At 46.8% G+C, this 71,265-nt stretch overlaps 2 protein-coding genes across 2 annotated transcripts in view; one reads left to right on the forward strand and one right to left on the reverse strand.

The window, feature by feature from the left end:
* The window catches only part of TNFAIP2 (TNF alpha induced protein 2), a 17,464-nt gene extending 5,807 nt beyond the window's left edge, over positions 1-11,657 (forward strand). Inside the window, exons 2-12 of the mRNA XM_036385125.1 lie at positions 1-131; positions 1,774-2,401; positions 3,668-3,782; positions 4,987-5,112; positions 5,851-5,951; positions 6,041-6,139; positions 6,317-6,440; positions 7,386-7,508; positions 8,388-8,543; positions 9,618-9,739; positions 10,159-11,657. The exon at positions 1-131 is cut by the window's left edge and continues 218 nt beyond it. Coding sequence (XP_036241018.1) covers positions 1-131; positions 1,774-2,401; positions 3,668-3,782; positions 4,987-5,112; positions 5,851-5,951; positions 6,041-6,139; positions 6,317-6,440; positions 7,386-7,508; positions 8,388-8,543; positions 9,618-9,739; positions 10,159-10,300 — 1,867 coding nt within the window. The 3' untranslated portion in view covers positions 10,301-11,657. The remainder of the gene's footprint in view (positions 132-1,773; positions 2,402-3,667; positions 3,783-4,986; positions 5,113-5,850; positions 5,952-6,040; positions 6,140-6,316; positions 6,441-7,385; positions 7,509-8,387; positions 8,544-9,617; positions 9,740-10,158) is intronic.
* Positions 11,658-34,115: 22,458 nt separating this feature from the next.
* Positions 34,116-56,185, reverse strand: LOC118687414 (exocyst complex component 3-like protein 2). The gene is made up of 11 exons (XM_036384366.1): positions 56,048-56,185; positions 54,288-54,393; positions 50,651-50,725; positions 48,371-48,471; positions 47,286-47,378; positions 45,854-45,986; positions 44,807-44,917; positions 42,907-43,062; positions 39,795-39,916; positions 38,119-38,304; positions 34,116-36,154 (listed from the first exon to the last, which is right to left on the reverse strand). The coding sequence occupies exons 1-10, from the start codon at positions 56,056-56,058 to the stop codon at positions 38,124-38,126; spliced, it is 1,089 nt and encodes a 362-aa protein (XP_036240259.1). The 5' UTR covers positions 56,059-56,185; the 3' UTR covers positions 34,116-36,154; positions 38,119-38,123.
* Between the last annotated feature and the right edge of the window lie 15,080 nt (positions 56,186-71,265).

Here is a 71,265-nt window from a genome sequence, read left to right on the forward strand (position 1 = left end):
ACGTGCCTCTTCCATCACGAGCAACGAGAGCTGCATCTCTGCCGGGGACAGCCCTGAGAAGGGGAACAAAGGAATAAAGGGAATGCTTAAAAGTGCATTTAAAATAGTTAAAAAGACCAAGCCACCCAGTGGTAAGTGCTTCTCCATCCTCCTTGCACCACTTCATGGGCCATAGTTTCCTCTAGAGGGGCTGTATGAGGCAGGGAATCGTCCCCTAGGGAAACAAAGGTACTGATAGATTGAAGTGACTTTTCCAAGAAGTCTGGGGAAAATTGGGCTGAGGGAGACATGACCTCAAGTCCTGGTCTTTTAGTACCAAGGGTACAGTCCTTGAGGAGCTGTCCATTTGCAGGTTTTCTGTCCAAAACAAAACTTATTTCTACTGGGGGCACAGAGAACTGTGGGTGGGTGGGTGAGGAACCAAGGTGTAACTCTCAGCTCTGTTCCTCCACCTCCTCCTACAAAGTCTTGTTGTTTTAGTACAAATTATTTCATTTCCAGACAAGCCTTGACCTGTCTAATTGGCATCTCTCTCTCCATATGTCAAATGCTTTCCCTAACTGGTGGTTTTCCTTCTTGGCCTTGAACTTGCTGCTGAAAACAGGCCTTTTGTACTTTTGTTCTTACTGCTGCATTGCCCCATCCCCAGTACTTTTTTGGGGGGTTTTTTTGGGGTTTTTTTGTTTTTTTTAAGCAACCAGAATTGCAGAAAATATTCCAGATGAGACACCACCAATGTAATATATTCCTATTTTCCCATCTCAGCTGGATATTTCTCACTGAGTACATCCTGGAGTCATAACTGATATGTTCACTACCACCTCCCAGTAAGGATTTACTAATTCTCCAGGCGTCTCTCTTCCTCCTCCATCTCAAGCTGATTCACATCCAGCTTGCAGCAGAAAATCCTGTTTGTTGCTAAGTAACTTTTGTTCTATTGCATTTGTATCTTGGGTTTTGTGCCATTAAATTTCAGCCCATTTACTATTTAAGTTATCCCATTGTTCCTGTAAAATACACCAAGCCCTCAGTTTCGATAATGTCTCTGAACTTTGTGCAATCAGCAGATGCCAAAAGGGCACTCCCAGCTTTTGTGCCACAATCTTTAAGGATAAATTAAGTAAGATGAGTTTCATGAATAATGTAATCTTTCTCCACCCAGGGTCCTCCATGCAAACATTACACACCTAAAAAATCTTATTTTGGGATATAACCTTGCCATTTCAATGAATAATTTCCCAGGTTTCTCTGTCTCAAGTAACTGGCTGTAGTTCAGATAAGATAGTTCAATTGTATTTGTCTTGCTTGCTAAATGTGTCCTCCCAAACAATTTCACAGGTCAGGTTGTGCCAAATCTATTTCTGGAAAACCCATGTGGTATTTCCTTCAGCACATCTTTAGTTACATCTTTCCATCTACATTATTTCTAGTGCCATGCTTCTGACTTTAGGTCATATTAATGGAAGGGGGATGAGCCATAACTAACTAACTCCACAAGACTAAATTTTGGAAAGAATTATAGGTGGCTGGTGAATAGCTGTCCATACGCAACACATTGGTGATGGGTATTCAAGTTTCCATTGTCCCAGTTAAAGGCAATCTAGAAACAATCTGATCTTTAATTAAATAGACTTTCTATATGGTAGGAGCCCAAGAGCTAGCATTTTGGAAGTATAAGCATTTTTTAAAAAGATTCCAGAGCCATCATTTTTTATAAAACATAAGTCTAAATCTTCACTCTTGGTTAAAGAAAGGCTGTTCTGTTTTCACCAGTCAAACAAGTCATGGATCTCCTTGGAGAGCAAAAGCTTTGTGATGCCATTCAACATCTGTTTGCCCTGGAGAAGAGCCTGTCTAGCAAAAGTGAGGAGGGACTGAACACCAGTCAAAAAGACATTGAGTCTGTCTATGAAGTTCTGAAGCACAAAGTCTTCAGCACCTTGAAGGATTCTGTGCTGCTTGCAAAAACAAACCCAGATCTGCTACAGCAGGCAGTGGAGGCTCTGAAAGAACAGGAGAAAGAAGATCAGAACTACATGTCAGAGAATCCACCTGACCAAAATATGCAATTTAGACCTAGAAAATGGAAAGAGCTCTGGATGGCTACAGTAAAGGAGTCGGTAGAGGCTCGAATGAAAGACACAAGCCGTACTCCTAGAACTGAGAACCTCTCTGCAGTTGGCCAGAACCTCCTGCACATGGGAAAGACAATGAAAGAAGATTTGACAGTGGTTGCCAAGTATATTAATAAGCTTTATCCTCCTGAGTTTAATGTGTTCAGCATATATGCAGAACTCTACCACAATTATTTTGCCTCCCAGGCAAAGAAAAATGCTGAGTCTCATCTGGAAGACAAGGATATTTACCTTCTTCTCTCGTGGGTGCACAATTTTTATCCAAAGTAAGTGGGCTTTTATATGTTTACCCCTGGAAATCAAAATAGGCTCACTGGCTGCAAATCCGGGCATTTGCTTGATTTATGAGTTAGTATTACTGCAGTGCAGTCCAGCACCTGGCTAAGTTACTGGTGTTACTGATGATGTGCTGATTTACAGTCCTGGCCAGAACAGCCAGAAGGGACACTCTCAAGGCTGCTAGTCTGTAAATGAAGGGCTGTTTCACCATTCTGGCTTCTGGGCAACAGACACACAAATGCTTAGGGCTCCATCTGTGGGGTAAATTGGTCAAGTTCATTGCCTTGATATCAATTCCAGTTGCAGACCTGGGCTCACTCTTGAAAAATTTTGAAATTTCAGCCCTTTGTACCAGAGGGCAGACAATAAAAAGAACAACCTGAGATGCAATTATCCTGGGCATGGAGGATGTTGCTTAGGTGTTACTCACAGTCTATGTTTTCTTCACCTTTAGGAGAGCCAGGGGTGCGCCCCTGTGAGAGGACACAATCCAAGGGTCCCCATAAACTCTGTATGTTACTGAACTGAAAACATTGCTTGTGGCTAATAGTACTGAGTGGAGAATTGAGGGCTTTCACTTCTTAGGTGGAAACCAGTAAAGGCACCAGCAATGTTTCTTCTGTTCCAAAGTCATTCAGCTCCACTTTTTCCTTTTTGTGCTCCACTGATGAGTGTAATGATTCATTGTTGATCCCGGAAGTTTTCCACAGCCAGTGTTGTGCTCTAGATCAGGATATTCAGGCCTGAACTAGCCTGTGTTTAGGAGTGAGCAGCTGTGAGGAGCAGGGCTCAGCCCAGCACTGGGGACAGTCTTGGCCAGGGTAGCAGCTGCTTTGGGATTGTTCCCAGAGGCCACATCCAGGTGTCTGCTGAGGAACCACCTCCCAGCCATCAAACACCAGCTTTTCATCTGCTCACCTCTCTGTATGGATGGAGAGAGGTCATGTCCAGGGGCTAGACTCCCCTGCTTGCTTCAGATCTCCCATCCCCACCAGAGCACAGTGGCTGCTACTCAGGAGTTTGACAGACCATGACTCCATTCACAGGGTTGCTTGTGGTCCCACCCTCACAGATCTCACCCCTGGCACATATCCATTCAGCTTCTCCAAGTCCTGCCTGGACTGAAGACAATGTACATTTCCATCTGTTTTTTCACTGATACCCTCAAAAAGTGTTAGTGACAGTTGCATCAACAACTGTCTTGAATTACACTGCCCTTGGAAAATACAATTGTTTGACTTTTTTCATTCCAGGGACATGAGGAAAGATCATGCTTTAGCCATGGAGTTGGATAAAGTTAAGCTTGGAAGCCTTTTGCCTTCAAGTCTGAGCAAAGAGCTTGAAAATAAATACCTTGACAGTGAAGAGGTAAGAAAAGTTCAGTCACTCCTCTTCTTCCCTTCACTGCTCCCATATGACTCCTCAGAGAAGCTGTGACTTGTCCTGCACACACACTTCTTCACCAGTGAACCACACACCCTTCCAGGGAGAAGCAAAAGCTTTTGTTTGTTTTTGGGGAGCAGGTCACCTTTCTGCTAGATGAGACCTGCAGAGCAAACTTCTGCTTGGCCCTGGCAGCCAGGAGAAAAGAACTGCTCTGTTCTTGTAAATCATGTGGTAGCAACGGGGAAAATCCAACAACAGATCTTTATAGGCAACTTTCTCATTGTCTGATAAATCTCTAGAGGGATTTATGGTCCCTCTCACAGGAGTCTCTGAAGGATCTTGGATTACTCCTGCTATCTCCAGAGGTGCCAGACCTGGGGTGAGCGAAAAGCATGGAGTTCTGATTTTGACAAATCTCTTTCTTTGATGGAGAATTGCCTGCTCTGCAGAAAATAAAAGTTGCTCTGGTTTTTGTATCACCCTTCCCTTAATGGAAACAAGAAGCCACTTCTAGAGTATTCCCATAGCTTAGTGCTTTTGGCATTTGGGGCTGGAATTCCCGGAAAATGAGAAGATGAGTTCCAAGTTTAACTGTAGTCTGTGATGGTTTGCATATGGGAGAGGTGGTGTGAGGTCTGCAAAGTGCATGAATGGGACACTGGGGGATCAGCAGACACTGCACAGACCATTCCCAAAGCCTCACTGCAGCACAGAGAGGTCAGAGCAGAGAAAACCTGAGAGCACTTTGTTTCCCTCTCCAACACTTGTGTGGCGTCAGAAGAGCTCATGAAAAAGGATTGCAAAAGCAGGTGGCTCTGAGAGTGACACACACACAGTGTGTGGTTGGGGGAATTTGGGCTCTGGCACATGTAGCTCCTGCAACCTTCCTACCCACTGCTCCCCTCCCTGCCCTCCTGATCCCCGGATGTGGAGGTGTGATGGGATCTTCACTCCCACCTTAAAATACTCAACTCACTATTGTGTAGGTATCGTGAGGGGGCTGTCCTTGTTGCTGTGAAGTCATGGGTCAAGCATCTCCAAGGAACCTTTATATCCCAGCCAGGGCTGAGGAAAAATGTCGGCTGAGCCAGGCAAAACGTGGGTGGGTGGGTGGGTAAAACCTGCGTAAGGCAGGAGCTGTTGCATCCATGTTGTAGTAAATGCCATTGTTCTTCCTTCCCTAAAGGTTACTGTCAAAAATTCACTGAGCAGATGTTTAGATAAAGAAATCCAAAGATGGAAAGAAGACAAGGAACCAGAGAAGCTAAATGGACATTTTCAGAGTGAACTGCTAGGAATATTTGTTATCCAGGTAATACAAAGCTATATTAAAAATAAGCAATTGCATCTTTTACCTACTTAGGATTTGAGACCAACTATGGTCAATGCAGAAAAGGAAAAGGCCAAGTCAATTGTGTAGAGTGGTAGCAGAGGTGGGTGGTAGAGGGAAGCTCAAAACCATGGTCTGTTTTGGGCCTGGTGTACCATGGGACAGAGGCAAATGCCTCTATAAGCAAAGCAAGAAGAAAAACTGCTTTCATTCTCCTGTGCAATTTCTTCTGCATCCCCAGCAGCAAAGAGACAGGAGAGAGGCTCGGTTAATTGAGAAATGGGGAGTCTCTTTGTTCCTCCCAGGAGAAGTGCCACAGGCAGAGCTGCCCCTTTCCATCCTCTGGCTGCAGAGGATTAGTTGAGTTTATTTTTAAAAAACAAACCTCTCATGTGTTGAGGTTGTCGTGATTAAATTGTTCATTTAAATGCAATCTAACAACATTAAAAAAAAAAGCTAAAAGAAAAAAAAAAGAAACAAAACCAAGTGTGAAAGTGTGAAATTGCCTACTTTCTCAGCTGTTTTCTAGATTTTCTTCATGCTCCTTTTGAACCTTTCATCTAAGTATGGCTGCTCTTTGTGGTCCCTGGATCAGTTGCAGGGGGGGATGCAGGAGAGCTGGGTGCAGCTCTCAGCAAAGGATCTGCAGCTTCTTTTACCCAGCAAACCTGGCCTTTTTGGAGCAGGCAACATTTAAAACTGATCTCACTTGTCTGTTAGAGTATCTACAGCAGCCAGAAGCGAGCTGAGGACATCAGCAAAGCTGTGGGTGAGGAGCTGTCCCGCCGGCTGCTGAAGGAGCTGCCAGCCTTCCTGAGGAGGTGAGCTGGGGAGGGGCTGTGGGCACTGGGGCTGGCACAGCACCTGGGCAGCCACTCACCCACCTCTCCTCTTCCCATCTCCCCTCCAGCTACAGGGATGCCTTTGAAGACTTCAAGGAGAAAAGCAAGAAGCACACATACTACAAGCCTATACTGATTGCAAATATTAACAACTGCTGCAATTTTAGGTAAGGGTCCAAAAGAAAAGGTTTTGCTCCTTCCTCTGCAGGCAGTGTATAGAGGGGAGGTACTCCAGAGTGAGCAGAGGTAGGTCCATCTGCCTGCAAAAGGTTTGGAGACCTCTGAATTTCTCTCTCTTTCCTCTGAGGACAGACTGTTCTGATCTGACTGGTATTTTCTTTCAGAGACTACACAGAGAAATACGTGGCAGAAAAGGAGGACAGTAAAGCCGATATCCTCAGCACTCTCGCTGATATTGAAAACAGCGGCTTTGATGTGCTGCTTCAACAGCTCTTTGCCCAGCTGAAGGTACAATATCTGTGCTCCACATCCTTCTGCCCCATGGCTCAGCTGATACCAGGGCAGGGCATGTTCTCCTGCTGTGCTATCTGTTGTTCAAATCTCTGATTCAAATCAGCCAAGTTCAGAAGGGACAGGATTGGTCCTAACCCACACTGCTGCAGGAAAACTCCCACTAAGCTCTCCTTGAGCTGGTCCTCAAGCCTGCAGGCAAAATGGGTGCAATGACATAGGCATGACTGTGCAGGTGAACATAAAACCTGCTGATGGCATCTGAGACAACAGCTACAGCAGGGAGAGTCTCAACCTGCAGCTATTTGCTCTCCACACTGTAGAAACACATCACTAATGGCATAAACTGCAATTATGCAGCTTTTGGCTTCCCCATAAAGGTGACCTGAAGGGCATTTCTGTACTTCTGGCTTCCTTTTTTTTTTTTTTTTTGTTTATATATATAACACAATCTTTTCGAGTTAAGCAATTTTGGTGGAGGAAAAGGAAGCGTAGGAGTCAGGAAAGTTCAGCCACAATCTCTCCTGCTTTCTCTGTAGAGCCTTTTGGAAGGCACGAGAGAACAGGGGTACAAGTTTTTCATTTTCATATTTATTTACTGTGGCTGAGAAAAATTATGAACATCTCATAAGGATTAATTTTTTTTCCCCTGATGGTTCCATAAGTCTTCAATCAGACAAGATGGTGAGGGAAAAAAAAAAGGCAGAAATAATAAAAACACCTCCAATATTAACCTTTCAAGCCCTTGGTCTTGCTAACCATGAGGAGACAAGAAGGGGACAGCCCCTTGTTCCCCTGTCCCTGTAAGGCATCACCACACACCCCTGCACAGGACTGCATACCACGCTCTCCCTACATGGGATACTCCACATGTAGGAATGACAAATACACATTTGCATAGAATTTGTTTCAGGTAACTTAGCAGATTTTCCTTTTTTTCAGCCAATGTACAAGAAGTTTACAGAGAATAAGTGGGATTCCAGCAGTGAAATTATGAATGAGATCATTAAAACCACCAGCAAACATATTTCAGACTTCAAGACCTTAAAGGACCCGTTTTACCATGTAAGTCCAAGAGAAATATTGGAGGGATTCTGGGGTGCTGGGGCTGCATTTTCAGCTCTGATCGTCTGTGGCTTAAGCTGCCTTGACCTCTGGTGAGCTGGCCTGGTATCAGGAAGCCTCTCAGGAAGGGTTTCCATCAGCATGCAGTTTACCCAGATAAGGCAGATAAATCTCACTCTCCTCTGACAGAAGCAGACTTCTACAGCTCTGCTGCAGTGTTTGCAGAGCAAACCACTGCTGATGCAGAGAAAGTGCTTTAGAGACCACCCAACACGTGGCCTTAATTACAGATTTGGTTTAGCAATCTTGAAACACAGATATGCAGTTGCATGGTTCAGTCTCATTGCTCCTTTGATTGCCCGAAGGGCTGGAGGAGGTGGATGCAAATGGGACAAATCCCAGAGAACTGAGCCAGAACCACATCCTCACTGGTGCTGGACTATATATGAAATATCATAATATAAGACAATATTTGATTTCCTGTCTTTGTCTTTTTAGTAGCTGGGACAAATAATGATGTTTTATGTGTTAGAGAGAAGAACAGGAAGAACAGCATGAATTCCTGTTTCTCTGGAATACTGTTACTCCTCTACCACATGGAGATCTTTTCTGCACTTTAAACTCTTCCCAGAAGGAAATAAACATTTGGAAATTCCCATTCTTATTAGAGCACAAAGAAATTCTCAGCATCTAGGATGTGCTGTAGCCGGTCTTTGGAGGCTGGCAACCAGGGCTGTTCCTGCTGTGTAATCTGCAGCAGGCATTGGTGGGGCATGGCTCACAGCACCCAGGGTGGTTTTGTCCTCCATCCACACACATGGTTTGTTATGTCCCCAAGCAAAAGAGGGATGGATGATGATTCCCTCCTCCTCCCAACAGGCTATTGTTGAGAAGATCCATGCCCGTTTGGTTAAAGAGTACATTGTGAGGCTGCTGAAGAGGAAGGTCAGCCTGAAAACTCCAGCACAGCAGCAAACTCTGGCCCAACACATCTCCAAGAATGCTGCTGACCTGGAAGCCTTCTGCACCAGCAATGTACGTGAGTGCTTGCCATGAACCCATCAGCACAGGGCACAAACACACTGAAAAACAGGAAAGTAATTCTGGGAACTTTTGTTAACCTTTTCAACTCAGTCTAATTTCCTGGAAGGCAGGACCTTAGGCAGAAAGTGGTCTCTACATGCCTGTAGGCAGAAAGGGTCCCCCACACTGTAAGCAGCTGGCCCCTCCCTGCTTGGAGAGACATGATTTCATCTTCCTTTGTCCCACAGGCAGTTTCCTTTCGAAGATTTATACTAATAGGGTCAAAAGACTTAGATAATCTTTTCCGGTTTTGGTACAGCTTCCATGAGTCTGGCTTTCCTCTCACCCTTGATTTCCCTGATGCTGCAGCTTTTAGGTAAGCCAACGGCTAAAGCAGGCAGTGTGGGGGTCTGTGGTATGCAAGGAATTTTTCCACAAGAGCCACAGCTGGAACACCCCTCTCTGTCCTTTGGGATCATCTCCCTCCTTCCATGCCTCTAATTTTGCCTGCAAAAAAAGCTAACAGCTAAGCCAAAACCTGTCCTTCATCACTCCATGCATGTTTGACTGGAGAAGGAACAAGTCTGAGTTTCACACAGAGTGGGTAGGAGAGCTGCACCTTGGAAATTCCAATGGTCAGGAAAAAGCTCTCGCTGGGGCTTCTACCTGATTTTGGTGATACCTGGAGATACCAAAGGCAGGGGTTGTGTTTGGAGCTGGAGCAGAGCAGCACGTGGCAGTGAGTCACCTGGCCCATCTGATTACAGACCTTGGTACACACACCAGGCAGTGCAGAAACCCAAGGAAAAGGAAATGAGCAGCTAGAATCTGCTGAGGTGGATGTGGAAGTCTCAGTCTTATGGCAAACCACACACCATTTGTGTGAGAGGATTAAAAACCATCAAAAAGTTAATCCAGTTTTTCCAAGGCTACCTGAGGCAGAAACAGCACTGAAAACAGAGAAGCACCTAAAATCATTCATGTGTCCTATCCACTTGCCAAGAAACAGCCTCAGGGGGCAGCTCCTGGGGTGGGGGGCACTTTGCACCCCCATGATGTCCTGCTAACCACTTTTTCTTCTTGCAGGGATCTCAAGCCACGTGGCTGAATTCAGCACTCCCCAAACTGGCTGAAATAATCCGACTTCAGGATTTAGGTGCTATTAAAATTGAAGTCGCAACACTCGCCACAACGTACCCAGACATCCGGTAAGAGATGCTGAAACAGATTTGCTAGTACTCATAAGGAATTTTTTAATTGTGCCAGAAAGCAGTCAAATATGAATATAGGTGAGGTTCATACAGCCTGAGCCTATAAACCTGGGTGGGGGCTGCCTTCCAGGCTGTGGCAATCCCAGTCCTATCAAAAAGCAAAGGAAGATATGAATAAAAGCCTGTTGATATATTCCAAATTCTGGCCTAATTTTCTCCTTTACCTTGGAGATTCCCTTCCCTACCCCAAACATCCCAGGACAGTGCAGGGTCTTGTGTAGGACTGCCAGGTACTGAGCTGGCACCCACAGGGACATAAGCACACGCCACAGGGTGGGAGCCACATCCTGGTGCAGTGGCCCTGACAGGTGGAAGTGTGTGGGAGGAAATAACACCTGCCCATCTCTCTTCCACAGCAAAAGGCACCTGGAAGCGTTCCTGCACATCAAAGCCAATTTGTCACGCAGTGAACTCAAGAGCATCCTGGGCTACTTGGCAGACAGCACAGCATCCACACAGCCCAGGGCCCCGCTCTTCTCCAGCATCAACGTGTCCTAGACCAAGGCATGCTTTGGCACTGCCCTGTGCTGGACTGTGGGGTGAGCTGGGGATGGAGACCATCTCCTGGAGCAATGCATGGCACACACTGCCACCTTTTCCTATGGAAAGTGCTTTGTCCCAGTCTGGTGCTCAGCATCTCTGTGGGAATCATCATCCTCCCTGTGGGGCTGGGCACAGGGTGCACCCATGGGAGGTGCAGTGCCCACACAGACCAGGGCTGCTCCTCCCACCAGTCATGGATTCCCTCTGAGGTCTCCTTGTGCCACCACGTTCTCTGCCTGGACACTGCCCTGGGGCTCTGAACTCCATCTACCTCTCAGGGTGCCACAAAGGCCACATCACAGACCAAGCAGGCACCACCTATGTAGCTTTTTATCTTCTAAGGAAATTAAGGGAAACAAAAACCGAAACCAACATTTAGAGATGTGTAGCATCCCATGGACTCTCGAGATGTTGGGAGAGTCCCATGTGAGCATGCTTGCAATCCATCTGCCTTCCTCAGAGCTGGGCAGGGCACTGTGTTAGGCTGGTGGGAGAGGCACGAGGTTCCTGGGGAGGAGGAGCTGCAGCTCAGCTGTGGCAGGGCTCCTGCCAGCCCCCTTGGAGCAGCTGCAGGCTCTGACCCAGGGCAGCAGCACTGCCCAGGGCCTTGGGGTTTCCAGTGGAGAACTGACCCTGGGGAATCATGTGCTTCCTCCACTTCTGGGAGGTGGGAGATCCTGGGCCCCTCTCCAGTGACCCCATCCAGTGTATCTGCATGGAGGGACCCCTCAAACAGAGGCTGGGAGCAAGCTGCCTATTGAAATGGATTGTCTGGGTGAAGCAGCAGCTCATAAAACACTTTGGATATTACTGAAGTCCTCCTTACCAAAGAGAGGACTTCCAGACCCCATTAACAATGCAGGCTTTGATGGGGTGTGGAACTGGTCTCAAATATCATCAATACATACTGAGCACCCTGTATGTGTCACCATTCTCTTGCTCACTCTTTCCCCTTGTGCTGTGAGGTAGATATGATGTGAAAATACAAATGGGTCTCTTGTGAAACTGTGTTTTGTTTCTTACAGCACAGTTTTTTTGGGAACTTAATCACTCGCCAGAACAGCACTGTGTATATTTGGAGACCTTTCCCTTCTGTTCTCCTCTGTTTCAACTTTTGCATCAGTCTGTGGAAAGTCAGTCCGGAAGGAAGATGCCTAATGACTGTGCAAACTATATAATATATATTTATATGTATATGCAATATACCACCAGTGTATTTTTGCATCCAATTTTATTTTTTCTCAGTTAGAGATACTAATTTGCAATGTTTATAATAAACAGTATTCAAATATGCTAGAAAAGTGACAGTTTACTGTGTTGCCACTGCTGTGTTGTCTTTCAAAGGGCCATTTCTCCCAGCCTGCTCTGGTGACTATCACCCACTGGTTCCAAGTAGGGGGTGTTGCTGGACTATAGACAGGCTGGAAAAGCATTGCTGCTGCCTCTGTAAGACATTCACTGAGCAGGGTGGGCTGCTCACTAGCAGTGGCCAGTGGCACATTCTCAGAGGAGTCTTCTGCCAACAGGTCCTGTAGCAAAATTGTGCCATGACTGGAAAACAGTGTTTTGATTTTAGTTTGCAGCCTGGCCACAGGCAGCACAAATCACCCTCTCCTTCCTTAAGCACACTCACACAAAACTCATATAGACACATGGGTTAAAAAAATTATTATTTAAACACTCATCTCAGCTACAGTTTAAAGGCAAATGCCAAAATGACTTCTGACTGTGCTGAGCACTCATGACAACTGTCACCTATTGGGTAACATTTTCTTTCCCAATTAGTGAAAGGTCACTTTATTGCTATAAAATACGTATTTTGATTTAGAGATCTGTTAAAGGCCTACAGAAATGCATCATGCAAGTGATTACACTGATCTTTAAAAAAAAAATCCAGCTAAGTAAGTGCCCAAAGGGAAACAGTATCTATTTATATATCATAATTAGCATGGGTAGGAGAAAATGGTTTTCATACACATTTCATAAGCCATATGGAAGTGCATTGTGCAATCTCTTCATCCTGCTATAAAACCCCAGCTTTCATCTCTAATGAGCCCAGGAAACTAATTTATTTATCTTCCCGCATGACTCGACATTTAAAATGGCATTTATTTATAGGTGGCATATTACACACAGCCAGGTAGTTTCAGGAAGTTGCACAAATGTCTTCTGATAACAGTGTTAGTTCAATATGATAAATAGCACTTCTAAAACTAAGTAAATAAAATTTTCTGAGGTCAGCGTGGCTCGACTTTCTTTATCACGCAACCTCTGCTGATGCTGATGCCTGCCCCTCCTTGGAGGCAGAGCAGATTGGGAAGATTAAAAAAATAGGATCAATTTTACAGAACAGTTAGGAAAGCTGGTTCCTGAGCACAGCTGCTGTGGCATTACCAGCTTTCCCTGTTTGCTGTCATCAGTGTCCCCAGCACATCAGCACACAACAGCCACCACACTGGGCACAGGCTGAGCTCAGACATACACTCACAACACTCCTGGCTGCCTACCCATCCCTCCCACCTGGCACTTCCATCATTTGACGGAAGACTTGCAATCTGCAGTGAAAAGGACACAAACCACGGCATATCAGGGGGTGGTCTGAGGCATTACTCCCTCCTCTGCTCCTGCAGGAGCCACCTGTGGTGTGCCGAGTCCTCAGGGACACCTGGGGAACCTCTGGGGAAGCCAAAATCTCCAGAGAGATCACAGATTCAAGTGTGAGTGTGATGGGGAGAAAAAAAACCTGTAGGAATGCTTTGTTAGGGCCTGATGAGAAACTGTGGGAACTGCTGACCTGGAAATAAAGGGTTAAGAAGCCACAATGCCTGAAATTCCTTCCCTTTGAGCCTGGATCCTCTTTCTAAAACCCACTAAAAATGACAGCACTGGACTAAAGGCCACAGGATTTACTGGTGTGCTGATTTTGAGAGGCACTAGAGCAAAGTGGTTTGTTAGGTGGGCTTTTCCAGGTGGACAGTGCTGGCTTCAGTGACACATTCCTCACCTGCTAATTTCTGTAAAGCAGGAAATGTATGTGCAATTACATCTTCACCAAGGATGTGGCAACAATTTGCCAACATCCATTTTCAAATCCTGCCTTTAGCATAGCTAATATGAACTTTAATAGAAGAAAACCTGGAAACCCCAATCCAGTGGGAAGAGACCTGAAGCCTGGCAATGCATGGAGCATCCCAGAGGAAAGGCACAGCTGCAGTGAGGAGTGAAATGGCAGAACCTCCTTCCCAAAAGGAATTAGGGCACATGGGCTGCAAGTCTGGCATCTCCCAGGAAGGTTTCACTTGCTGCTCCATCACCTGCCTCCTGCTTGGGTCAAAAGCCAAGGGGGGGACCAAACAGGCAGGAGCACCAGGAAGGAAGGATGTTTTGGGAATAGGTAAGAACAGAGGTAAGTGGGCTTGAGCATGGCTCTAGCAAAATTACTCTTTCCCATGCTGTAGATTGAAACCCACAAGAGTAATTGCTGTCTTCCGGCATGACTTAGAAGAGGATGTGGCCACCCCACCATGCTGATATGCTTGAAACACAAAATAGCTTTCCTGTGGCCACAATAATAGATGGCAGCTAATGTCAGGGGATTTAAAGAATTACTCATCAATGCAGGAAACGTGGATTTCCACCCTAGCAAAGAAACAAATCCCTAGTAATGGGAAGAGAGGTGAATCCCACTTCCTAGGGGGAAAGAGGAAATGCAATGGAGCAGACACACCCATTAGGCTGTTCAGGGGCATGTTACAGAGGAAAAGTTAACTGTGTTTTTTTAAAGCAGTATGAAGTTTTTAAGGTTACTGTGAAGTGAATGTTCACATCTGCTGGGCACCATTTCTCCTTGCTACCAGGGGCTTTATCCTCCTGAAATGAGGTTTTTAAAACCCTTCTTGAACTGACAAGCTTGGGGGCTTCCCTACAGAGACATTTTTCATCTCTTCTCTGGGTCTTCTCCTCAGGTATTCAGCTCCTTCTTTCAGCTCTCCACAAGTCTCCTGATGTCTCCCAGCACTACCCAATGAGGTCCTGGGACCACATTTTCCCAGTTCTCTCAACCTTCCAGCAGATGGGACACACCAGGTCAAATTATGTACCAGCGCCCAGAAAAACCATCATTTGAGGTCAAGGAATTCAGTGCTATTTATCCAAGTAGTTTTTATCCAAATAGGACAGAGCACTTGAGCTGTAATAACTCTCATAATGGACTAATAAAAGAGGAAATCTCATTATTTAGCAGAAAAGCTGAGCTCTCAAAAGTACTCCTCTCAAATGGGAGGAGATTATAACAAGTCCTTAGGTAGAACAATATTGGTCCTGGAGTCTTCAAGAGATTTTGAGCCCTATCCCAAAGGCATGAGGCCAACCCCCAAGTCCCAATAGCAAGAGCAGTGTAACTGAGAGCTCAATCAAGTGCACAGTTTAGGATAAAGTTAACAGTGCTATGTCCTAGTTAACAGAGGGCTGTTTCTGCTCCTTGGTTTCATTGCAGCCCCCTTTACTCTACACCAAGGCTGTAAGAAGTGGTGAAAACCATCTGACCTGTGGAACAGGGACTGTCATCTTCATGCTGCCACACAGCAGATCCCTTGTCTCAGCCCAGGTCCCATCCCCAACTTCAATCATTTTGACACAGCCCCTTCACAATCTGCAAGGGACTACACAGAAACAAAAACCTCGGCTGAAGCTACCCACTCCCCCTGCCAGAGGTATTTCCAATGCCCCAAGAGAGGCATTCAGCCCAGCAGGATCCTGGCAGCCACCTGCTTGTGACAACGTTGTGCTAGACCACAATCATGGACCACACCAGCTTTGAGGCAAGTGGGTGTGAAGGGAATGTCACCTGAAGAGGTCACACTGCATTCAGGGGTGTCATTGCTGTCCTGCCTGGACATGGGTGGTTTGCAAAAAGCAGCTCTGAGCAGCATTGTGTCCCTCCACCAGGATGCAAAAAGACCCCTCCTAAGATTTACTGGAAAAGAGTTACTGAAAAAGGGGAGGAAACTCTTGCACATGCTGTGTGAGCTCGACCTGCTGCTGGAGCAGCCTCGGCAGCTTGAGAAGATATCACAGGTGAGATCCTCAGGTTAGTCCAGGAGCTGGCAAAAAAACCCCAGCATGAGGAGTATTCCAGATCACCTTAGCTGTATGTCAGTAAGGGAAACAGAGGAGGCTGCAGAAGCAGAGACTGAGGTGGGAGTGCAGCCTTCAAGTGTCTGCCATGCCTCTGGCCATGTTCAAAAATCTTCTGTAAGTCTTTGTTTAACTGTCCAGCTCAGCATCCCATTCAGGTCCATTAAAAATATCACTAAGACTAAAGTATTACTGTGGAATGCATGAACTGCCCAAGCTCCCATTTTTGTTTGATTTGATTTCTCTATGAAGCTTCTCTCAAAGGGCTCAGATTGCGTTTACTTGCGGAACATTTTGTCAGATCAGCACGTACAGCATGAAATCAATAGCAGCTTTTGAAGAAAGACCAGATTCATGCATTGTCCAGAACAACCTCTTCAGCCAACTTTTCTTGGGTGGAAACCACACTTAAGAAAAGGACAAGTTCTACCTTCCACCTCCCTCAAAACCCTCCCCTCAATGTTCCCTGTAGACCACAGGCAGAACCCCATCTCTTCATGTAACATTATCTTTGTATAAAAGCCTATTTCTGTACAAAATAACACTGTGTCTATCCAGATATGATGTTATTCTTTCCACTGTAATTTTCTACTATCTTGTATGAACAACTATGTACTGCAAACTTCAGCTTATTATTAAAAATTATGAATTGCCCATTTTCATACATTTCAATATCACTTGAATTGAAAAGCAAATTCTTGCTTTCAATAGTACATGAGCAATGCTTCCATGTTAATGTGCAAATTATCATGAAGAGAATCAACACACAGCAGATTTTGGCAATCTGTTTACCTCTCTATACACAGAAATATCCTCTGTAGGGATGCTCTCCTGTTAGAAATGGAGGCAATACAATCTATAGATTTTTGAGAGCAGAAAACTGGAGTTGTGAAAAACATAGATAAGTTCTTAGTCAAAGGCTCGGGCATCACTCATGCACACAGCGCCCCCACACACGCTACTGCCATACAACTGTCTTTCTTACAGACACTCTGTATCCAGTCTTTTGCCCAGTTTCAGCCCTTCAAATAACAGCTTTCTGGAAATTCAGCACTTTTCCTGCACAGAAAGTGGGCTAATCAGGATATTTTGTTTGGCAACTCAAACTGTGAAGTCTGAGACCCAAGAGCTGTTTGTGCTGATGTGTGAAATCCCCTTTCTGTTCCCATGCTCTGCCACAGCGTGGCCTTAGATATCTGAGTCCCAGCATGGGTTTTGGTAGGATTCCTTCTGCTAACTTTCTCTGCAAGGAAAATATCAGAAAATTCAGGCCATAAGAGCTCACAGCTCAGAGTGTTGCAGGAGCTTTAACATATTATGACAGAAATGCAAACAACATACAGAAGACTTTTCTGTCCTGGCTAGGTCCATGAGCCATCAAGAACCTCAGTGGTCCTGATGTGCAGCTCATGCCTAATGTAAAAAATTACTCAAAACCCAGAAAACATGCTATCATCTTCCAATCTCTACTATCACTACTTCCAGTATTCAGGACTGGAATGGGCAGTCCTGAAATTCTGAATTCTCTGAATTCTGAAGCTTTTGCTGTACAAATGCATGCACGGTATGCCCAAAAGGACAAGGTAGATGTCAGTCACTCAGAAGCTGAGGTGGCTGCTCTCTTGAGCCAGCGATGAGCTACGTGGTTGGTTTTTTTAGGTGTTTCACCTGTGTGTCATTGGGGCAGCCTGTGAGGTCTGGTGTAAGAGGTGTTCTTCTTTAGGACAGGCAGAGAAGTCACCAGGGCCAGGGGCAATGTCACCTTTCCTATCAGCAGAGCTGTTTGTCAGACAGCTGCTGCAGGAGGGAAGTCTCTGCCTATGTGTGTAAGATGGGAAACAACCAGCACTGCAATCAAGTAGTTGTCCATCTCCTTACTAAGGAGGGAACTGGAAGAGTTCCCAGGAGAAAGGTGATACATGTCTGGACATTCTGGGAGGATGTCCCAGGAGTATGGCTGTGCTGAGGAAGGGAAGGGTGACCCAGCATCAGCACCAGGAAGGGAACCCAGAGCTGGTCTCTGAGCAAAGATCTTTAAATACTGCCTCTGTCAGAGGTTCCTGATGGGCACAAACTACAGCATAGGAGCAGGAAGAGGCAGGAAGCCTCTCTAGTAGAACATTCATGCAGGTTGTGACTCAGGCGAGCCTTTTGTACCTTCATTTCCATCTCTCATGAGTACAAGCCATGGAGCTCTCAGGTGCAAGAACAGATTAAGAACACCTGGCTGTGCTTGTGCTGACTTTCACCTGGTTTGGGTGACTGCAGCATGAGGTGACTGGGTAGCAATGGGCCATCCCAAACAGACCATGGCATGCCATCTCCAAAGACACAAAAAACCACACTCAGGGGCTGAAGCACTGTAACACAGAGACCCAGCTCCCCCAGATACTCCTAGCCAAGGGCATGACACATGAGGTCAGCAAAGGTATCTCCTGGGGGCCTGGGTGTGGGTCTCCAGTACATGAGCAGGGGAAAGTGTCCAGGAGAGCACAGGCAGAGGCACAGGAGGGACATCAGAACAGTGAGGGAAAGCCAGGGAGACACAGTGTGCAAGGTCAGATGCTGAGCAGCCAGGATGTGTGGGTCTATATTTGGCAGTGATGCAATCAGCTGGAAGCGTTCACTCTTTCCCTTGAACCGTAGGCAAGGCAATGGCTGCCAGAGCTCACATGAGCACCAGCAGTGACAGATGATATGTTGTCAATGCTCAGACCATCTGACCTTCCTGTGTTTCTGTTCTCTTTAATGCATTTTCATTTCTCTTGGAAAAACACAAGTGGATAATAGGTTATTTCCCTCCCCCTGTATAGTACCAAGCATGGCAAGAAATGGTGTTGTGTATCCACAATGTGAGGCAGAGGTTTCTTTTTCCAAAAAAGATTTCTTCATCAACCTGCAAAGCTCCAGAGCTGTGAGCCACAGCTGTGCTGCACACAGAAGCCAGTCTGAGGCCAGAATTCTATTGAGGGTGAAGATTCAGGTAACAGTGTGTGACAAGCCAAAACTGAGCTACATAGGAGGAGAGCATGGAGCAAGGAGTGCCCTACCCAGCCCTCCCCTGCCCCTCTGCCCCAGGAACCACAGCCCTGCAGATGCAGCTTCACCAATCTGTAAGTGATCAGTCTCACAAACAGCATCTTGTCCTAAACTTAGCCCTGCCTTCAGTCACAGCATCCAGAAAACAGAGCCCCTTCTTGAGCTGCTTGGCCAGAGCTCTTTCCTTGCCCTAATTTTAGCTGCCATCTACCCAGATCAGAGCATTTTCCTTAAAGCAGAGGCATGTTTCTCAGCATAGGACTGCGCTCCCATCTGTCCTTCATGCAGTTGAATTAAAATAATGCCATTAATGAAGGTCATCAAGTGTAGGGTGATACAATATAAGAAAATAAAGATAGTGTAGAAAGTAATCTTACCCCTAAGGAGTTGCAGCTGGGCCAATTATCAAAGATTAGGAACAGGCCTGACTTTAACAGGCCACAGCTGTAACCAATAAGAAGAAGAATGTTACATAAGAGTGGGGTGGCTGGGTGAGAAGGGCACTGGAGTCACTTGGCTGCTTTCTGAAGAAGAAAGAGTCAGTGCTCTGAGGAGATGCCCATGAGAAACACCAAGAAGGTGTGAAATTTTGGCGATAAGGAGACAACAGTATGGAACCCCTGCAATAAGATGACAACAATCAAGCATCACTTATCAGCTCTTATAGCCAGACCAAACTCTAAATGCTGCACATGATGAAGATCAGTTGAGGGGGGAGCAGGAAGGAGATGACCACAGAACCAGAGAGTGCTCACATGCACTGCACAATGCTGGGGCAGAAATGTCCCTGACTTACACCAAACCAGAAATATGCTGAGCTGTGTCTGCTGGGGTTCCAAGGAACCCCTCCCAGTGGGCATTGATCCTGCTGGCTGCAGGATCAGCTGATGGACTGGAGATCATGGGGTCAGCAGCCTCCATCTCCCCATGGGGTCCTGATGGATGTTTCTACCTTGCTTACTTCTGACAACAGCCCACCTAAGCCAAGAAGAAAAGGAAACAGAGGAATGAACTGTGTTTGTGCAGCATGGGGAGCTTGGAGAGTGCCCTGTTTTGGTCTGGAGCTCACTGCAAGAAGAAGTGAGCACCAAATTGCCTCTTGAAGCCAGTGTCAGGGACATGCAGTGTTGGTCCCAGAGGGGACCTGATAGCTCTGGAAAGCAACTGAACTTTCTAATTTATCACATGGAGGACGCAGCTAATTCATCAGTGGTGTGACCTTTTGAAATTCCCAATATGGCTGCTCAGCTGTGAAGAGGAGGAAACCTCTGCAGTCAGAGCCCATGTAGCAATTGCACATTTGGCCAAAAATCTCCTCCTAAGAGCTACCTTAGAGAGATCATGATGGACAAAGAAAGCTCAGAGGTGCATAGGGAAGCCCATGGCAGCTAAACATCCCTTAGACCAGCAGCTGTACAATTGCTGTCCTCAGCCTCCTTGGCATTGTGGGCTGCTGTGTTTACCCTGCAGAGAACCAAGACAGATGGCAATTTCATCAGCCCAGGAATGCACATGCCCTCTCAGCCCTGTCTCATGTTTCCTCTGCTCTCTCACTTTCCTTTCCTGCCCAACACACTCCCTAGCCTGTATCTCTGTGGGGATGAGGCCATTTTGGTCCCCAGCCAAGCAGAGCTGTCCAGTGTCTCTGAGCAGTACACACATATATCATCATGTCCTGGTCCAGCTGACATCACAATGTGTGTCCACTAGGTCAGCCCACATCAAGCCAAAAGTAAAGACATAAGCATTATTTTTATTGGCTTTTCTCCACACAGTTGAATTGTGTTTGCTTCACTTTTAGTTTGTTTGTTTTAACTTATCCCTCATTTCAAGAAAACACTGGCAAGAGAACTTCAAGCAATCTCAAGTCTCCTTACCAGTGGCTGGGGAAACCAGATGCAAACAGCCTGTATAGTTCAGTCTAAAACTTGCAAGTTGGCTCAATATAATACAATCCATATTTCTATATCTATACTTGGTTTTAGCTGCAAAAGTGATTTTGAGTCATTTTTTTCTGCATAGATTTAGCACATAGATAATCTGGACAGGACTAGCCTTAAAAATCTTTGCTACAAAACACTGCCTGCTTTATATCTCCAGGGCAAAGCATTTGCCTGGTACCACTGAAACATGCTTCAACTGCCAATATAAATGGAATCAAGCCAAGCCAAAAAATTCTTTAAGAAGTGAACCACACTTTTTTGCAGACCAGATGCACAGCAATAGGCCTGCAGAAATCACACTCTGCTCCCACCAACTCAAACCCCACTGCTGTTTCAGTGGGAGAAGAGGTTTCTTGTCCTCATCCCTCCTTGGACCAACTATCTATTTCGATGGTCCCTTGTGCCCAGGATCAGAGCTCAGTGACAAGTGCTTATTCTGTCTGTGCACTGGGAAAAGGGGCTGTTCTGCATTTCACAGAGCAGGAATGAAACACATGTGGCCTGCCTTAGGACCAGTCATGATCTCACAGCTGGTTTTGAGCCCTGCCCAAAGGTCCCTGGGCACTCTTTGGCCACCAGACCAGCTTAGATTTTCAATCAGGCTAAGGCAACAAGTTTGGAAATGGAGCACACTCTCCCACCACCCTCCCTTCTGATATCTACTGTGCAACACCTGGGGCATTGTGATGCAAAAGGCACCAGCAAGGAGACGTAAGATGTGACTTGGAAAGTCCCAGCATTGCATGTTGCTGCGGCCTGGACAGGGCAGGGAGCATCCCTGTGGGAATTCTGAGTCTCACATTCCTTCCCTGACCACCATGAATGCCTGGGCTTTGTTTGCTTTTTTCTTCAACTGTTGCAAAACTGATGTGGCAGGGACAGCAGTGTAAATGAGGAACAGACAGCTCATGAATAGTGCCAAGCACTGTAATCACACTTCATGGATGGTTTCAGTTGTTCTGGACCATAGCCCTTCCAGGACTCTCAGCAGACTATGCTGTTACCATACACTGCCACCTTCCTGTTCATCCCCTCTCCTCCCAGCACCTCTATCATCATCCCTGACCAGATGCATGATGGGATCTGTGTGAAAAATGAAGAGTCAACCTGGAAGAGCCATTCCTGCTCCAGCATGATGAAACACACCTCACCACCCTTGCAGAAGGACCTAGAGATAATATTTGCCTTCTGCTCTTGCTGGCCCACATGCCTCTGGTGCCAGTCTTCACCTTTAAAAACAGTCATATTCAGGGAATTACAGAAATGATGGACACAGGAATCAGAGAAGATGTAAAGATCCTGCAATATCTTGTTGGTGCAGCAAGACCACAGCTCTGCCACAACAGATCACTTTCCCCCTACTTTCCCTGTTGCTCAGTGAATAACTCCAATTTTTCTCTTGTTTCACACGTTTCAGTTTCACTTTTCCATCTGAAAGTTTCCAGCCTCGAATAAAGTCAGTGAATTCTTACCACAGGATTTAACATAAAATTTTCCATTCTCCCTCACCATGTCTGTTCATGCTGCCAAGCTGCATCTCAATCAACACAGGTTAATTGGCCAGAAAATACAGGGCAACTATTTGTGCTGGGAAAAGACCAGGATGTGGAAGGCTATTAGTCTGGACACTGTATTTTCCTACAGAAGGTTAGCTCTGGCAAGTCAATGCTTTGAGGCAGAATTTTCTTCCTGGAACTCCTCGGTGTATTCCAGAAAGGTGTTGGTATTGCTGAAGGCTGGATATCACAGCCCTAGAGGTTTTTACTTCATTTGTAAATTAGCTGTTGCAGGCTGGAACAAGCAAGTTTTTAACTACCTTACAGAAAGAAGGGATGTAGAAAGGTCATTGTGTCCTTGGCCAAGGAGAACATCACAGCCAAGCCAGCCTGGAGGAAACAATGAAATTTCATCCTATGCCCCAGGGCAGCTGTCCACCTCCACTCCTGCTCAGGGCCTCAGGACCCATATAAAGAAACTCTACAGCTTTGGAACTATTTTGTTTCTGGCAGCTCCTGGAAATCTAGCAATTTAAATCACTTTCTTATATTCAAAGTTGTCTGCATCTCACTCTGGAAGGCCTCCCTGGGACCCCTGGGCTTTGCACTGCTGTAAGCCAACAGCAGGGGCCAGCCCCACATGGGACACACCAAGAGAGGATGACTGTCACATGAACAGCAGCCCCAAACATGTGCACTCTCTCCCACTCACAAATGGGTCATTTCCCCACCACAACAAAAAATACTGGTCTTACCATTAAGTAACCCCAGAAAATAATCTGTGTGTCATTTCCACAGACATGCTTACTCTCTGCCACAATGTTCCCCTCACATATTGATTTCTGAATTTGAAAAAAAGCATTTACAGGATCTAAAGCTGGGGACCCTCTCTGTACTCACAGCTTTAGCTTCAAAGTCTGTCTGCTTGAAACTGAGTGAACAACCTCCAGGATCATCTAAGAAGGAAGGAGGAATGCCATTGTCATGGGTGCTGTGGGTTCTCCCCATGAGCTGTCCTCCAGACCACATCTGGGACATCCCTGGTGGAAGGCAGCAGCCTCACCAGCAAGTCCCCACCTGCTGCTCTGTGATTCTCATGAAACAAAATTGAAAACACTGGGCATGGCAAGGAGGTAACCATCTGTCCTGAGATGCAAAACTCAAATGTAATGTGTGGAAGGACAAAGAGAGGGACTGTGATATGCTTGGACAGACAGGTGTCAAAGACTTAGGAAAGCTGGCAGATCTGTCTCCTTTTGGAGCAGATTCAAGTGGGAAGGGCCTAAATCTGTTGGTGAGCCTCAGAGGAGCACAAAGCATCAGTATCCCCATTGCAGTGTGGCTCCATGCCCAGGAAGTGTCCTCCACTGGAGCAGGGACCAACCAGCTCCCTCCAGAGCAGGGTCTGCAGGCTGACAGGCACAGACCCTGCAGCAAGGGCAGCTCTTGGATGCCTTCAAATGATCTGGAAGACACTCACAGAGTCTGGGCCCCTGTGTCAGGTGTCACCAGCACCTGGCAGGCCCCTTTCTGGCCTGTCTCATGGTGATTCACCAGGGAAGAACCAGCACAGCTTGGCACCTCAGCCACCCCCAGGGGTTCTGTGGGGAGAGCAAGGGAGCACAGGGGAGAGGCTGTAGCCTACTGAGGTTTCCAAAGGCATTTGGAAAGTTCTTGCCATAGGCTCAGAGAGAAACTGGGGAGCAATAGGTGAGTGAGAGGTTCTCATAAGGACAAGTAACAGAGCAAAGATGGGAAATACGGTGCAATTTTCATATTGGAGAGCTGCTCTCCTATGCAGGGTTGTGCTGGGATGTCTGCAGAAACCTGGGCAAGGTGGACAGGCAAGTGACAGCTGTTGCAGATGATACCAAATGGCTCATAGCAGTAAAGGTGACCTTATGATGCTTAGCAAACAGGTGTTCAAGTGGCAGAGATTATGTAAAGGGAAACAAATTCTTGTTTTACATACAAAACAGGGGAGCCAAATGAGACCCTGAACATTAGGTAACATTTCCAGCTCTGTAGAAATGTTACCTAATGCAAGGAAGAGAGAAGAAACCTCAAATTAAATGTGAGGAGTTACAAAGAGAGGGGGGGAATGTGAACAAATCTGGAGCAGAAAATCGTAACAAAGTCTCATGGCAGCCCCAGCTTGGAAATTGTGCCATTTGGGTCCCTTTGCTTTGAAGATGTGATAGCAGAGGAGAAAGTCCAGAGACATGGCAGAGCTTGTGCATGAGCAGGACAGGACTCCTCAGGCTGGAAAGGGGCCAGCTGAGGATGGGAGGCTGTGAAATACTGGAAGACTAAATAAGATGAAAAGAGGAAAACTGTCTCTTCCCACACAAGAGGTTTCACATGAAGACAGTAGGTGCATAACCCGAAAACCAGAAAACTGAATCTTTTTTTGCAGAAGGTGTAATTAGGCTGCAGCATCTCCTGCTGCAGGATGCTGTGGTTACTAAAAGCTCAGCTGAAGGCAGGAAACAAACAGGGATGGAGAAGGGACAGAAGATTGAGGGTTCTCAAATACAGACACCGCTCTGGCTCAGGAAATGTGTAAGCTGAAAAGTGTTGGGGTATGGGAGAGTATAAGAGGGTGGATTGTGCCTCTCCCACCACTCCAGCTATCTCTGGGCACCTATTCTTGACACTGGCATGGAGGGATGCTGGGCTCCCTGGCTTGAGCCACGCTGCCATCCTGCACCCGCTCCCAGATGCCCAAAATGTTTCAGATTTGCAGATTAGGTCATTTGGCTCCATACTATCTGAAATTTGTGTTTACTTTAATAATTTTGGTGTAGTGCCCAGAGATTCAAGAGAAGCAGGGAGTGACTCCGTGAAAGGTCACCCTCAGACATTGCCAAACCTCATTTTCAATTCCAAAAGCAGTGTAAGTCACATTGGTAAATCAGTCTTGCCATATTTCTTCACAAAAATTGTCTTCTGTTCTCTTTCTTTTTGTCACCCAGTAGAAAAACAAAACAAAGATGATGCTATGTTAAATATAGAAAATGTCTTTACAAGAGACCCTTTATAAATCCCATAAATTGCATTTATGAATTCCAGTCAACTTTACCTCATAAAAAACTCCCAGATCTTTTGCTCTGGACTTAATGGGAGCCTGGAGCTCTGCCTCATGTCCTTGTGTGCAGCTGGGACATGTGTTTATTCCTCAGTCATGTCAACAAGAACAAACATTCCAAGCAAGCACCACTTCTTGGTTCAATGACTTAGAAAGCAGGGCCTTGTGGGAAATTCCAGCCTTGCCACAACCTCTTGGGAGGCCTTGCTTCCCAGGAAGCAATACAAAAATGTAGGTCCTTGATGCCAGCATGTCTCAGACTGGGAAGGACCATTCAGTGACACAAGGAAATTCCTGTCCTTCTGTTCTGCTCTTATCTGGTCCCTGGTAGGAACTTCATCTGTCCCACATGGTGTGGGGTGAAGAAAAAGACTCCTGCCTTTGAGGAGATGCAAACCCCTCTAGTCTATTATGTTTTCCCTCTCTTTGTTTGCCCTTTCTCTTAGTACAACAGGTCAATGTTGCAAAATTACAGATGTGTCCTTCACCCCAGCCCTCTGCTCCATCCACCTCCCTGTTGCAGGGTGCTTGGGAAGAAACTTGCCAAAAAGCCCACAGAGCCCTCACCTCGTGTTTATTTCCAGTCAGTGAAGTGATGCTCCATTCCACATAAATACTCACACAGGCTGTAAGTCAGTCTGGCCTGGCTGGGGTGCTCACAGGATGACACCACTGCTGGAAGGGGGCTCTGCAGGCTCCACTCCACCTTCCCATTCAAAACAGGACCACTGCCAACCCTAGCTCAGGTCATCCTGTGTCTTTGCCTAGACAAGGCTTGAACAACCTTTAGACAGCAAGTCTGCCACCTCTCTGGGCTGAATCTTCTCCTAGGGAAGAAGTTTTCCTTGATGTTTGACCTGAACTTTCTGAACTGCCTGTGCCCGTTTTGCCCTCGTGTGTCACCTGCTGATACTGAGAAAACTTTGACTGTCACCATCATAACCACCTTTCATGTGGGTTGCTGTCAAATTGTCCTTTATCTTCCCTTTTGCCAAGTTAAGTAAGCCCAGCTTCTGCAACCTCTGTTCAGGGTCTAGACCCATCCTGCACCCTTTACTGACCACACATTCATTACTGGGACATTACTGGGACATGTCTCTCCTGCACATGGGCATGGAGTGGAGGCTTCAGTGGAGATCCTTCTGCCCAACAACAGTGCCTTCCCCAAGCCAGTGGCTGTGACAGGACAGGCTACTGGCCTTGTGTCCAAGCCCCCTGGCATCATCTCCAAGCACAGCCCTGGGGGAGATGCTGGAGGTGCCAGCCCAGGCTGAGAACAGCCTTTGCTCTTGGTATTGAAGCCTCAGCACATCAGAAGCACAGCAATGCTGCCCTGCCTGTGCTGGCAGAGCCTGGCAGTCCCAGGAGAACCTGGCCAGCACAGGAATTGTCCCCAGCCCTTACTTATGGCCAGGAGAGAGGCACCCATCTGCATCCTCTCTGAGGTGAAAGGGAAGTTTCATCAGTGCTGAAAACATAGCAGCCCAGCATTGTGCAAAACATTTGAGGCTAACATAAACATCTCTGCTTTTATGAAAATATAAATCAGATGGCATCTAAATAAACCCAGAGTGCTGTTCCTCCAGAACAGTGTCATAAACACTGGTGCTGTTTCTCCAGGGCAGTGTTCTGTCATTTGTCCACAAATGGAAGAACTGGGATCTGGATTTTCCAAGCAAATGACTCAGGCCACGCTCTGCCTTGTTGGTAGCTGCAGCCTTGCTTTTGGCACGGTGCTTAAAGCATGCTGAAATCTGAGCTTGTGTCATGTCTGGCAGCCTGGACAGTTTCAAAATCCTTGAGACACATGATTTACCAGAATCGCTTCTTCTCCTGCATCCTCACAGCCCTTCAATAAAGCCCCAGAATTCTGCTGGCATTGGAGAGGGACAGCCCTAAACAAACAGCTTAACCCCAGGGGTTTGGCAGCTCAGAGCCTGCTGAAGACCAGGACACAAATGAGCCAGAAACCAGCTTAGGTTTGCCTGCAGGGCCTTGCAGTGAGACAGGACAGACAAACCCCTGCACCTTCCCACAGCTGGGACACACCTGACACGGCAGGGTGCACCATGCACTGCAGCTTTAGAATGGAAACTGAGGCACAGCATTGGTGTGTCACAGCTATGCCCAGGGCCATGTGCCTTACTGTCCCCAGGGATCCTGCAGACTTTTCAGCCTGAAGCTCAGCTGCAGGAGTGGTTTATCTGGAGTTCACTCATTCAGGATAGTTCCCATTCCCAAAAGAGCCCTGTGCTGGGCAGAACCTGTCAGCATTGGAGGTACCCATATGGGTGAGGCATGGCTGCCCTCAGCCTCTGTGCTATCCTCCTCCTCAGATCTCTTATATCCCCCAGGGTGACATTTTGGAGAGACCACACTTTCCTTCCAGTGTCCTCTGCTCTGCTGTTGTCCCCCTCACTCCTTCCAGAGAAGCTCAATTTAGGTGTACATTGGGGCTGCCCTGCTTCAGCTCTAAGGATGCCCCTTGTGAGCCTGAGCCTCCACAGTTACCCTGGGAAGTGCTCCTCACCCCTGCACTGAGTACACAGGGCTCAGTGCTGCTTTTCTGATCCCCCTCCCCAAGGATGGGAGAAAGGATCCAGCTCTGGGCAGAGGAGAACAGGACCAGGTACAGGAAGACCAGAGAAATGTCAATTCTCAGGACAGAAGGAACAGGAAAAATGAAGGGAGGGCAGATTACAGACACAGATAAAACAGGGAAGACCCTGGGGCACGTTGGTCTAAGAGGAAAGAGGAATTTAGATGAGCAGGCAGCTCCTCAGAACATAATATTAAAGGCATGAAGAAACCTCCCAGTGCGGGAGGAGGATGTGCAGCATGTTGGGAATTCAGCTGAATCATAAATTCCTTAATCCCTTGAAGTTCAAGAAGGAATTACATGAAGAAAAACAAGCTATTCAGATTCCAGGAGATGAATGTAAAACCGTGGCACAGGCATCTGGGGAGCAACTGGAAAGCTGAAGCACAGATGTTGGTACTGAGGCATGAGCAACACCATGGGAACACAATTTTAAGTGCTCAGAGGTGCATCTGCTCCAGCAGCAGCCTTGGCTTAAGCAACCTCTGCCATCCCCCTCAGCACTTGCCCAGCCCCCAGAAGCTGCACTAGCCCAGGGGAGGTCACACATGCAAAGGGGGCTGCTTATGCCAATGATGCTGCCAAAAAGTAAATTAAATAGGATAATACTAACAAATTGTGTCCCCATTACAGCCTAAATAAACCAGAGGCTTCCAGAGGTGGATTTCATCTACCCAACTTGTCCCAGCACAGTGTATTTGGAAAAGCCCTCCTGCAGCCATCCACCTCAATGGCCAAGAGGGAGCCAGCTCCCCTAGGCAAGAGCAAGCAGTGCTGATGTTCAAGACGTTTCCTAGAAAAATACCAGTAAAATTAAAGAGTTTTCAGCATGAGAATGATACCAAGACAATACACCAAGACTGTTTTAAATTAAATTTGTTCTGCCTAAATCTATTTGCTTTCCCTCCAGGGCAGAAGTTTCACTTCCCTGAAAGCAGAGCAGCTGTGGATTGCAGAATCATGGAATGGGTAATGTTGGAAGGCACCATGAAGGCCATCCAGTCCAATCTGCCTGCTCAAGCAGGACCTGGACCATGTCACTCGTGGTACCTGGATTGGGTCCAGGCTCCTTTTGAAAACCAGTGCTTAGTCACCCTCACAGTAAGGAAGTTCTTGTTCATGGTCAGGTGGGATGGTTGGGACTGTTGACTTTAACAAGGTTTTTTACACTGTCACAAGTACGATTCATGTCAAAATGTGAGGGCTGACTGTGGCTTGGCACAGGTCTGGGAAGCACCACACCTCTGGGCATAGAGACCTTGGGCTGGGGGTCTGCTCTTGCAAAGCTCCTGGGGAGCAGACACAAAACTGGATAGAGATCCATGATCAGAGCAAAACTGCAGGGGGTATTGAGTGCAGGTCCACAGAAGCCTTGTCTGAGCCAGACTCATTAATGATTCGAATGCTGAAATGCAGAGAATGCTTACAAGAGATCCAGGAACTGCAAGCATGGTGACCAGGAATAGGAGACAAAATCTGATCTCAGAATTATCCAGGAAAATTAAAAAACCAATAGGATGCAGCTCAAACACAACAAGAACAGCATCTGGCAATGCAACAGAAGTAAACAACTGTACAAACACAGGGAGGAAATTGCCCATTCAGTAGTAACTCTGCAAAAATTCAAACACATTCTGCAGTAATGACAGGTCATGAACGGGCTGTGTCAGCACACTGCTGTGAAAAAGGAAGCCTCCAACTGGGAAATGCAAAAAGGAGGGACACCAGGACAACACAGAAAGAAACTCCCCTGCTCCAGCTGTTATTGCCAGAGCTTGGCTACCGTGCAATGTCTACTCTTGGCATTTGAGTCCAAAAGGCAAAAGACAGAATGATTGACAGACCAGAAATGTGATGTCTAAGAAAACACTGAAGGAACCAACACAGAAAATTTAGAACCACACCAATTTAGAAAAGAAAGTAGGCCTAGACTACTTTAGCCTAGACTACTACAATGTTGGCCTTCAAAGAACTAAAAATTGCTTCCAGAAAGAAATGGGAAGTGGGAAAGGAAGGGAAGGCAAGGCAAGGCAAAGCAGGGCAGGCAAAGCAGGGCAGGCAAAGCAGGGAAGGCAAAGCAGTCTTCAGGGAAATTCAGCTCCACAATGGCTTTGATACCAGGCCCTGTCCTGTGATTGCAGTTTTTCCTGATCAGTCTCAGAAACCACTCACTCAACTCTTCCTCATATGTTAGGAATGCCCAAGGTTTGCTGGCAACTCCACATTCCTCCAGGGTCCTGTTTTTTAGGTAAGCTGTAGGGAAGATGGTGCCAGAGCTCTGCTCCTTGAGCCTCAGTCTGCCTCAGAGGGCATGGGCACTTGGCAGTGACTGCCACTTCTCCTCCCACCCTGAACCAAGTGTTGGGTATGCAGAGACATTTCCCACTGTGCCCACAGTAATCCCAGTCCATGTGGCTATCAGGCACTCTTGGGGAAAACATTTCAGGCATGACTATTTTTGATTATGATCCTGTGGCCTGAGCTCCCCCAGCCTGGGCTTGTTTGGTTTAAGAAGGAGCCAAGAAAGTGCTGCTGACAGGGCAGTTACCAACCACCATGCAGGACATGAAACAGCAGAAGGCTCATCCCCACTAGCCCAGGACAACCTCTATAAAGAAACCACCACAGGTTTGAGCTATGACACAGTACACCCTGTTCCTCATGGCATTCTCCCCTTGCAGCACAAACTCCTGCCCCAGGACTCTCCGGGACACCTGCTGTGCTCTGGGCACAGGCTGAGCCAGGGACAGCCAGGACAGCCAGGACAGCTGCAGCAGCCCTGGCATGACCAGAGCCCATCGAGGCAGGGGACCTTGGCTGCAGGGCTTTCCCCATGGCAGGGATGGAGGCAAAGCAAGGATGGGCACAGCACTTTTGGCAGAGCTGACATCTCAGGGAAGAAAGACAAGTGAATGGGTGGGAATTTGTGGAAGACCGAAGTGTAAACACGACAGGAGAAGGAAGCTCCTCCCTGGCTGAGGGACCAGGGAGCCACCCCAGGGCCCAGCTGGTTGTTCGGACAGGACTCACGATGGTCCGAAGAGGAGGCAAATTTCTCTCCACAAGGAGTCCAGCTCCGCTGTGCTGAGTTTTTAAGCTGCAAGTCGGTGGGACAGGGCTCAGGAACATCAGCTACCAGCTGCCAAAGGGCGCCGGTCGGCCCTGGCGCAGGGCCGTGTTCGGAAGGAGAAACGCTGCCGTGCCAGCCCTGAGGGCCGTGCCCCGCTCCGCGGCCCCACGCGTGGGCTCGGCCGTTCCCGCAGGTTTTGCTCCCATCTAGCGGCGGATCCCGGCTCCACGCGGCGCTCGGAGCCCGTGTGGAGGAGGCAGCCCGGGGTCCGCAGCTCGGCTCGGGCCGCGGCAGTCAGAGCCCCTCGGTGCCGAGCGGGCACAGGCAGGGCCGGGGCTGGGGCTGCCCTGAGCGTGGGCCCTGTGCCAGGGGACCCGCACGGCCAAGGGGTCATCCCTCAGCCTGCAGCCCTGAAGGGTTCTCCCCCCTCTCCCAGAGTGAAAACTCATCTTTAACATCTACCCCAGGTTCTGCCCGAGCTGCAACACCTGGGCTTAGCCTCCTCCCCTTTCCCGGACCCTCCTCTCCCTCCAAAGTTTGGACCATGCTGGATGAGAGCCCAGCAGACATGGGCACAATGGGCCGTGGACCATGTGGCACCTTCAGCAGGAGCCGCAGCAAGTGTCTGGGAATGAAAATTTGGATCTTTCTCAGCACTGAGCAGCCTGGAAGGAAATAAAATTACATCATTCCTCATAGCACAAGCCCATTTTGTTGGGCACAAAAGACCAGTGTGGAGAAGTTCAGAGGGTAGAATACAGTGAAGAAAAAAAAAACCCAAAAACTAATACTCATGTGTGAACCAAGATAGGCTTTATAATTTTTCCAAAACCCTGCAAGGGTATACAATATAACAAACAGCTCCAGACACTCTGCTCTTGCAAGTACTTTGTCTCAGCCCTGAAACACAGGGGTTTTCCCAGCAGCTGCTTTAAACTCAGTCAATTTTTTTAAACTGCTGGCAGACTGGCATCACTTTTAGAACAGCCCATTGGGGCAATAGGCAATGGTCCCACACAGGCTGTGTGAGCCAAGCTGGACAGCACAGGCAACCACAGCCCCTGGAGCAAGGGGCAGCTCGGGGATGGCAGCTGGGACCAGGCTGAAAACCAGGATAGCAGTAGGAGACAGGAGAGTTAGAAGGTGTGAAGCTGGCAGCTGGAGCTCAGAGAGATGGAACCAGGGCTCCTGAAAAGCAAACAGGAAAGGCAAACCCATGCAAGATTATTTCTTTTGGCTGCTAATTTGCTGTCAGTGGAGCCATATGATGAGGTGGTGGGGAGTCACGCAGGGGTGAGGGCAGAAACCCATCTTCAGGTGCCCATATGGCCTTAGGTCAGATTAAGCCAATTAAACCTTATCCTAAAGCCCTTTACTGCAACAGGAAGCCCAGCTGCTGTGGAGTGAGAAGAAATCAGGTTCTTGGGTCCTGGCTCTGCAGCACTGCCTCTCAACCTCTCCTCTCCACACTCACAAGCTCCAGCTCTTTCTGTAAAGCACAGGACACATCCCACCTATCCTGCTCATCACTGTCTTTCACAATCTTCCCATAAACCTGCTGGTTATCTGGCTGGCAGACACATCTAAGTGCTCTGTGCATCCTACTTTACAGCAGAGTTGAGCTGCCAGTGTTTTGTTGTCCTGCAAGTCTCACACTCTGCTAAGGGGCCCCTCACAGCCCACACAAATGATACATCATGTAGGAATATTTCCCTGTAATGCCCCATAATAATAAGGCAGATAATAAACATGAGAGCCACGGCCCTTTCCATGTCCCAGTGCCACTAGATGGCACCAGGAGTGTACCCTTCCCAGCCCGGGTGTTCCAGAGCCACCGGGGAAGCTGGGGAATCCAGCCCAGCCCTTCCATTCTACAGAGTCAGAGACCTCAGCACTCGCCTCCTCCTCGTCTTTTCTCCAGGGACCGTGGGGTGCTACAGTAAAGGCAGGCATTTCAGCCTTAAAAATCAACCTTTAGTGATGTGCTGGGGGGAATAGCCTGCGGTGGCTTTTGCCATGTTGCCTGTCACACACACACCCCCTTCCCCACCTGTGGACCAGGCATCACTCTCAGCTGGGCACTGGAGAGGAAAGCCTCAAAGGTGGGTGCAAGTTATTTTGATTAATATTGGGATTAGTGTATGAGTTTCCCATCATTGACAGGCTCCTTTTGGGAGGAACAGGAATAAAACACAATTTACCATATAATTTTGCAGTCAGAAGGTTTGCCTTCTCTGAGGCCTCACAGTTTTAGAGATTGATTCTCCTCATGCACATTTGATATCCAACAGAGCTCATCATGTCCCAGAGTGTTACCTGTGGTTTTCACTATCAAGCCCTCCATTCCCTGTCACATCCTTGGCAAAGCCACTAAATAAACCAGGGAAGAACAGGCAGCACCTCAGCAAATGTCAGGTCTTTCCTCAGACCTTGCAGCATAATTAAGGAGCATCTGCTTTCCACTGTCCTCAGCATCAAGCCTGAAGGTGACCCTCAGAAATGGCAGCTCAAATGAGGGGAATACTGGTGAGGCTCTGTAGCAACACTTCAAAGCAGCCAGGCAAGCCCTGGCCCCCAGCAGCTTGGGGCACTCAGGTGACAAATCATTGCTCATCACAGAGCCCTTCTGCCCAGAGCAGGGCTGGAGAGGTGATGGAGCACAGCTTCCAAAAGAGCCAGAGCAGCTTGTCACTCCTTCCTGCCCACATCCCAAGCTTGCTGTGTCTGGGTGATGGGTGAGCATGGCGGTGGTACAGCCCTTGTGCCAAGAGGATCCCAGTGAAACCTTAAATGAAAAGGGAGTGGGAGAGAGACTTTGTGCAGGGAGCCTCTGAGTGATGCTATCCTGCTCACAGAGGTGGAGTCACTGGAAGAAAGGCCAAGTGGGAGATGCATAGCACAGCTCCGTGGTGGTGCTGGCAGGCAGGTGGCAAAGGCAGAGCTGTCCCTGCCCACATCCCAAGGCCACAAGATAATCCTACAGGAGAATCCTGAGTGTGACCCTGCTTCCCAGCCCTCTTCAGAGAGTGGCACAAATCCCACACAAGCGCTTTAACCCCAGGTTAGGGTGAAAGCTAGAAAGGAGGAGGCTGGATCACTTGGGAAGTTCAGGTCACACAATCAAGTGGGTTAAAATCCCTCATCCATTCCATCAAACAAGGCAAATGTCTCATCCTCCTTCCCTGCAGCCTCTCCTCCCCTCCCTGATCACCTCAGACAGTCCTAGGGAGTGACCCAGCATTCCCTTGCCACTGCCTCCCCTCCAGGGAGCCTCCCCACACACCATCTGCTCTCCACAGGTGACTTGTGGGTACCCAAGGACATCCCTCCCACACCATCTTCCTCCACACCAGCCTGCCTTTCCCCATCATCCCCAGCCAACACTCCTGGGCCCTCTGGCTCTGAAAAACTTCATTAAACTTCATGGACAAACTCAAGTCTTTATTTGGTCTCTCAATGAGTGGATTTTTTCACACATGGTGCAAAAACTTGCTGCCACAAAACCTCATTGATCTGCACACAGCAATGGCAAGCCTGGTGCCCCTCAGGGCTCCCAGCTGCTGATTCCAAGCAGAACACACCCTTGTGTGGCTGCAGATGTCAAACAGCACAGACACACATCGACATCGACATGTGCATGGCCAGAGCTGTCCACATGCTGAAGGATTATTTTTAGCCCAACAGTGATGGAAATGTCAGAGAGAGTTTTATTTATTTTCTCTGGAAGGCTTGTTGCTTGAAATGCCCATTGGCAGAGGCTGACCCTGACCCTGCCATCACAATAGGGTCTGTCATCCAGGTCTGACATCCCTTCCCTGAAAAAATGTGCAATTCAGCAGGAGGGGAGGGTGACTGGCCCACAGTGCCTGGCAGGGCTGACAACCTTCAGAAGGCAGGTGCTTATCCAGCCCTGCAGCCCAACCCATGCCCACCCAGCCAGGCTGCAGCTCCCCCAGATTCCCCAGCCTTCCCACATCCCAAGGGGAGGTCTCACTGCAGCCACAATGGACAGCTATGAAATGTTAGAGACACCAGCACTGGCCTTTTGAGCAGCCAGGCAGTCAGGAAGGGCAGGCAGGCCATGGGATGCTCTCACTGCCCTTCAGTGACATGAGGGATGAAGTGTAACAGAGCCAAGGTCTCCTGGTGCCCTGAAAGCACACAGAGGACTCCCTGGAGATGGAGCAACCTGTTTCTTCCTCCTCCTCTGACACTCACCCCACACTCAGCACTGCACCAGGAACAAAGCTAATGACAATTACAAACCTGCCCTGATTCATTTCCAGGACCCCATCTGCACTGAGGGCTCTGGGATGGGGCACCTGTCTCCCTGGGGTGATGGCACAGCACTGCAGAATATGGCAGCACCCAGCTGGGTCTGCACTTCTCAGGGTACCAGGGCATGACATGTCCCCTGCTACACACACTGACAGGTTATGCTCAAATTTCCCTTCTCCTTGTGAGGGTGGCAGACTCGAGGGGGGATGGCTGCTCAGAAAAGCACTGGCACATCTGAGGTAGAGTTTTTTGCTTGGTTATGGTGTCAAAGAGGAGCAGTAATGGCCTATATTCACACAGTGGCAAAGGAGGGCCTTGAAGCACATCCCACTCGGGGTCTGTGACCAGTCCATAGATAACCAGGAAGAAAAATCAGTGTTTTTCCTTCAGAACTGCCTATTTACATCTGAAAACTAGCAGAGACCTTGCCCAGAGGCTGGGACAAACAGCCTGCTCCCCATGAGCTTTTCTCCTCTGTCTCCAAGAGGAAATTTCCAGTAACTGAAGTATAAAAATTAATGCAAGGCTATGCTCCTGAGCCAGCTGTAAAACTCACACAGGAAGAGCTCCCCATCCCACACCTCACCATGGCAGGCTGCCCCCAAAGCAGGTCACAGCCTTCATGAGAGAGGGAAGAGGCAGCTCTCTCTGCACCCTCCTGGTGCAGGTCAGGCTTTGGGGGGTAAACTGAGGTGCCCAGACCTGCAGGCATTGCCAGCACAATCAGCCAGGAAATATTCCCTAACAGAGGTCTTGGATCCGTCAGGAGGTTGCAATGCTGGGACAGCATGTGGTGCAGCAGTCCCTGGTTCCATTGGAGATTTCATGGAACAAGGGGTGGAAACAGAGAGGAATTCAGTGAGGGGAAACCCTCCTCCACACTTGCCACATCCTGGGAATAACCACCAGGACTCAGCTGAATGGCAGTCTCTAGGAAATCTTGAAGAAATGTCTTTCAACCATATCCCATTCATCTTCCTCCTGGACTTTACATATAAGATTGGGATTTGAACCTCATGGTTTTCCTGCAAAAGTGCAGAAATTTTGTCTTCCATGGCTGACAGGCTTCTCCATGCATCCAGCTGCATGTGAAGCTTTCAGGAGCTGTGTTTGCAGACGCCGGCACAGCAGAGCAAGGCCTCGTGTTTCTCCCAGCAGGCCTGAGGGAAGGCAAGAAAAAAGCTGGGTAATTAAATAGCACTCGTCAGAACATGTGCACGAGTCAAACAGCAGAGCCATCCCTCCTGTGCACACTCTTGCATGAGGCTGTATCCACACTTACCTGCTGAAATCCTCACTTCCTGGGCTAAGCAATCCATGGGCAGCACTCCCACTGCTGCCTGCCTTCCCCAGCCAAACTTTCTCACTCCTCTTCTGGAAGGACATTTCATGCTAACATGAAACAACCAAAACCAGTGCTTTTCCAAAGTCCTGCCACCTCCATATACAGGAGGGAGAAATGTCTTTCTGGCTAGGAGGAAGCAGCTGGTCCTCAGAGAGCCTACAGGTCACACCCCAGAGCATAGCAGCAAAATCACAGGGCTGGCATGGAAGGAGGAAGGTGGCACATCCCATAACTGATTTCACCTTTACTGATATCCCTGGACTGGGGTGTGGCCACCAAACTGTGCTAGGCATGTGTGTCCACCACACTGCAGAGTCAGCTGGGTCTGCTGGGTTTGGGAGCCTATTTACCCAAGGACTTTCAGCAAACAGGAGATTCAGGCACTTACCAAGGCTTTAAAAACTTGTTCCTCGATACCTTTACTAAAGCAAAAGTGACACTATGGTATTCTTTAAAGCAGAGTATAAACATGGGTGCCTGACAGCCAGTTTATTATATCAGAATCAGTTTTCATTAGGAGGGGAAGCTTTTTTGCTTATTAATTGTTTCTCTAATTGCTTTCTCTCCCTGTTACCAGGGCAGCCGGCTGTCTGCCTGTGCCTGGAGGGCAGAGTCCTGCATACCTCATCCCTGATCTGCTAACATGGGTAACTATAAATAAATAGTGACACCTGAGAGGGGAGGAGGAAAGGGACTGTGCTTCTCAACCTCAGTCTAGTCAGCTTATGCAACAGGAGGTAACTGCTGACAATCTGTAGTTATTGACTGAGCAGGACAATTTCTGATAGCTGAGGGCTCTGACCTGGCCAACATAAAACAAAATTCTCTACCTCTGAGCTGGAGCTGGATAACTTTGGACTAGCAAGAAGTTATCAATTATTTAAAGTAAAGAAAATAGCTGCATGTTCTCCACTAAGCAGTATTTTAAATCCATGAGGAGCTGCTTACCTTTGAAATCTGCTGCAACTTGGCCCCCTCCCCCTCACAAAAAACCCAAAAACAAACAAAAAAAACCAAAAAACAAAAACAAAAACAAAAAAAACCAAAACAAAACAAAAAAAAACCCCATTTGTGATTATGAAGGATTCTCTTGGGAGACTGAAAGGTAACTGCAAGTACCCCAAATGAGTCTTGGCAATTCTCACCATTGGATTTAACTCCTTGCAGTGCCAGTCATCCCTCTGTTTTTAACCCTCCTCCCTTCTGCCATCAGCTGCTGCTTCTGCCAGTACACGGTGGGTACACTTGCCTCTGGCTCTCACAGCACAGCACAGTCAGCTAAATGGGGCCAAGCCTGGTTTAATTAATGTAGCTGTCATGGAGGGGGCAGTGGTGGGGCTCACATATCCCTCCCCTTGGCACCAGAGAAGCAGGAGGATCACAGAGAGGATCCTCCTTGGCTTGTCCTGCTAGGAGGCAACAGCACCTGCCTGGGAGACTGTGCCCAGGCAGAGGGTAAGAGCTGGGAGCGAGGGGATGCTGCAGAGAGACCTTGCTGCAGGGACACACAGACAGGAGTGAAAGATGGGGAGGAAGAGCCAGCCCTGTCTTCTCCTTTGTCCCTGCTGTAACCTGAATCACTCATCTAAGAATTCAGCACCCTGCACTGCCTCCAACACGATCCTGCAGGGTGTGGAAGCCTGCAGGAGAGAAAGGGAAGTAGAGCCAGTGCACAGAGCAATGAGGGCCCTGGGGAGGTGAGGCTACAGCTCCACCTCCCTGCAAGAAGTGTGCCTGGGCAGGTACACCTTACACACAAACACACTCACACACACCCACCTTTGCTAACAGCAGAGGCAGCCACAGAGTCCACATTTTCTAGGTTTTACTTCTATATCTGCAAAAAGCAAATTTGCTTCTGTTTCCGATTCCCTGCAATTATCATGAAATGCCTTCAAGAGAGCAGCTCTGTCTTCTCGGCTCAGCGAATCTTTGATGTCCAGCACTGCACTCAGATGTTCCTTCCTTTCCAAAAGGACAAGAGGACAGTAAGTGAATGAGCCAAGAAAAAAAACCCAAACATTTGTTTCCTATCCCTGAGTTTTGCTGGACCAGACCAAAGATTGGAAGCTGCTTTTTGACACCCTCTGGCTATCTAAGGGGGAGGCCATATCCCAAGAGCTGTGTGGAACAGGCTTAGCTCATGGGTCCCAAGCCCAGAGCCCACAGCATCCCTCTGAAGTATTGAAAATGTTCAGTTTAGGTTATTCCTAGAAAAAGACCTGTATCTATCATAATAGGATTCATATAACTCTACATTTGACCTACATTTGGAGGCATTTTTTATATCTTTTCTTCCCTCAAATGGAGCCAATTCTTGTTCATCTGGAAGGTTACAGGATTTGTGTTCTACAGAGCACTGTTCCCCTCAGCAGGGAAATACTGTATTGGATATAAGGCAAATTTATGCGAGCCAAACAGTTTGAAACAGAGAAATCTGTTTTAGTCAGCAACAGTGCATCCACTCACACCAGGATGACCTCCTCTGAGATCTGGGTCCTCTCAGAACTTTCTATGCCCACTTCCTATACTATGTATATACATATATATATATATATACATATCATTGCTATGCTGTATCAGATAAGCAGCTTTTTAGCTCAACAGCATCTTCAAAAGTAGTAAAGTAAAAAAGAAGTAAGAAACCAGATGAAGCATAACATAATCTCTTTGTCTTTCTTTTTATTTTTTTTCTTTGCCTATAGCAGTCCTTCCTAGAGAAGTCTAGAGACTTCCCTTGCTGCAGGTTTATATGATGATTGTCATGTTGAATAAGCACTGAAGTAATTATCTGCCACAAATTGTCTGCCCCACATTTGAAGGTATTCACACTTTTGGCCTTCAGAGCATCCTGTGACAGAGAGTTTTACACTGCAATCATGTTTAGTTGGAAAAACACAGGCACAGCACATCAGAACAAAAGATAGATGCAGTAAACCACAGCCTTTGGAAAAAATGCAGTTATCCAAGATCTCTCCTTCCTAGTAAAACCTGTGTTTCAATTCTGTTAAATTTTCTGTAAGAAATACAAGTGTATATTCCTGCTGAATACACCTAGAAACTTCTGAAAATAGTTATATAAGGTGTGGTGAAGTGTTGAAGCCAAAAGCCAAGTGTTTGGAAGTTATGAAATGTCCAAATTAAGGATGTTCTTGAAACCTACATTTGACACATATGTTCCTGTAAATTCTGCATTAAGGTAGTACTTTTCCACAGCATTTCTGCTTTGTTGACAGCAATTTCATCCATCCTTCACCTTTACAGGAGGACATCTCAACTTCAGCAGTTCATGTCTGACAAGGATATAAACCAGACACCACTGAGTACATTCAAAGGGTCACTGTGCCTGGCCCAACACACTGCAAAAGTATCACAGGACTAATATTGCTGGAGGTCTTCTGGTTTCAAGTAACCATGTAAGAAAATACAGAAGTCAAAGCAATCAAAGACATTACCTGAGGTCAGGAAATTCTTTTAGAATGGGCAGAAGTGCTATCTTCATCCCCTCAGGATCAGACGTTTGAACAAGCTCTAAAATTGCTTTTATGGGATCCTTGAGAGAACCAGCTGCAGGACCCTGGGGAGAAAAGCAATGTTGTGTTCAGGGCAGGAGAAACAGCACAGCACATTAAGAGCTGGACTCATGTCAGACTGGGGATCTCTCTGTGTGGGTTAGGAGCTTTGCAGGAGTGTCTGTGAATGTATAGAAATCTGATTTTACCCCAGGATAACAGAAAAGAACCTGGGGAGTAGCCACAGACTGCTTCCAGGGTGGCTTCTTCAGCAGTGCAGAAGCCCCTCCTGCACTTCCTTTGGCAAAGCTGGCAAATGTATCTCGTTTGTCCCTAAACTGCCTTTCCTTTCAGGGCCATTTCACCTCGTGGGATGTGGTTTGCCTCTGGAGGTAAGCACAGCCCTGTGCTTGATCTGTGTGAAAACAAGCCTTGTTGGCCAAACCTGCTGGCATTTCTGCCCCCACAAAGCAAGCCCAGGGACAGAAAAGCAACCTTAGGGAGAGGATGAGAGAACACAGATCCTCTAATAGAAAAAAGTGGGAAACAGGGCTGGACAGTGTAGAAAACATGACATGGTTGGTAGATGTTGCACACAATGATCTCCCTCTAATCTGGAGCATACAGGAGAAAAAAGTCTCATCAAAAAACACACAGCATTTTTAGCAGAGCTGGAGAAACAGAATGCAGATGAACCACCAGGAAGAGAGCTTCAGGTCTTGCTCACATTTTTCATCAGTGCAGTAATGCAATTTAATTGCTTCCCTGAATTATTGATGCCACCACGTCAACAGAGACTGTGACAAAGCAAACCTGGAGAACAGGCTGCCAAACTGGGGCAGGAGAAGCCCAGGTTCCCCTGATCTGCAGGGGGCATTAGAAACAGCTGGTCACATTCTCCATGCAGCTCCTCTGCAATGAACATAAATTAAAAATAATAATAATATTTGAAGACAGCCTTCCCCCTCTCTCCCTGCAGTGCAGGCACACAGCATGTCTAGCTCTGCTCAGTGCACAAGCTGTACTCAGCTCCTGAGGCACTGGTGCTGTACAGCTTCACACTTGGCAAGCTCACTATTACAAAATGCTAATTAATTTGAAGGCGTCAGATTTAGTTAAGCACTGCATAGGCAGGCAAGGTCAGAGGTAAACAGCCTGCAGTCTAAAGGGAAAAAAAAAGAGGTGCTTTGTCAGCAGTGTTTAAGTGCCTTTGACACGTACTGCTCTTAGGAGAGAAGCAAGGTATTTCCTAATGTGTTTTGAGAGCAGAGGGAAAGGAAGAGCCCAGAGAGAGGGCAGAGCAGGGCAGGGAGCAGGTGCAGCCTGTGCAACAACTGCATGATAAATTCAGTCTGCAGCAGAGTTGATATTTGGCATGCAGAACCTTGAGCCTCATGACTGAGGAGCAGGCTGTCCCCTGCAAATCTCCTGTGCATTTCACCTCCAAGGCTTTCAGTGCTCTCACATCAAGTCAGAAAGTGCACACACTGAGGACACTGGGAAAAACGTTCTAACCAGATGCAGCTCTTTTTCACCCAAGCTCAATGTAGGGTTTTAACAGATAATTAGATTTCCTCTATTTCCTTTGCACTGTTCCATGCACGTTACATCCAAAGCTGATGCTGAGCACAGCAATTCTGGTAAACTTCAAAGTTAAGATTAGAGATCCTTCCTGCTATTCCCCATGTCTCAACTGCTGAAAGCATTTATTCATCTGTGATCGATCACTCCAAGAGAGGTGGGTCTTCAGCTAAAAGCACTGGCAGCTCCCAGCTTTCTGCCATGAATCTAATGCATTAATTATAATGGGTCTGAGAGGATTTTAGAGAAGCCTACAGACGATCATTTTTATTTAATTTTATTCATTGGACAAGGTAAGGATTGCTGACATATGGCTTGCAGGGACTCATCTGTGAGAAAATAGATTTTCAGTCCCTAGCACTTAAATAGGCAAGTTGTGAGAATGACTCAGCATTTGTGAAATCATTAAAACCAGTGCAGCCAAGGGGGTTTATATGCTGTCACATCTGAGTCCTGTTACCAGACTGACTTTGCAACCACTGCTGTGCTGCTCAGCCCAGCCCCTTGTGGAGCACCATGCCTGGGCACTCTCAGCCTGCATCTGCTAATGAGCCATGCCAGGAACATTGCATGGCAGTGATTCTCCAACTGCACCAGCTGAAGGAGGGGACACTGCTGCCAGGGCAGTCCTGGCCCTTGGGTAACCCAGGGACTCATGTGACAGCCTAGTGGCACCCACAAATGCTGTGTGCAGCACTGCCAATTACACCAGATTATGAGGTGAGACTTTTTAAAGCTTCTGAAGCTGTTTCTGCAAATCAGAACCAGAACTTCTGCACAAGTTTTCTTCAAAGGTGTGGCTCTGCTTTTACACCCAATATTCTGCAATGTGCCTTCACCTCCTAATGGTGTGAGGTGTTTACCCCTGCAGGAAGACTCGTTCCTTCCCACAGCCATCAGCAACCACAACAGCATCAGCATGTTTTTGCCATGAGGAAATGCCAGAGCACAGGGAAAAGGCTGAGGCAGCCATCATCCCAGCTCTGAGAGGCTGGGAAGGGCCTGTGGGGAGGGAGGAGGCTGGATGGAGGGGTGGCAATGCACACCCCATGCCCAGGGAGGAGCAGCCTTACAGGGCAATGCACAGAGCAGGTGGAGGTGTGGAGCAGCCTGTTTGCTTCATCACTCCAGAGGCTCCAGGGTAAGCACTGCCACCCCATGCCAGGTACCAGAGGCCTGATGGGGGGAGCTGGCAGCTTTGGAGCTGTCTCAGCAGCTCAGAGGAGCACACCTCATTCTTGTGTCAGTGGCAGCAGTGCAAAACTTGCATCTTCCAGTCATACATTTCAAACCATGAGCTAACAGCTTCTGACAGATCAGAAGAGCTGTCAGCATATCTGAATGTCATTTCAGTAAAGCTTGATACCCCTGTGGTAAAAATTCTTAAGCTTTTTTGCAGTCTTCAGAGTCTCTTCCTCTGCTGGTATTGTTCTTGATGACAAAGAGCAAAACTGTAACCATATCAAAGACTTACTAAGCACTCTTTAAAGATGGTTTGCATCATCCTATGATCTTCTTCTATCTTGTTGACAATCCTCCTCCTCTGCATAGCAGATGTTTTCCTGGGAGTGGTCAGGAGGGCCTGCATGTATTCTGTAATAATGATGGCAATGACAGCCTTGACCAGGGCCTGTTCCAGAGCAAAGATACCCAGATTAACTTCCCTGCACTGAGCAAGGCTCAGCCACACCTGTACCAGGGTAGAGGGCAGATATTCTGCCCATGCAGATGGCCGGCCATTAAATATTCATTTAAAATGCTTGATCCAACACTTAACTATCTCCAAGCTGCATGTGGATCACAAAGCTTGATGTGGAGACATCAAATCAAAAGCAATGGGACCAGTTAGCTGAGCCAGAGGTGACTCACACTCCAGAGCTGCAGCAACATTTGGCTTGGCTAACAAATTATCACCTGGGGAGAGCTTGGGCTGCAGACAAAGCCAGATGCAGCCTCCCTCGAGCATCTACACTTGACACAGGGCCCTTGGGCACACAGTTGTGGCTGGGCACAGAGAAGTCACCTGGGCAACTCCTTCTTAGCTCCCAGTACCAGCTGAGGAACCCCAGAGTAGAGGCCATGCAGTGCCTGACAGGGACAGGGAGTGTTTCTGCTGGGGGTGGGCTGCTGCACAGAAACCACATTTTGTTAGCAATTGAAATCAGAGCGGGGTTAGGCTGCAGTCCAAAGGTACAGGAAATCCCCAGCTCTGTCCAAAACAGACAAAGCAAGAGACAGAGAGCTCTGGCACAGCGTTTCACCACTGAGCTGCTGCTTGCCCCAGCACTAATGTGACATAATGTCCAGTGACAGGCTTTGAACAACAGCAGAATAGATCCTACTTTTTTCTCTTCCATTACTTTTTCCATATTGCAAAATGCTAATTAAAATCATCACTGACAAAGAGACTGCAGACCTGGGAGTCCCATGCTTAGGAGGACACATGGCACATGTATCAGCAGCAAATCCACCCTGCACAAAAGAGAGGATTCCCCAGGTACCAACCTCATTGCTGAAGAGATAGACTCAAGGGTGCTGTAAGATCCTATAAAAGTTGTTTAGGCCACTGTAAAGGTGAAAAAACTTGGGTACTTTGTGAGGTTTTTTGCCAATTACTCTGCATGAGACACTGTGCCCTTTAAGAATTTGGACTTTTCACCCCTCTGTATCCACTCTACATCAAAGGGATCAATAGTCCTTACAAAGAAGGTTGAAACACATTAGAAGCTGAGAAATTTCCAATATTATGATACTGGGGCAATGGTAGGAGAGGAGGGAGCCCAAGATTCCCCTCTGTATTTGGGAGGTACATTCAGTTTCCACATTTCTTCACTTGTTGGTTTCTCTGCTGAAATTACAGGAAGGTCCCAGCTGTCACTACCCAACCCTGGTGGATAGAGGTACTGGACTGAGACCACCAGATACTTAAAAGCCCATTTGACAACAGTGAAAACTGCAGTTTAGAATAATTTTCTAGTACTGTGCCATCCAAAGGTTCAATTACTAGTTTTAGTGATTTCACAAAGCAGAATGGTTTGGGTTGGAAGATACCTTAAAGATAATCTAGTTCAAAATCCCCTGCCATGGGCAGGGACACCTTCCACCAGAACAGGTTGTTCAGGACTCCATCCAACATGGCCTTCAACACTTCCAGAAATGGGGCATCCTCAGCTTCTCTGGGCAACTTCTGCCAGCACCTCCACACTCCCACAGCAAAGAACTTCCTCCTAAAATCTAATCTAAACCTATTCTCTTTTAGTTCCATTCCCCCTTGTCCTTTTACTACATGCCCTTGGAAAAAATTCCTCTCCATCTTTCTTGTAGGATGATTTCCTGAGTAACATATTGTTCTCACTTTCTTACTTATTTCTTACCTCATATATATCTGGTTTTTTCTTCCCAAAGGTCAAAAAGTTTTGCTTTAAGGATTCAAGGATGTGGTCAAAACCACTGTCACACTTTTTGAAGTGGTCCTTCAGTGTTCCCTGAGGAAAAGAAAGAGACAGAGTCAAAGGGTGAACATGTAGAGACACCAAACAAACAACAGATACAGATTATTGTGTCTTTGCTCTTGGAAACAGACTTCCCCACCAACTGCAGCATCCTGTGTTTTTATTTCAAAGAAAATCAAAACATGAAAGAAAGAAACAATTCCAACTCAGGAAGGATGTACTAAGTTCTTAAGCCCAAACCTGGAAGACTGAAAACCTGGGCCCTTGGCCTCCTGTCCCCCACCCAGGGTTGCTGGTGCTCTGTCAGGATCACCCCCAGTTCCCACACAGATGTGTGGGCCCATGGGAGAGGCTGGCAATGAGCTCTGAGACCAAAACTGTGCGGTGTAGCCAGAGTCTCTCCTGTCATTTTCCTTTTGCTGCCTCCAGCGTGCCCGAGGGAGCCTGTGCAATGAGGCTGGAGATGCTCAGGGGAGCTTCCCAGGGAAATGCACAGGATCACACACTGTCAGGAGCCTGGAATTCTGTGTTTTCCAAACACAAGGCTGAACAGTGCCTGGGCTAACAGACTGATAATAGAAAGTGTGAAGGGAGGGGACTTTATCTCAAGGGAGGGACACATTTCTGGTCAGCCTTCTCTACATCCTGATTGCCCAACAAAGCCCTGGGCTCTGTGAGTTATCACTGTCCTGGGAAGATGCCCAGCTGCTGGGAATTAATGGGTACCAGATGAAATTCAGCTTTTTGGGCTCTGGGCAGCACAACAGCAAACACTACAAGCAGTGAAACTGAGATCCCAAAACTGAAAAATGTGAAGCTGTCCACATACAGATTCTGACAAGGCAGAGGAGAATACCAGGCTTGAAGGCCAAACTATGGCTTCACCTTTTCCAAATCAGGACATGAGAGGGAAGTGCATGCCAGCCATATGGTCTGTAAATAGTCAGAATTAAAATGGGTCTTCCATACCTTGACTTTAGAAGTGATGGTCTGCAGAAAATGCTCCATAATGTCATCTTCCATCCTGTGTAGGAATCCATTCACCTTACCATTCTGCTCAGTGCTGACACTGCAAATGTATGTTAGCTTATGCCAGACAGTTCTGTTTAAAAAAATAAATATGGAAAGTATTGATCAGATCAAATCGTGCTATTCTCTCAGATCAAAACTCTTTCTACTGTAACCAACACAGCTGCCTGGGTCATTGAATGGACACATGCTCAGGTCCAAAGCTAGCTCAGTGATCTGAATTTGTGTGCTCATTATGACACTGACACAAGGGCACAACGTGCAAATGCCACTTGTACCCATCACTAGTGAGATCAGATCAATAAAAATTCTAGTATTTTCAAAAATGAGCAAGCATGAAGCATCCTTGACAAACAGAGTCTGGGTGAGCATCCCATGTGCCTTTGACAATCTACAAATACAAGACAAACAATTATCTTCCATCAGAACAGTCTTCCAGTCAGCAAATCCTGGTTAAAATTATCACCAGCTTGAAACCAGACATCCTACATTCTGGAAAGGCTCAGTGCACAACTTCATTCTCAGTAAAGCTGTGAAGGATTACATAAAAGAGACTCATAAGTATTCAGTCTAGGATCCAGCATCAGCAACATGCAAATACAACAAACAAAGCAGCTACCTAGGCTCAACACAAGGCTCTGATGTCAAGTAATCACTGTGCATATGTTGGATTTTGGCATTTTGCTGACTCCAGAGATCCCTGGATAACTTTACACAGGAAGAAGAGAAGCAACCTTGTTTTCTCCGCTGCTGCAAGTGCTTCTGAAATTAGCTTGTAGGTGCAAACATCCTCCTCCACTCTTCTGTGCTTTACTGCTTCCCTCCTTCCTAGCAACCCCAGGGAGAGCCTGGCATATTCCTTGGGGTTTCATTCAGCAAGGCACTTAGGATTGCACCTACCAAGTGCAGTAGCACACACATCTCAGCATAACCTTTATGCAGCTTTCCTCCTGGAGGACGATCAGGCCAGGGAAAGGAAGGATATCACAACCCACCATGGGGTTAGCCAGGATGGTGTCCCCACACATGACACAGCACTGCTGCCTCCTGCTCAGTGCAGGAAGGGGGAGATGGCTGCAACCCCTGCACCTGCAGGGCCTGGGAGCGGGCAGAAAGTGGCAGTACAGCCCTGTAACCCTGGCCACAGCCACAGCCCCCATCTCAGCCTCCCTCTTGCTGGGGCAGCCAGGGCAGCTCTGCAGGAGTGTTGCTGACAGCAGCTGGCTTCCTCCATGTTTAAAGGCTGGTGTGCACAGGGTTGGATGACCATACCCAGCTGGAGGCAAGGTTAGCCTCATACCAGAGTCAGAAGGAGATCAGACCAGCAGAAAACTCGTTTTGCTCCCCATGTCATGAGGCCCCGTTTTCTAACCTGAGAAGGCAGCAACTCTCCAGGATTCGTAAGCTGCTGTAGATCTGTGAGCAGCCATCAAGCTGGATAAAACTTCTTACTTCATCTTCATAGCTAAATTAAAACAGGAAGAAGTACCTTTAATCTGTTGTGCTCCATAACACATCTGACATCAACAGCACACTGAGGAAATACTGTGTGATTATTTGTCTTTTCATCTCACATTTTCAGTCCCCCAAGTGGGATCTACAACAGAGACAAAGTCTCTGTCCTACCCAGCTGATGGGGAAGACAAACACAAAAACAGAAGGGAGAGGCCTGGAGCTGCTTGGGTACCTTTGCCAGGGACCAGGAGGTTGAGAGGTTGATTTGCAACACTTCCTTCTGGGAAGCAGCTCAGGCTTTGCTGATAAAGCTGCAGAACAAAGTCTCAGTGTGTATGAATAACCCACAAGATCTCTGAACTGCTTTGTCAGTCTCACAAAGGGCTTCTGCACAACCCCATTTTATAGGAATTTCTTTCCTCTCATCATGGGGAGGGCCAAGGATCTTAAATCAAATCTCCATCTGAAATACTACCTAAACCAGGAGTCCTTGCATTTTCTGCTGAAGGGGATACAGGGGGAGAGAAATACCCAAGAACAGAAAGCAGATGAAGGGAGCCAGAGGAAGTGGTGAGAGGCCAGATGAGAAGACATTCATTCTGCTATGAGAACTAGGACAGAGCAGAGCTCCCCACCCTGCCACAGAGCCAGCAGAAAGCACTGTGCCTGGGATGCACAGCCAGGTCAGGAAGGGCCAGGCCTGAGCACTGGACACTTGGCTGCCCCTCTTCCCAGGTGTGTTTAAGGTCTGAGCCTCTCCAGATCTCCCCCAAAGGCTTTATCCTGTCCCAGCTACTCCAGATGCACTTTGTTCCCTCAGCTTTAGTCCAACAACAAATACTGAGCACACAAACAGCAGTGAAGTGCTGTCTCTCCAGTAACAGCTTCATGGGAAACAGCCATCAAGATCCAGCTGAACACAGCATCACCAGCTGCTTCATCAGGATCTCTTTCTTTTGAGCATAAGAATGTTACCAAGGAGGAAAACAGCATCCTTCCTACCTCTCCAGGAACCTCAGGCACTCCTCCAGGCACTCAGCTTCCACCTTCTCACCCAGGCTCTCGCTGACTCGCCTGGCAGCCTCTGTCTTCTCTGTTATTATCTGTGGATTTCAATGTGTGAGAGGAGAACTGGCCAAAGTCATTTGTTCCCTATGCAGTGAACAGGAAAACATCCCACTGCTCACCCTGCAGCAAATCCCTCTGCCCTAGGAACCAACTTCTGCCTCAGTTTTGAGAGTCCTCATGGAAATAAATGTATTTTTTATCAGCCTTATTGTAATGCCTAACCCTACACCTTTGCTACCACTGTTTTTGTTGTGGTCAGCTTGGGTAAAAGCCTGTCCCTGCAGATGTTCTTTGCTGGCCACATACAGCCTGGCAGCTCAGCTCATACACACACCTGCCATCTGCAGGAGCATCTGTGCTTCTACCTGACTCACCCTCACAGATAAATTTGGATGCAGCCACTAAAAAGAAGGTTATGCAGACGTATCTGTGTGCCCTGCACCTCTGCCATGGTCTCTACATGGCATGCCTGAAGAGGGCAGGTGTCACCTTCCCAGCCACCACCCCTCCCACCTGACACAGCTCTGTGTGTTAAACCCCACAGCACACCCCACTGAGCACAGCTGGGTGGCCCAGGTGTCTGCAGGAGGTGGGCTGTGCCAGGCAGCTCAAAATTCACCCCACATCGGGCAGGCTTGAGCAGGTGGCAACTTAATGCTGCCCATTAGTTGTTCTGTGGGAACAAAAGCTTGCAAGGGGAGGAGAGCCAGATGGATAAAAGGAGACAGATGGACCCATATGCTGTGCCCTCACAGTGCTCGTCAGCCAGAGACAAAGGGTGACTCACATCATGAATGAGTTTTTCCACTGCTCATAACAGATGCAAAAGCTCACCCAAAGGGGCTGGATAAAATAAGCCACCCCAAAGTGTCAGAAAACCACAGATGATGAGTTTCCATGACACCTTGATCATTTTCTATCTGAAGTTTAAGTGTCAGCCTGAGAAAATTGAGGAGGTGGTAATTTCATAAGGCTTTCCTATTAATCCAGGCTTTTCCATCACCCACCCCAGAGCATTCAAACCTGTCAGTTGCATACACAACAGAGTGAATCCAGTCATGCTGAAGCATGGCCAGATGTTACAAATATGAGGACTATGGGATTCAAACCATGCTTTGTCCTAGTTCCTGTTCGAAAACTTTCCACTGTGAGCCAGGAGCAGGAAAAAAAACATCTTGATAGCTAAACATCCCCCTAGCACAGGTACATCACTGGGCACATCACTGCTCCATGGCTCCAGCAGGTACAGGGCAAGGCAAGAGGAAACAGCCCCTGATATGAGCTCTGCATTTGGTGCCTGGGTTTGAGAAGGGCCAGAAAAGCCAGTGCTTGCCAGCTACTGCAAAAACCAGCTGCTGCTGATCTGCAGTGCTTCCAGTGCTTGAGGTTGTCTGCCACCCCAAAGGACCATGGAGCTACTTCCCTCTCTCATGGCCTGAAACAGGGCTGCCACTGGGGTGGTGGAAGCAGAGAATAAAGATACAGTCATGAGAGACCACAGCCATGCCCCTGACCTCCAGCATCACTTAAACCCACATATAAACTCCAGGATTTACTTAATCCTTCTGCAGGTCGTGATCCACACCCCCTCTGCCCACAGTACTGCTGCTCACAAGTCAGCAGGGTGTGCTCCTGCAGTGTGTCAGTAGGTTTTCTGACACTTTGGGGTGGCTTATTTTATGTGTGCTCCTCAGGTGTGCTCCTGCAGTGCCCTTGGAGCCCTGTGCTGTGCTCTGCAGCCCCCCTGCACTGCCTGACCTGCCAGGGCAGCAGTCCCAGCAGGGATGAGCAGGAGCAGCCTGCCTGCAGTTTGCACTGCCAGCCAAGGGGCCCTGCCATGGCTCAGCAGCTCTCCCTGCTTTTATAAAGTGCTCTGCAGAGCTCACACTGAGCAGGCTGGGTAACACACACCACCACTTTCCAGAGGTTACATAAAGATCCAGGAGCGTGTATGAAAATGCAGCTTCAGCTTGAATCAGCTTAGGCTGATCCTTAGTTTAGTAAGGGGGTATTTTTTCTTTATGTATGTCCAGGCAAAAACAGGTTTGGGAGCAAACAGACACAGCTTAAGTATGGCAGCCAGCTTGCAGGCTTTTAACACACTGAGCTTAGACTGAGACATGCAAAACTGGGTCTTGCCAAATACCCACATGCTTGTGTGCAAAAACAAGGCTGCCCCAAAGACTGGGAGCTTTTCAGTTCCCCCCATTTTACCTCAATGACTGCAGCATCTGCCCAAGGGGGTTTCCCAATATCAAAGGCTTCTTTCAGTGCTTTCCTCACTTCCTTCTAAATGATAAAAGGAAATTAAAAAGTACAGTTAAGATACAATGGCATTCATACTGTGTTAGGTTTCCCAGCCCCTCATTATCCATTTGGAGTAGATGAATTTCTGCCTCCATTTTTTTTGGCTGTCTCTTTTAACCCAAAGCCTGGCTATTTTCCAGCTGACCTAATAACATTTTTCTGTTTTGTTCTACATTGTTTGTTTGAGTTTAAACGATTTGCAGCTTTCTTTCATCCCAGTGTCAGCTTGGGTTATCTACAGTCTTCCCTAGTTAGCTTAGCTCAAATGAAGGCGCCCACACAGCAAAACAATGCTTAGAGACATCTCCATGCTGCCAGCTACTGTAGCTGAGATTTTCCACCCTTCCTCTCTCCAACCAGCATCCAGAGAAACCAGCCAGCATTAATTAAAACCATTCCCTTCCTTGAGCCAGGGACTTGTGAGTGCAAAGAGGAGCAGGCTTAGTGTTTAGAGCTACTGTCATGGTGAGATGGGCCCCATGAGGCTGCACGATGGGAAATTTCCCAAGACTTGGCTGGCTTGTGCTAGTTTGAATGGCTGTAAAAACAAAACTAGCACTGCAGAGAAAGGGCTTGTTGCTTAAAACATGATCTGACCTTTATAGAAGCTTTAAACTCAAAAGTTTGGCTTGCTTATTTATTCTTTCATTTCTGAATCTTCCTCCAAGGAATATAAAGTCTGATCTCCCATTTTGGTCTTTGTTCTTTTCTGCCTGATGAATTAGGAAATTTGTGGCTGTCAGCTGAAGAATTTCATCGAAAGTATATTCCAAACAACTGCTCTCCCATATTCACTGAAAAGTGTTAATCAAAGACAAACAAGCAGTTGTAAACAACCCAGAAAAATTTCTTTCCTCACAAGTGCCATCACCTGACTGTGAGCAAATGTGTGAACACTATGTGCTGAGATAGCACATCCCTGCTGAGCTGCACAAACACTTCAAGCCTGCCCCCCACAATGGGACAAAGCATGGCTTAGTGAGGAACTGCAAGGCAGTTAATAACTTGTTGAGGACAGCACTTAGTTGTTTTGGATCAGATTATGTGTCTGCATTAGAAACAGCCTGCTTGTCTGTAGCTCTTGTAGTGATACCAGCACATCAGGCACCAAAGCTCCAATGTGGAGGGGACCAAAACTCCTGCTGTAATAAACAGGCCCTGTTTACCTCTTGTTTCCTCCTGTCTGACCAAAATCTTACAAGGCTTCATATCCATGGATGGTCAGTACACCTGTGCTGACTGCAGAACACGAACTTCTCAGTCCTCCTTCTGTCCATTTGAAAAAATAGAGGGATGGTGTGGAGAAGACACAGAGCCAAGTGATCCTTTGCAGGTCAGTGTGAATGAGCATGAGAATGAGCCCTGGCACCATGCTTGAAGGTCTGCCTTGCACCCTTGTCAAATTCCCCAGTACAGCAAGGGCAGAGGTGACAGACTGGCAACCCAATTGATGGCAACAGCATTTTCAGTTCACCAGCTTTGTCACCTCAAAGGCACAAAGCTCCCCTGCCCCAGGTGTGTCCAGATTGACGGGGGTGCTGCCTGCATGCAGAGCTGACTGAGTTCCCCACACTGGAGTTTCAAAGTGGTTCTGAACTCCACGTGGCCTCTGGGGTTCAGCACCTTCAGATGTGCTCCCAGTTCTCAGCACTCATTTCTGTTTAAAGTGCTTTTAGTTTGCACACCCAATGATAAGCCAGGTATTCCTAAGCAAAGCAGACCACAGCTTATTCTGGTCAGGATCTTCTCATTCTGAAATTTTAGTCATCCATTGAAGTGGCAAAGTACACACCATGTGATTTAGGCACAATAACATATGACAATTGTTAAGAGATAACAGCAGGATATTTGCTCAATAACAACTGCCTGTATATTAGCAGAATGAGGGCTGAATTACCATAGAAGCAGAAATAGAGGGATAAAGCAGGTTTTATAAGCTGTGCCACTGAGCTGAAGAGACATCCATAATTTTTCCATATGGAGTCAGCTTATGACCACTTAAGCTCATTAGCTTGAATCTGGAGCTGTTCCCAAGCTGGCCAGGTTTGAAGTGAGCTGGGGCAAGCTGTGCTGCACTGTCCAGCACCTCCAGCTCTGTTCTTTCTGTACAGCTCAGCACCGCATAGAGCTGGGATGCTTCAGTATCCAAGGTGGCATGAAAACTCAGGGCAGCATGGCACAAAAGCTCATTAGCAGATTGAGGTGAGCCTGCTTAGCACATGGTGTATCAGGAAAACAGAAAGCCCACATTTAAGCAAAAGCATTCTTCAGCTATTTCATTAGAGGGAACTAAAAAAAAAAAAAAGTTGAATTTCCCATCACTGTTACTCGGCATCTTTGAGGGCTTGTCAATGACTCAGGGACTTGCTCTAGGATAACCTCAGTGGCACTACTCTGAGTTAAGTCACTTCCTTCATTGAAACAAATGCTAAAAAAGAGCTTGAGAACACATGCTCTTCCCCAGGGTAATGTAATGATTAAAAACAGCCCATAAAGATACTTAAACACTGAAAGCAGTAGGCTTTAAGCATATTGTCACCAGCTGGCACTTCTACTTGCATGTTTGTGACTACCTTCTTGTTCTTCAGGGAATAATTCTTGAGGAAAATCTGTGCAATTTAGAGTACTTTCCCAGGGATGATTCAGCAGTTTGCTGTGGAATTTCCCCTCCTCTGCTCCCCAGGGGCTGGTGGAAATGGAAAGCAGGAGAGCTGAGTGTGGTAACTCCTGCTGTTGCGTTTCAGCTTTAGCTGAATAAAAGAGGCCCTGCTGAGTTTTCCAAATAACGTGGTTTCCTCTGGAACTCCCCATTGCCACAACACATCTTCCCTGCTTCATTTGTATTCCACATGTCTCAACAGAATTCTTCAAAGAGGGAACTTTGCTGAGAAAAGAAAGGGATGCTGCAGCCTCAGGGCTGGGGTCACCTGTGGGATCACAAGACAGGATTCTCTGTGGAGGGCTGCTGGGTGGGCACCAGCTGCACATTTTCTTGTGCTGAGCTCTGGAAATAATCTTTGCTCTAACACCAGCAGTGTCAGTCCAACAGGCTGGAGAGGACTGTGAGGGGTCCACACAGAGGCAAACTTAGCAGCCTCAATATCCTGCACAGCTGAGGCAAAGGGGCTGTAAAAAGACCCCAGCTTTGCACACGATGGGATCATTAACAGCTGGAGAGAAGATGAATAACATTTTGAAATGGCCTTCAATAAGGAAGTGGGTTTCAGCCCTGGTCTCCCTTTCTTCCAGATAAAAGGGCTTCTGAGCAGAGCAGATTGCAGCTCTCAGAATATACAGAAATGGGATGAAGAGAGATTTGCAAATGTCCCAGCATTTCCTTGCTAAGGAACAAGGACAAGGCAGCCTCCCTTTGGCAGCAGGCAATCATGGATCTTCACACCTGGGCTCTGCAATGAAACTCGGTCAAGATGGAGACCTTGGGACCCACACATGCCTGAGCAGGGCTGGCTGTTTAACACGGGCACCCCTTAATTCATCACCATGGGAATAAAACCGGCAGATGGGGGTAAAACTGAGTTCTTACCCTTGCAATTGCAAGTAACTTTTCCTCAGTCTTCAAAAGGATCCACACGAGGCACTGTGCACCAAGGGAAAGGCTGTGCCTGGGTCTCTCACAGGCCTGGCTGCCTCTGTGTACAGAAACAAGAGCTCAGCCAGAGGGGCAGCTCCCCGAGCTTCCTGCGGGCGCACGGCACCGCCTGCCTGGCACCACAGCCTCACACCAAGCTAACAGGCTGCCCTGCAAGAACCCAGCAGTGTTTGCCAAGCTTGGGCAGCCACAGCACAGTAGATCATCTTGACAATGGTCTTTTGCCAGCTTTTCTTTTGTGCTGTTTCTTTTCTTTCTTCCTACATTTGCTGCCCAAGTTAAGGGTTTTGCTTGTTGTTCCCCTCTCCCCTTCCCTCACTGCTGCTGCTCAATTCCCTCTTAAGCTTGGGAGAGTCTCCCAAGCACACTTGCATGGAGGCACATTTTGCAAGTGTCACATACTCTTTCTGAATGGAATAAGAAGCAGCTATATACCAAGACAACAGCATCTATGCATGAGCTTTCACAGAGGTTGTAATTGTATTTAGAGAGAGGAAAAATCAAATGCTGAAATCTGGCATCTCTGTTCTTCTCATTTCTATTTTTCTATTTTTTTACTACCACCTGACTAATAGAGTCACTGTCTTATTTGTTTGGGGTTTTTTTCTTGAAGGGATTCTGCATCTATATAAGACTTTTTTTCCTATATTCAACTTTTCTTTATATAATTAAATTACATTATTTTTCACCTCCACTTTAATAAATAAACTTTAAATAAAAGTTTTCAATATTTAATAAATCCATTACTCCAAAGTTTTACCATTTTAAAAGCAGCAGTAAAAGGGATGCCTCCTGACCACATCCAACATGTACCCACCACACAGCTTCCCTCCTTCAGGAGCTGGCCAGGGGAAGAGACCACCTGATGAACTGCTAATGAGCTAATCAAGAGTTTATAAGTGTAATTAATACAAGGACCAGAGAAGCTGTGGGCTTGGATGAAAGCAATCAAATAATCCAAAAAGCTGAGAACTATTAGGCATAAGAAGATTGGAGCTGCTGAGTAGCAATTAAACACAGACAGAGGGAATCAAACACCTCATCCACCATGAAAAAAGAAATCGCAAGAAAATTTCAGGCTTTGATGACACCCATAGGCTTTGAATTCACATTGGGTCAAAGGGCCCCAGATGTGCCACTCTTCAGAGGGAAAGCCATATCTGTTTCCCCAGACTTGGGCAGGAATTTAATTATTTGTTACGCGTTTTTCCTGTGATCTGAGCACTAATGAAGGAAATACAGAAACAACTGGGAAAACTACAAGCCAGATAAAGCAGTGGGAGAACCAAGGGCAGAACAAGAGAAATCCATAGAGCACCATGCTGACATAAAGGCCAGGGAAAATTACTCTGGGGTAATTAGAGTATTAGGGACCTTGTTAGAAAAAGCTTGATGCGAGGAAAGAAATTGTTTAATAAAGCAGAAAACTGTGCATGTCCAACAGCAGTCCAGCAGAAAAATACCTGCCCACCTCTGGTAAACCCCTGAATCTGGTATTAAGGATTTAGAAAGAGGCAGTACTGCAATGAAAAAAGGCTGTGGTTCTGAGAGCACAGAAGATAAAAGAGACAGTGGACAAACCTAAACTCAGCAAGAGTCCTGATCATCACTGCATTATCAGGAAGCAGTGACTGTTCTCAGAAACAAAAATCGAGCTATAAAAAAATGTAGGAAAAAAAGCCCTTCAGACATACCTTTTGTACATTTTAATGATCCATCCATAAATTAGAAGGCTCTGGCTGAAGCTGAAACTGTTGCTGTCAGTAAGTGTGGCAAGGTGAGAACACAAGGAGGCATGACAGCAGCGGGCATAGGTGACGAGCAGTCCTGCTTCCCTGAAGACATCACTTCTGTGCTCCAGGCTGGGGAGAAACGTCCCTTCCAGGTGACTCAGGTGCTGCTTTAGTGCAGCCTCATCTGTGTTAGTAGAGGAAGCAAATGGGGGAATCTGGGCTGTCATGTACTGCATTAGCTTTTCCTCCAGATCTTTTCTCCAGAAGTTTGGGCTCCAGGTGGAAACAGAATCTGTCTCTAGGCCATTGCCAAGCCACTCTGCTTCCTTCTGCTTCTCCCACTTCAGTGATTCCCCCACTGACTGCAACGGCTCCAGGAGCATCCTGTCACTTCCACTGAGTGCTTCTCCCACTACAGTCCACATTCGTTCAGCCAGCAGTGCATAAAGTGATTCAGACTTTCCCATACCATCATTTCCAGAATGCTCCAGATTATAAATTTGATCACAAGCTTCCAAAAATTTTCCTTGCTCAATGAATCTGCAGATGGTTTCCTCTGCAACAGAATAAGAACACAACTTGCTATAGGTCTATAGGACCATCACTTTAATATTCAAGTTATGAAGTATCTAGTTTATATTTATTCCAGAATTCCTCGGATCTACTCAAGATCAGCCCACTTAAGGTCTAGCACTATCACCTCTCAGTTTCCTCAGGGCAAGCACTTTTTGTTTCTAAATTTCTTTCATCCTTTCTCCTCCAGGTTAACCAAGCCTGAAGAAGTCTGCAGCTTTCTGCCATCATTCCAGAGACCTCCTCATGTGAGCAATGAAGGTTCATTAAATACAATCTTTCCATAAGAAATGTACCTTCTGTCCAGAAGAAAAACGTTAAAGAAAGGACATCTGAACAAGCCAACAGCTGAAAGCCAAGCCTGGAAGGAATTCTCTGCCTCCTCTACAGAAACCCTGGCAGGACCAAAGTGCTGAAAGCTCCCCTGGAAGGAAGATTTCAGTGCTGCTTGTTTCCAATGTATCTTACCTAGCACATCCAGTCAACCAACAAGAGTTAAATGTACTCTCACAACAGATGCACAGAGCTGCAGGGCTTTTTCTATGTGTTTTACAGATTACAAGGTTGAGCAATGAAGGGTTAAGGTTTGCCAAAGGTATCTGGAGCAGAGCCCAGAGGACAAATCGAACTTGATAAGAATGTAGGAAAGTTAAGTAAAGCCAGAAGCAGCGGGACTTAAATAATTCAGGATACAACTTTGGATGTAGAGTGAAGAATGAAAGGAGTATGATCTTCCACTATGTTTTGCCTATATCCTTCCTTGCTTTCCTCTATGGAAACATCTCAAATGTGAAGTAAGAATTAAATCAAACAGGACTGGAGGGAGGAACATGACATGAAATGGAGAAGGGTTGATGCAAGGATGTTCAGCAAAGCAATTGGGAAGTTATTCAGGAGGGGCCTACAAGCTGCACCCATCCTGCCTCGATACATACAACACAAGGGAAATGTTTAATTGGCACAACCAGCCTGTGTGCAGCCCGCCTCCCCCTCCCATCTGTGGAGGAACAGCACAGTCACATGGCTGGGGTGTCAGTCACACATACATCATCTTTCTCACAAGACACATCAGGAGTATTTGCAGAGATAAAAATAAGAACAGTAAAGAGAAACATTTGTGAAGCAAATAAAACGTGAAGTACAGAACTGCCCAGAGTAGCAAGTGTCAGAAGGGACAAGAATTCAGGTGAAGGATGGAGAGGAGGAGAGTGGAAAGCACCTAATCCAGAAGCTGATGAAAAACAAGAGCGTGTGGGATGGGAGGGGCAGAGAAGATCCAGGCCTGGACCCAGAGATAACTTCAAGGTTACCTGCAGGCGTCCCTCTCTCCTCTCCTTTCCTACTGCTTGGCCTCTTCAGCAAATTCCCTGCCACATCCTCAGCACCAGCCTTCTCCACTGTTTCCTTCCCACCAACCACAGTCTTCAGCAATTTGCCTGCCAAAGTTTTCAATTTCCCTTTCCTTTTTGCCTCCTGCTTCTTTCTCTCCTCATGTGTGGCCTTGGGCAGTATTCTTGCATTTTCCCCAGCCATTTTCTCCCCCTTCTTGTTGCCTCCTCCCACAAAGGCTGCCCAGGAATGCTTTCTCTTCTGCATGATCCAAGCAGACTCAGGTGCTCTCTGTCCAGATGGGAATACTACCAGAAGAAAACATGAGAAATAGTTCTATGCAAAGTAATCTTAGTGTCTATCTCCCAGAGAAGTTCTCTCTTCTTCTTCTTTTTTTCTGCACCGCTACAGGCTTCAGCTGCCTTTGAAAAAGTCTAACCTGGTTCCTGTCTGTGCCAAGTGAGGACACTTTTATAGGCTTCCAGCCTCTTATGTAATCCTTCCCTCTTCTGGGTAAATAATGTCAAAAACCTCATACATAATCTAACCACAACCACTGGGGGAAAGCCAGGGGGATTTTTGGCATTTTCTAAACGATTAAAATATCCCTGCACTGCCAGTTATCTTGATGACAATCCTATCAGTTTAAGGGAGTTGATTAGTAACAACTTCTATGAAGCACACATCCTTTTCCACCCACCCTGCATGCCCAGGCTGCATCTGAGTTTTCCTTTGGCAGGGAGATCACGTCTGGGTTTGGAGCCAAGTTTTCCCTCACCTCCCAGCAAGCCTAGTGTGAGCCACCAGGGATGTAAAGGCCCAGAGAATGGGTGTTGGTTTCCATGTTCTAATAACACCATTCAGAGGAGATAAGAGCAACCTCAGCCTTCTGGAATGTGCAATATTCCAGCAACTATGTACACTATTATGTATTATTTTAAATTTATAAACACACACATGGATATAAATGGCATAACATTGCAGCAATCCAGAATATGTGTGTGTGTGTGTGTGTGTGTGTGTGTGTGTCCATACATGTATGCACACATATGGATCTGTTCACCAGCCAATATCCACAAGTGAAGAAAAAGGAGGAGATTTTCTGCTTAGCATGAAGTCCATATTAGGCTGCTTAAGGTTCTGACCATAAACCACAGAAAAAATTCCTCACAGAAAGTATCCTTTAAATCCAGGAGCTTGCATTTAAAATAGATTTTTTAAGTCCCTACACTGCTGTGAGAGCTTGGAGAGGAGTTGAAATGCTGTCCTTACCACACCTTTCTTGCAAGAGAATTGCAAACTGGACTTAATTCTCCATTCCATTACTATAAAGATTAGATCAAAAACTTGAGGATTTTCATCAGCTGAAGACAGTTTGTATTAATCATTACAAGCTGCACTGATTCAAAACCATGCACTGTGCCACAATGATTTCAGGGATATGAATTTAAGGGGTGATTTTTCCACACGTCATCTAGACTGTCTCAAATATGTTAATTTATATTTCTGGGTTTAATGCCTGCAGTTTCTTCTAAGATTTTCTACATTTTCATGATAGTAAAATTCCACTAGTTTCCTTCTTGGAAACCACGTGAATGTTATGTTGTTCTGGCTCTTTTATCAGTGCTGAATTCCACCAGCATGTTATCACAAAGCTGTTTGATTCATTAGTAACAATAGGGAGGAGGAAATAAATACATTTCATTTGGAAAGAGAAACAGAAATTCCAGCAGTGGTCACACATTTGAGCTGCTGCCAGTAGGAAATACTGAGGTTGCAAAATACAGTGTTTTCCCAGCTCGTGAACAAAGTTGAAAACTGAGAGGCTTTATACACATTCCATTTTGACCTTAATTTTTAATTGGCTGAAGTTAAAATGTTTCATTTGGAATGTTATAGCTGCACAGTATATGAATACAAAATGGAGTAAGAGGGTCAGTACTGAGAGAAGAATTCCAGGCATGCTGAAACCCTTCAGCAATATTTTCCCATGAAAATTCCAACACAATATGTTTATGTTTCACTTCATCAGCATTTTTCCAAGCCTATCTCTAACAAAAACCATTTCCCTAGACTTCTCTGTGGAAGGAAATTAGATGTCAAAGTGCCAGTCCTGAAGGCAAGACTCCCTGCAGTACACAGATTTTGAACACACTTACAATTGCAGATCGTGCCCTAAACTGTGGCAGCATGATGTGTGGGAATTGCTGTGTTTTCCCAGAAAGCCTCTTTCAAGGGAGTACAATACAAGCCTGTGGAAAGCAGGAGTGACTGCAGGGATGGACTGACATCCTGAGGCTAGGACCAACTCTTATTCCATGCACCACCTGACCCACTCAATCAAGGGAATGTCAGGCACTCTCCAGGATAAGAGTGCCTCAGGGCACGGTCCACCCAAGCACTGCAGCACCAACAACCCCCATGGCTCTGTGTCCTGCCTTCCCTCACCCACAACCCAGGGCAAGCAGAGGCAGAGCAGGCCATGGCCTCCAGCAGCAGGCAGCCAGGAGGGCTGTGCAGGGACAGCAGGGTGGGGAGGATCACTCTGACCGAGGTGCTGAGCACAGCAGCAGCAGGAAGTGATGCCCCAAGAATCCATTGTCACCCACTCTGCACCCCTGCCCACAATGGCTTTGTGTAGCCATGATATTGTCTGAAAAAGCCTTTCCTTAGGATTTTTCCTCCTGAGAAGCTGAGAGGCCTCAGGAACAAAATGTAAACAATGGTTATCTGCTGCTGTGGAATGCAACGGGTGGATCTGTGATTGGTCTCATGTGGTTGTTTCTCATTAATGGCCAATCACAGTCCAGCTGTCCGAACTGTCTCAGTCAGTCCCAAGCCTTTTTATCATTTCTTTTCTATCCTTAGCTAGCCTTCTGATGAAATCCTTCTTCTATTCTTTTAGTATAGTTTTAATATAATATATACCATAAAATCCTAAATCAAGCCTTCTGAAGCATAGAGTCAACATTCTCGTCTCTTCCCTCATCCAAAGGCCCCTGCGAACACCATCACAGCTTTGGGTTGAGGGATGTTGTCGCTGAGGGGAATGCACTCCTGCAGGAGGGGACATGGCACAAGGGATCTGCCCAGAGGCCACCAGCAGCCTGCTTTTCTGTGCCTTAACAGCACACACAGCGTGTACAGGTCTCTCCTCTCTGTCTCTTATGCTGTGTTACTGCTCAGGCTGAAATTCTGCAGTTAAAAGATGGGGATGATTTGAGTCTCTAGGAATCATCTTCCACAGGGCTCCCATGGATGCTGTTATGCTGAGACAGGAAAAGCTCACAGGGAAGCGGCACCTTCACATTAAACTGTTGAGATCAAACTAGAACAGAGGTTTTTCACGAAGAGTTTACATAATGCAAAGGGGATTGTTTGCTGTCCAAACCCATTGGTTTGGGCAAAGGAACCGGTGCACAGCCACGTTTTATCTGCTCCTTCCATGGGCTCCTGAGCTCCCCACCCAAGGGGAGCCATACCAAGGAAAGAAGGGCAATAGGAAACCAGAAGAACACAGGACAAAGAACAAGGACAGTTCTGCTTCTGAACAAACTCCTTTGTCAGGTGTACAAAATGACTTTCTTCTCCCTCCAAAGCCACTTCTTGGAAGCCAGCCCTCTCCTTCTTCCTGGTGTTTCAATGCCTCCATTTATCCACAGTGGGATTTTCCTAGCAGGGTCATTTTCCCTGCCATGACCCTTACTATGTTTACTGTGAAAGAGAAGCCATTTGTCTCCTAGGAACATCCCCAGCATTCAGGAGTTTCCCTCATTTCCTGGATCTCCTAGAAAAGTCCACAGCCTCCCCACATCACTGAGAGTCTGTCTTCCTATCTCAGAAAAACTGTAACTCCTTTGTCTTTGGGATTTTACATTAAACAAGTGAAAATCTTGGAGAAATTTTTATATTGTTTCCCTGTTGACTTAACTCTTTATCTTGCTATCTCTTCTGCCTACAGAGATAAAATCTCTTCATAACAAGTGGATTGTGTGCCTGACTTGAACAATCGGTGTTTGGTCTTCATGCTAATCAGATGAAGTCAGACTATTAGCACTACAAATTAAATGACTTTGCAAGAGTCCAATTATATTAATATTCCAATTCCAGCAATGCAGTGATGCCCCTGCTTGCTTTGCAGGGACATTACATGAGCACAGTCATGCATAGACAATGGAAACTTTGTGTTCAGTAGCATCTGTTATGTGAAATACACTTGGTCCTAAGAGGCAGGTGGATTGCAGTATCTGGAGAGGTTTTTCACTTCCCTCTCTTGTTTCCAGAGCATGCTACTTTCCACTGCTTTGAACGAAAGGCATGAAACATGGCAGAAAGGAATATTAATTATGATGATAAAATGTGCAGAGTATGGCACAGAAAGATGTTGGATTCCCAGGATGCAAAACCACTCTGTGAAGCTGTATTGCAGTCAGACAAGGTGTTCCTCCACTCACCTCCACTCACACACAGCACCTTTGATTTCATTAGCAATCAAAGAAGAGCAAGTCTCTATTCCAAGCAAGATAGGGTTTTTTTTGAGAGATACAAAACAAACAAACGAACAAAGAAACAAAAGTGCCTTCTCCTCACATTTGACACTGCAGCTGGTGTTGCCACCACAGTTGTGTGCAAGAGGTGACTTTGCCTACTGTGCACAGTCAGATGTTTATCATCTGTGAAAAACATACATTAATTCTTATTTCCTAAGGATAACTCCACTTCCTAAGGAAACAAGACAACACAGCCAGAGGTTGCATGTGTCTCTGTATTCATGTGATCCCCTGCCCTAAGGCACAAGAGTGGATTTTAAATCAGTTTTAACCAGTATTAAAGCCAGTTTTAACCAAACTGAGAGGAAGTGGCTCAAACAAAATAGTTCATTCTTACAGACTTCATAAACATACACATCTGAGGAGAGGAAAGACCTTCAGTGCCCCTCTAAGGAAGGGAACACAGCATGAACTCAGCCTTTATTTGATATCAGAGGCTCCACCCGGCAGCACAGTCTGAAGGTACACAAACACTCTTTCCTTGCCTCTGGTGCTCACCAAATCCCCTGTACCCTCCAGATAACCTGTGTGCATGTGCAAATAAAGCAGCACAAATATTTAATATAGGCGGCCTCTCCTGTAGCAACAGATGGAACAGAGTTCCTTCCCTAGGGTCATTCCCAGCCCCAAGCTGCAACCTCTCCCTGCCTGAGATCTGTGCTACCCCGAATATGTCACCAGTTTTGGAGCAAAAGGGAAAGAAGAAAGCTTCTTCCTTTCTCTTCCTGAGTGTGTTTGCTTGAGCAGCTTTTCTCTGCTCAGCCACTGATTTTTATCCCATTTTGGAAGAGTTAATCTGAAACTTCTGTCCTTCTCTGGATTTGTCTGAAACTGGAGGGATTTGGTTTATGAGGAGAGGACAGGCAGATGGGTTGACAGAGACACTGCATGGTCCCAGCACTTTCAGCAACCACACTAAAGTCCAAAGAATAAATTCCCCAAAGAATTGGATACTGCTCCTTCCCCTGCTCTGAGCACTGAAACATAACATTCATTGAATGTGTTATAATAAAATTTTGCACTGCCTCTGTTTTCCCTCTGATTGTGAGGACCCCATTATGAACTGACCTAAATTTTCACTTAATTAGTAACCTACTTTGCTGTTCTTTTAGAACATTTTTAGCTAATTCCTGGGGATTTTGCCTAGAATGAAACAAGCATTTCTTTAGGGAAGATGCTTCCTGCTTTGACAAAAATGGCAATAGTAGTAATAATAAATAAAACACACAATCCCCAAAATTTAAAAGATGAACTGTAGAGATCCAAACAATAGAAGTGTTTGATGTGGCCCTAAAAAATCCTTGCATTGGGAATATCTTAATCCACATAGCAAGAGAAGACTGAAACAATGCTATTCAGAGTAGCAGCTTAATCCTCAGCAAAGTTTTCTGCCACATAAAACACCACAGCCCTGCAGTCTGCCAGTCTGGTCACATTGAAGAGCTGTCACCCAACAGCTTGGTTTCTAATCTTATGAGTTATCTGAAGTTATCCAAGGAAAACTCCAAGGGCAGCTTTGCCAGAGGAAATCTACAGCTTAGATGCTCCTTGGCCTCCTAGGAATGGAAAGAGCTTTTAAAAAAAATTATCATGGATATTGTTTGCTAGTGTGATTACCTCAACCACTACCATGTCTCATTTCAGGATGATCCATTATTTTTTCCAGAGGTTTTTTTTTTTTTTGCAAAGTTTGTATTATGAATATTCCACCTACATTTGGACAGACAAGCCTAAAATTTTGAGTCTCTTCACTTGCCTTAGATCAACAGGATTCCTCCGTCCATTTTTTACATCAATTCTTTCCAGCAGTAAAAACTTTAAGTTCAATTTCAGAGGAAACTTCCTACACACATCTGTACCCACAGCCCTACACAGAGCAGCATATGCAGAGATTTGGGACTGAAAATCCACATTACATCATTCACATGCTTCTTCTGCTGCCACAAGAGGCCAGTGATTGTGTAAATTCCAGTCTTCAGTGTTTCACCCCCAGTGCACTGACATGGCTCCACAGGCACATCTGCCAGACACCATCTGGAGGCTAAAAATCATATCTACAGATCAGCTGCCAGGACACCCTGAGTCCTCTGACAGGGGCCAGGCACATTTCAATATTGATAAAATATCAAAACTCCACTGGTTCTCCCCTCAACATCCACTGCAAGTGTGTCTGGCTAAACTAAGGCAGGAATCCCCCATGCACTTGCACTGACACAGGAGCTATTGTATGAGGCATTTGATATATTAATATATTTAAATAAATATATATTCTAATATTACCACATTGACATATAAATATGTAATGTAGTCATATATTAATACATTTATTAGTATGGAGTGGGGTATATTAACAACACTACTCAGGGCCCTCATCCTCATGGCTGAACAGGTTATTTAGGAGAGGAGGTAGAAGAAAAGACATCAGCTTTTGTGTAGACACTAAATCTTCAGAAATGCCTGGCACAAAGTGTTTCCTATTGTCACTTCTGGACAACCTGAGCAAGATCTCCATTCCCACCCCACACTTTGCAGCAATCTGGTTTAGCCACTAGCCCTGGTAAAGCTCAGCATATCCAATATGCCAAATCACACTGTTAAAATGTCTATTGTGAAAGACTTTTGCAATATTAGCACAGGAGCTTGCTAGCTACAGTGAGGGACTTGCTGCAGCAAGAGGCACCCAAAAGGGTCCTAGGAGAGAGCCAATCATCCTCTGAAACTACTGAAGAAAAATACCCTGGGGAGGAACTCTTCATGAGCACAAAGAGAAGCATTAAATTTTTATTAGCATCAGTTCAGGCTGAATAAAGCAGGCTTCCCAAACACATGGTGATAAAACATTTACACTACATCACTGGGTTTTCTTCCAAAACCAGAAAAGCATTTAGAAGAGAAATGGCACTAGAAAATTCAGCACTGTTTCATGATGTGGAAGCTGCCTGAGGGTTTTCAATATTTTCAGACCCATTCCTGTCTTACAGGAATGAAAAAAAATACCAAGAAAACAAGAGGTGGGCAAAACCTGGGGAGGGAAGCATCAGGAACAGACAAGGTAAAGGAAAGGGAAGAGTATTTGTAATGCATGCATCTGCTGTCAGTATCAGGATGTATCTCATCTTTCCAATGCCTCCCACGTCTCAGCAGAGTAGAGGCAGTGCTATGTAAAGATCCAGAGACACCTCCCAGCTCCTGAGAGCAGCACAGCATCAACTGCCAGCACTCTGGCACTGCTCCCCTGCCGCCTCCTTCACAGCCACTCTGCTGCCTTCATCGCTCACAGAAAGATTCTCCCTGCAAAGGAGGAAGATGTGGTCCTCGAGGAACCAAAATTAGGTGACTTGGAAGGATGTTTCTAAATTATTGAGCACATTAAAAAAGGAATGGCTATTTTTTCCCCATCATGGACAAGCACATTATCTGCACTGTTAGGACCTTAGATCTCCTGCACATGTTATTTACTGGTGGTCAAGAGCCAAGAGCCATTCCTGAAAATGAATGAAAAAAGAGCATTAAGGCCACATTGCAACAAAGGATATAAGTAACTGACAAATTCCTTTTGTTTCAAATTCAGCCTCTTAACTGTACACATCTGTTTAGTGAGCAGGAAGGAGTGGTGCAGCGTGGTGTTTGTATGCTCCATGACTACACGACAACAAATGCCTTGGGGTCAATAACCTCTGAACATCACACAAACTGCAAAACAAGTTAGCACAGCTGATCTTGACACAGCACAGAATCACTGGATTTTCAGGCAGCTGCCTTGGAGCTTGTCTGGTTGAATAAATGGGTCAAAAATGGTATTTTCTGTAAAAGGTTTTAATGTGGAGTTTCCAAGCCCAGCAGTGGGTGTATGTTCACTGAGGTCTCCTTGGCTGCTACCCCACTCTTCACAGTTCAGCATACCTTACACATGTGGGCAAAACATGTAACATGGCAACAAAAACATAAGCTGTCATGCTCAAAACCTGTTTTACATCAGGAAAAAGATGACTGCACTGATTCTGTTGATGAGGACAAGAAGATGAACTGGGCACTCCCTATTCCTGGTTCCTATTAACCTTACCGTGGGTAACAATTTCGTCTACACAAAAGCAAGGCAAAATAGCTGCTAAATATCTTCTGGATAAAAATGTCTATGGATCACACTTCATACTAGTGGGACCTCAATCCTTCATGTCAGCAACTGCCTTCCTCCTCCTTCTGCATATGTAAATACAATGGAGAAAAGACATATTAATATTTTCTTTCCTCTTCCTTCCCAGTCTCAAGGAGCCATCACAGCCAGATAAATCAGGAACTCCAAGATGAACTGCAATTTTGTCTAAAACATATAATACAACAGATCTTCTGCAATTAGTTCCAAGAAGAAGCAGATGCACCTTGTAATTATTAATTTATGCTAACATTTTTGAAAGGAAGAGATAGGGAGAGATATTGATGTATATGGCAGGTACTGACTAATATTTAAAACCTTTGGCATTACCATATGCTCCTGGAAATAACTGCCAGTGCTACTGTCATTGATGACAGCATGTAAACGACTGTCTAATCTGCATATACAATTAAATAATTAGATGCCATATGTAAGAGTAGTTTTTTATAGGTGTGAAATCAGAGAAAAAGTTCAAACTTCATTTTATAATATGTTTCTAATATTGATTTTATAATATATGCTCTTACAAATCAGATCCTCTTGACCACAGATACAGATCTTAATTACTGAGGGCCCTATCTTAGGTTTAAAAAAAATCAAAAATCACAATTAATACCTCACATTATTAATTTTCCCCTGGGATGCATTGATTCAGTAATGCTTGCATTGAGCCTGCTGGCAGGGTGCTATAGTTGCTGTCCACAAAATGCCTGTCAACTTCTGGAGCTCACTGTGAACAAAACAAGCCAGGGAAAAACCCATCCAACTGAAGGCCTGTCCACTGCATTCAATGAAGGCTTGATCTATTCTTATGAGCAGCTGACCTAGATTCTCTGCTTGAATGAGAGCATTTCCCAGCATCAAGGCTGCTCAGAGTCAGAAATTCATGTATTACTTATCATGAGAGATGGGAAAAATAAGGAAGAGGATATGATCTTAAGGGACAGTGATGACATCCGTTTGCCTTAAAAACTTTATTAATGTCCCCACTGAACACTCCCTGACACACTTCTGCTCTCATTTCAGAGTCTGGAAAGGGCTACAGCCCTTCTGACAGCACAGATGACAGGCCAGGCAGCCAGGCTCATGGAGAGGTTGTGATGTGCCAAGGCTGTGGAGGACAGGAGCACACAGCAGAGTGACAAGGAGCACACAGCAGGGTGGCCAGGCACACAGCATGGTGACCAGGAGCGCACAGCAGGGTGACCAGGAGCACACAGCAGGGTGACAAGGAGCACACAGCAGGGTAGCCAGGAGCACACAGCATGGTGATCAGGAGCACACAGCAGGGTGACCAGGAGCACACAGCAGGGTGGCCAGGAGCACACAGCAGGGTTACCAGGAGCACACAGCAGGGTGACAAGAAGCACACAGCAGGGTGACAAGGAACACACAGCAGGGTGGCCAGGCACACAGCAGGGTGACCAGGAGCGCACAGCAGGGTAGCCAGGAGCACACAGCAGGGTGGCCAGGAGCACACAGCAGGGTGGCCAGGAGCGCACAGCAGGGTGGCCAGGAGCACACAGCAGGGTGGCCAGGAGCACACAGCAGGGTGGCCAGGAGCACACAGCAGGGTGACAAGGAACACACAGCAGGGTGGCCAGGAGCACACAGCAGGGTGACAAGGAACACACAGCAGGGTGGCCAGGAGCACACAGCAGGGTGGCCAGGAGCACACAGCAGGGTGACAAGGAGCACACAGCAGGGTGACAAGGAGCACACAGCAGGGTGACCAGGAGCGCACAGCAGGGTGACAAGAAGCACACAGCAGGGTGACAAGGAGCACACAGCAGGGTGACAAGAAGCACACAGCAGGGTGACCAGGAGCGCACAGCAGGGTGACAAGAAGCACACAGCAGGGTGACCAGGAGCGCACAGCAGGGTGACAAGAAGCACACAGCAGGGTGACCAGGAGCGCACAGCAGGGTGACAAGAAGCACACAGCAGGGTGACCAGGAGCGCACAGCAGGGTGACAAGAAGCACACAGCAGGGTTACCAGGAGCACACAGCAGGGTGACAAGAAGCACACAGCAGGGTGGCCAGGAGCGCACAGCAGGGTGGCCAGGAGCACACAGCAGCATGGCCAGCTCACTGCTCCCGAGGCACCTGCAGCTTCCCGGCCGCTCAGAGCAGCTCCTGCCAGCAGCGAGGCTGTGCTGGATCAGGGGCTGCTGGTCCACACCCCACCAGGCAGGAGGAAATGGGTCAGAGAGGGCTGCTGAGCCTGCACTGCCAGGGGGTGCTGGGATCCAGCTGCAGACTCAGCACATCATCACCCCTGGGAGCCCAGGGAGGCCCCAATAAGGCAATGCCCTGTCCTGCTGGTGAGCCATGCAGGACACTTCTCCTTCTGCCAGTTCTCCAACACAGGGGAGGCACATCCTGTGGCACTCAATAATGTGAAGATAATGGTAGGCTCAGGGGGGCAGAATGATGGGTCAGCCCTGGGGAAAGGACCTTTTCATGCAGCCTTTGCTGCTGATTCACTTTGTCCTCATCTCCCTGACATCCTATCAGGCCTCTGCACATGCCCATCTCAGTATTCTTGCCTATTAACCAATAATACTCAAAAGACCAGTGATCTCCTAGGGTGATTTCCAGGAAATCCAAGGGTGTCCATCACTGTGAGGGATGCTATCTTGATACCAGCCCTTGATGGCAGCTGTCACTGTTGTCACTGCTGCTGAGCTGTCCACAGAGAGCAGTTCCAGGTCCAGGCCAGGACTTGAACAATATCCACTCAGAAGGGACAAGAAGGAGCTGGCAGACAGGGATGACTCTCTCATATGGCCCAAGGTACAGTTCCTGCCCCAGGGTTATGCTGCAGTCCTGGCCACAGGGACAAGGACAGGGGCACACACTGAGTCTGTGGGGCAGGCAGGAGCTGGGCAGTCAAGGGTCATTTCCTTCAACACCAAAATGTTTCAATCTGTGACACAGACAAAGACAGAAATCTAAACTGACATATACAAATTCAGGTCCACACATTACAGAATATCCTACCCATTCTCCAGACATGAACATCCCAGACTGAGGCTGCAGAAGAGAATTTCTGCTTATGTGTACCCTTGCTGACTGTACCACACAGGTGCAGCTTACACATCCAGCCCACCCAGAAGGCAAGTGGCTGCTGTGGGCCATGCTGCCAGTGAGCATTTCCTGAGCCCCTCTCCTCTGAAACCTCCAGAGGGGCAACCAAGAATCACAAAATCATGGAATTTTGGAAGGGACCCATAAGGATCATCCTCCAAGGAGTCCAGCTTCTGGCCCTGCACAGGAAATCCTCAAAAATCACACCATGTGCCTAAGAGTATTGCCCAAAGAAGAGACTATAAGAGCTGTTTGACAACCTCTCAATTCAGATCTGGTTCAGGAAATGCAAATACTCTGTCAGGCAATGGGTTTTCCTCACCAACTTTTTTTTTTTTTTTTTTGCACGTGGGCAACCTGCAAACTAGGTCAGTATTATTCCTACCAAAACACTTGCTAAGGGTGTTATTTTTAGAAAAGCATGTGATTGTCTGACTTTTATTTATGAGCACACTGAAAGATCCACTGTATATTTTCCTGTCTGTCTTGTTTGGGGTGGTTTGTTTTTTTAGTTCTTTGGGTAGGTTGCTGAGATCTTGGGCCTCTTCTTAAAAGGCAAATTCAGACTTCTGAGAGACCTTGCAGGCTGCATGCCTTGGCCATCAGTGAAACAAAGCACAAGCACAAATGAGCAAATGAAACCAGACAAGAGCACAGAGAGAATATGAAAAAGCAAGATAGTGACACAGGTAACAAGGGATGGGGATATGGAGCAGAAAAGATGCCGAGGGTTATGGGAGATGGGGAATCAGGCAGAGTTGGATGGATAATAGGAAATCCATATCTTCACAACTCCTGAAAGGGTATACCCAAGATCTCAGCAATCAGACAAAAGTCAGCAGGAGAGCCCAGTTCAGTGAACAGAAAACCTGTCCAGAGATTCAAGTTTATTTTCTGAGAACTCTTCTTACCTCCTTGGGACAAACAAAATCCTGCACCAGCTTTTCATTTGTTAGGTTAGTGGTCACAACCCTGACAGATATCCATCAGACAAGCAAACCAGGGGAGAGGGCCCCTACAGCCAGGACCTTCTGTGTCCAGATCTCAATTGCCTGGCTTTCACTTGGCTTGTCTGGGGAATCCAGAGGTTTTGCCCAATGCTTAAGTCATCAGACTGTTCAAGTTGTGAGGAGGTGAGTCCTTCCACTAAATGCATGGCCAGTGTGAAGTGTACATCTCTGTGGATATTCCAAATTGCTTCTATAAGCAGAAAAATACACAGGAGTAGGCAGTGTCCTTCCTCTCAAATGAATGAAGATATCTAAAATAGGCCAGTCAAGCAGCACACCAGTACTGCCTCATTCTCCTCCTCAGCAGCAGAAGGAATTCAGAATGAGTAGCTCAGGCACTGATATGCATATGTCAGAACTGATGAACCACTGCCTGAATTTCCAGAAATTAACCACAACAAGGAATGTCAGGAACCCATCTCCAGGACCAAGGGTCTTCTGACTTTCCACTCTTATGAAAAAACCAGATGTAT

This window comes from Molothrus ater, chromosome 6 (assembly GCF_012460135.2).
Source record: "Molothrus ater isolate BHLD 08-10-18 breed brown headed cowbird chromosome 6, BPBGC_Mater_1.1, whole genome shotgun sequence".
Classification (NCBI taxonomy): Eukaryota; Metazoa; Chordata; class Aves; order Passeriformes; family Icteridae; genus Molothrus; species Molothrus ater.

Coding starts and splice junctions, on each gene's coding strand:
- LOC118687414 (XM_036384366.1), bottom strand. Junction 44,918..45,853: donor CCATCACTTCTAAAGTCAAG/GTATGGAAGACC, acceptor TCTTTTCCTCAG/GGAACACTGAAGGACCACTT. Junction 39,917..42,906: donor CCATCTTTAAAGAGTGCTTA/GTAAGTCTTTGA, acceptor TTTTCTCCCCAG/GGTCCTGCAGCTGGTTCTCT.